General features: G+C 39.2%; 2 protein-coding genes across 3 annotated transcripts; one reads left to right on the top strand and one right to left on the bottom strand.

The window, feature by feature from the left end:
• Positions 1-4,428: 4,428 nt before the first annotated feature.
• Positions 4,429-5,359, bottom strand: LOC115272660 (olfactory receptor 148-like). The gene is given in 2 exon segments (XM_029915667.1): positions 4,429-4,984; positions 4,986-5,359. Coding segments are annotated over 2 exon segments (930 nt in total).
• A 10,660-nt stretch (positions 5,360-16,019) lies between these two features.
• Positions 16,020-51,026, top strand: VWA5A (von Willebrand factor A domain containing 5A). Of its 2 annotated transcripts, XM_029956975.1 has the most exons (18): positions 16,020-16,143; positions 19,207-19,264; positions 19,384-19,586; positions 19,891-20,113; positions 20,237-20,412; positions 20,707-20,821; positions 24,290-24,459; positions 24,947-25,035; positions 25,239-25,383; positions 26,415-26,494; positions 33,543-33,657; positions 34,336-34,500; positions 34,781-34,881; positions 35,121-35,374; positions 45,045-45,200; positions 46,544-46,674; positions 50,175-50,301; positions 50,820-51,026. In XM_029956975.1, exons 2-18 carry the CDS (start codon positions 19,222-19,224, stop codon positions 50,897-50,899), a joined length of 2,373 nt encoding a protein of 790 aa, XP_029812835.1. In that variant the 5' UTR covers positions 16,020-16,143; positions 19,207-19,221; the 3' UTR covers positions 50,900-51,026. The 2 variants fall into 2 exon arrangements, with proteins under 2 accessions (XP_029812835.1, XP_029812836.1); XM_029956976.1 differs by lacking the exon at positions 45,045-45,200.
• Positions 51,027-58,538: the final 7,512 nt, after the last annotated feature.

The following is a 58,538-nucleotide window of genomic DNA, read 5'->3' as shown; positions in this document are numbered from 1 at the left end:
TGTTTACCTCCCAAGCCTGCCTTGTTAGCCTCTCAGGCGGCGTGCTGACGCTGCAGTCCCCACCCTTGTTTCCTAGCAACTGACTCACGTCAGCTGCCCGCCTTCTACCCTATATAAGACATGCGTGGTCTCTCAATAAAGAGCAGAGCAGCTTGACCGGAAGCCTTGCCTTCGCTCTCTGTGCTCCCTGCCCTACCCTACTCTCACTCCCTCTCTCAGGAACCCACGCCGACTGACCTGCTGGATGGGACAAAATAGTATTTAGATTTCTGTGATTGTCTCATATGTTTTTATTTTATTTTTGATTTTTATTTATTTTTATTTTTTATTTTTACTATTTTTTTCTTTTAGTTTAGTGTCAAGTTGGTTTCCATATAACACCCAGTGCTTATCCCGACAAGTGCCCTCCTCCATGTCCATCACCCCTCTTCCCCTCTCCCCCTCCCCCAACAGCCCTCAGTTTGTTCTTGGTATTCAACAGCCTCTCATGGTTTACCTCCCTCCCTCTCCCCAACTATTCCCCCTTTCTCCCACCATGGTCCTCTGTTAAGTTTCTCCTATTACACTTATGGGTGAAAACATATGGTATCTGTCCTTCTCTGCCTGACTTATTTCACTTAGCATGACACCCTTGAGTTCCGTCCACATTGCTACCAATGGCCAGATTTAGTTCTTATTCATTTCCATGTAGTATTCCATTGTATATATAAACCACATCTTTTTTTTTTAATTTTTAATGTTTTTATTTATTTTTGAGAGGCAGAGAGAGACAGCGCAAGCAGGGGAGGGTCAGAGAGAGAGGGAGATACAGAATCTGAAGGAGGCTCCAGGCTCTGAGCTAGCGGTCAGCACAGAGCTGGATGTGGGGCTCGAACCCACGAACTGTGAGATCATAACCTGAGCTGAAGCCTGACGCTTAACCAACTGAGCCACCCAGGCCCCAAACCACATCTTCTTGATCCATTTGTCAGTTCATGGTCATTTAGGCTCTTCCCATGATTTGGCTATTGTTGACAGTGCTGCTAGGAACACTGGGGGTACATGTGCCCCTATGCATCAGCACTTCTGTATCCCTTGGGCATATCCCTAGCAATGCTATTGCTGGGTCACAGGGGAGTTCTATTGATAGTTGTTTGAGGAACCTCCACACTGTTTTCCAGAGCGGCTGTACCAGTTTACATTCCCATCAACAGTGTAGGAGGGTGCTCGTTTCTCCACATCCTCACCAGCATCTATAGTCACCTGATTTGTTCATTTTAGCCACTCTGACCGGTGTGAAGTGGTATCTCAGTGTGTGGTTTTGATTTGTATTTTCCTGACGCTGAGTGACGTTGAGCATCGTTTCATGTACCTGTTGACCATTTGGATGTCCTCTTTGGAGAAGTGTTTATTCATGTCTTCTACCCAAAAATAGCTCTTTTAAAAAATAAACATCACAATCTCATTGCAAAATCATGAGAGTAATGTGGAAACATAAAGAAGAATGTGGAAATAACTCAAAATTGGATTACCCAATTTTAATACTTGGGTAAACACTTTTTCAGTCATCTGTTTATACACAGATAATTTATATGAAGATAAAAAAATAAGGCATAAGTATTCACAATCTTTTTGTTGCTTCCATCTGCTATAGGAATTCTGCCTTTGACTGTCTTATTCCCTGGGGCTTTGTTTTATAAAATCAGTGTCTTGGGTAAGGAGAAGGCTAGAAAAGCTAGGAAGAAAAGATTCATGAAAGAAAAAGCAGAGTGACTTGCGGAAAATAAAAAGAGTCGCAGTTGGCTATGAGAAGGGGTTTTTAGAGGGCTTGGAAGACAGGAATAAGAAATGATGTGGGGTAACTCTCATACATCAGAAATATAAAAAGGAAAAAAGCTGGAATAAGATTTTTTGGGTTCTGTGTTTGTAGAAGGTCAAACATTTATTTTCCAAGTTTCCACAAAATTGCTAGATTGTCTACAGCTGTGTGAGGATGTGAGCTAGAATCCTAGTTCTATCCACAAGCAAACTGTGCGACTTAGGGAACTTTACCTGGCATCCCTCAACCTCGTTTCACCTTCTGTAAAACGGTCTCCGCATTCTTATGTAGATAAAGTAGAGAATATAAGTAAAGCAATTGCACAGCGCTGTGTAAGGGTTAGGACTCAGGGAATGGTGACTCCAGGCAGATCCCCTGAAGGGTACCTTAGGATACACGTCTTCTCTGCCACACGAAACTGAGATGTTAAACAATTAAACTGTTATTTGAGAGGGTTCAGAAGTATATGTAGTTACAAGGGAGAGAGAGAACTAGCAAACTCAAAAACCACCAGAAATGTGAAAAATGGATAAGGAGATATATTTTTCAGTTGTGGTAAAATACACATTGCTTAAAATTTGCTCTCTTTACCATTTCTTAATTTAAAAAAATTTTTTTTGAGAGAGAGAGAGAGAGAGAGAGAGAGAGAGAGAGTCAGAGTATGAATAGGGCAGGGCAGAGAGAGAGGGAGACACAGAATCCAAAGCAGGCTCCAGGCTCTGAGCTGTCAGCACAGCGCCAGACAGGGAGCTTGAACTCGTGAACCGCAAGATCATGACCTGAGCTGAAGTGCAATGCTTAACCAACTGAGCCACCCAGGCACCCCATCCTCACCATGTTTAAGTGCACTTCAGTAGTGTTAAGTATATTTGTCCTGTCGTGCAATCTCTAGACCTTTTTGCAAAACTTGTTGTCAAACTGAAACTCTATATCCATTAAACAGCTACCCATCTTCCCCTTTCCCAGCCTTTGGAAACCACCATTCTCTTTTATTTTTCTATTGATTTGACTACTCTAAATACCTCACATAACTGGAATCACACGACATTTGCCTTTCTGTGACTGGCATATTTCACTTAACATAATGTTCTCAAAATTTGTCCATGCTGTAGCATGTGCCAGAATTTACCTGCTTGTTAAGTCTGAACAAAATTCCATGTATGTATTATCCCACATTTTGCTTATCCATTCACCATCAGAATCCTCATACTGCACCTTAAGCCACTTATGTACACTTAAATGGGCTTCATTTTGTCCTTTTTGTCATACCTTTTGTAAGGGCAATGATATATATATATTTTTTAGGATATTCACTTTTATTTTGCTTCGTTTTAATGGTTTCGAATAGGATTGGGAGCTTTATGAATAAAAATGGAATCAAAGAACTTGGAATCACTAAAATGTCATGAAAACTAAGGGCTGGTGAGTCTGTGATATCTCCAGCAAATAATACCTTCTTTCTCTGTAGATTCTGGAAAAAAAAAAAAAGGAACAATAATGATCAACTTCAGTATTACTGGAGACCTAGCTGGAAAGTGTAACTTGGTGGGAGACCCAGATGATCATGGCAATTGAACCTCATAATTAGGCTGTCTTCTCTTCATACGACACAGGATGGGAATGCTTTCCCCACCTTTTCATACTAAAGAGTAAGATTGGCAGGATGGGTAGAAGGTAAACCATAACATAGGAGTTAATAGGATGTGGGTCTAGGCTTGGCTTTACCGTGTAACCAGATGTATTACAAAGGGCAAGACAATGGTCGCTATTTCTCAGTGCCACTATCTGCAAATGGGAGAATGGATTGTGTCAGAATAGAGATAATAGTAAAGTCAACATCTGAACTTGACCTATGCCAGTGAATATTTCCCCAATTATTTATCGAACATTTTCTATGTATCATGAGCTCTCGAGATAGGTAATAAGAATGAGTAAATTGCCAAGCAGGACTTTTAGGAAGGATTAAGAGTGGAGCTTTGGGGTTAACTGGATCTGAGTTCAAGGTCTGGTTTACTACTTACTGTACAAACTTGGGTCCACTATTTGACGTCTCTAATCCTCAAAACCTTTTTTTTCCCTACAAAATGGGAAATCTGTGTGGGGTGATGTGAAGATTAGATAAGATCTGTGAAATGCTCATCATAGTGCCTGGCGAGCAGATCATGCTCTATATGTGTTGATTAATACTATTCTTACCAACATGGAGGAACTGAAATGTTTATAGGCAGAAAAGAGAAACCTTCCAGGTGCAGCAAGAGAAATGAAGTGAAGGGTGTTGGAGCACAGAGATGGACTATTGAAGGGTGCTTCTTGGACCACCACAGATCCTCACTATCCTCAACAAGACAAAATTGGTTGCCATTATAAAGATAAGAAATCTGTCTCCAGCTGCTTGCTATGCCCCATGGATTTCTTACCCAGGAATAAGGTACTGAGGATAATAGTCGGGGGATAATTTACAGGCCCCCAAGGGTTACAGAGACACACATAGAAAATCTTTTTAGCGAAACAAAATATAACACTTTTATGGAAACATTTTTTCTATTATCTTCTTATTTATTTAAGAGGAAGAAATTAGTAGATAATGTTGAGACAATAAATTTCCAAAACCCATTTAAAAAACCCATAATTTATGCCAGAGAAATAAGTACTACATTGTAGAACACTCTTTTCAGGGATCTCTTCACTTCCCTGTTTCTTAAAGAATAGATTAACGAGTTCAGCATGGGGGACACAATATTATTTAATATTTGCACCACAGCACCAAGCAAGGGGTTGGGTGTGGGCTGCAGATAGATGGTGATTAAAGGTCCATAGGCACAGAGAATTGCAGTGAGGTGGGCACTGCAGGTAGAGAAAGCTTTCTGCCTGCCCTCTGCTGATCGGATTCTCAGAATGGCAATCCCAATGCGTGTGTAGGAGACACAGACACTGAACCAAAGCATTAAAGCCAGAAAACCAACATTAGTGGAACCCACTCTCTGGGCCAAGGAGCTGTCAGTACAAGCCAGGGGTAAGACAGCAGGAATGTCACAGAAGAAGTAGTCCACCAGGCTGGAGCCACAGTAGGTTAACCGGAAGGTGAAGGAGGTCAGGATGGTGGCATGAAGACCACCCACTAACCAGGCTGCCATGACCAAGCCGACACAGACCTCAGGTCTCATAATGAGCATGTACCTCAGTGTGACAGATGGCAACAAAGCGGTCATATGCCATTACAGAATACAGACAACCTTCGGTAGCCCCCAGAAAATTGTAGAAGAAGAGCTGTGCAGCACAGCCTTTATAAGAAATGGTGTGGCTCTGGCCAGAGAGATAAAATAGCATCTTAGGACAGGTTACAGATGGGAACAACATGTCAAAAATAGATAGGAGTCCCAGGAAGAAATACATGGGAGTGTGAAGGGTAGAGGAAGAAACAATTGCTGTAAGGATGAGTAAATTGCCAAGCAGGGTGAAGAGATAAATAAATGAGAAGATGACAAATAGCACAGTCTCCATTCCCTCTGTCTGAGGTATTCCCAGTAGAATAAACTCATGGAGCTCTGTGTAATTCCTCATGTTCCTGGAGCAGAGGTCTGGACAGAGATAAGACAGTGAAAGCATGAATGTGGAGAATAACTTGAGGCAGACACAATACTAGTATATTCATCCCCATCAATCTTTGTTTATTTATTTTTTTAAAGGACTTTATTTTTAAGTAATCTCTACACCCAATATGGGGCCCAAACTTACAACACTGAGATCAAGAGTTGTGTGCTCTACTGACTGAGCCAGCCAGGTGACCCAATCTTTGTTTAAACATAAAGATGATGATGAAATTAAGAATTAGGGCTTCTGCAAAAGACATTTAGGAGATAGTAAAGAAAATACAGTATATGCTTTTATATCTCGAGATGTCATCTTCCTTAATGAATATGGATATGCAATATCCATTCAATGCAACATGGAACATTACTATGATAAAATACTGGATGGGCTAAGGGAACAAAGATCTCAATAGTGAACAGATTAACATAATTTAACTAACATCCACAATCAATTGTACAACAATACATGCCCTAAAATAGACTAACCTGGAAGCTTTTCCTCCTGATTTCTTTTCAGAAGATGTATACAGTTAATCAAAGACACAGCCAAACATCCTATATATTCATCAAAGGTTAATGTGGGCACCCACATCTTTGATGACAGTAATGTATTGCAATTCGGTGCAATGTGCATTAGAATTTGAATTGTATTAGTATTACTCTAATTGAATATATTCCTTAGTTTGAGAATTTTCTTATTTAGCAACGTTCATTTGACGAAACTACCAGTGATGAATCTGGATGTGATCCTGGGGTTTTAAATTGTTTAAAGATTAGTAGCTGGGTTATATTATGTGGAAGGTAGGTTTTAGTAAAATTATAACACACATAAAGATGCAGATATGAGATATTTAATTTTTGCTAACAACTGGAATTTTTGACTCCTTGGTGCAATGAAAGGATTTCAATTTTGCAACTGTTCTGTGATTTCTGCTTTTAAAAATTTTTAATTTTTATTTTTTTATGGTAAGAACACTTACAATGGGATCTACCTTCTTAACAGATTTTTAAGTGTACAAAACAACATTATTAACTGTAAGCATGATGTTGTACAGTAGATATCTAGAGTTTATTCATTTCTCCTTACTGAAACTCTAGACCGTTTGTTCAGCCCCCATTTTCTCCCTCATCCCTACCCCTGGCAACCGCCAGTCTGCACTCTGCTTCTATGAGGTTAACTATTAGTTTTATTTTAAAGGAAAGTCACAAAACAGGATATGTTGAGAATTGAAATTGCCACTAGGACATGTTGTGGTCAGTTGTCTGTTACAAGGCAGGAATTCAAAGGTGCTCGTGAATTGTCCATAAAGACATGATGTTCCCACTTTCAGTTTTGACTTTTATGATTCAGTGGAGATCCAAAGTATTTGAAAATTGTCTCATTATAATTCCTGACTTCCAATTATAATTCCTGATTGATTTCTTTGATCTTATTTTATAATGAATAGTTAATAATTGATAATTTTATCTTCTAAAAAAATTGGAAGTGTAAGATAGGTTAATACTGTTCAAATATACAAAAGAAATTCCAAAGGAACTGAATTTAGGTTCTATTAAACTAAATCCCCTGAGAGTAAACATCATAATTCATCATTAAATCCGCAGTATTCATCACAGTGCTAGTAAACAGTTTGCATTTCAATATTTGTTAGATAAGTAACTGAATGAAAAGTTGGAAATTAGTTTATGGATACACTTTGAGTGTAACTTACATGAAAAGATCATGTCTATTCCGGTTCAACACGATATCTCTGGGACTTAGAAAATAGTAGCACCGAATAAGTGTATTTATTTGAATAGGATTTTGGAATGCTCTAAAATGATTCCTTTTGTCCTTTAAGCTTTTTCTATTAATTCTGGAAAGCAATGGCTATAGTGAGCCTCCTTTTAGCTTAAGAGTCCATGCCTAATGAAAGGAATTTAGGTGCACATCTAGGGTATCTAATTCATGAACTAGGAGAGATAAGGTGAGCCTTGAACATCTGCATAATTTCTGGTAACTCATCATTGTCTCTTGTTGGGGGAAAAGCATGTAAATGGTGGGTGGAAGGAGAGTGCTAAGGAAGAAGAATGGACATTCAAGAAGAGAAAGAAAAGGAATAAGTCATGATTAGTGGAAAGTTCTGCAGAAAAAATAAAAAAGATATAAAAAGGAATTAGTGTAAAAATACTAAAATGGGAAAACATTATTCACATAACCATAAGTTCTATATTTAGAACTTATCTTAGTTCCTGTGATAATTCGAGCTAGAATAGCATTTCACAATATATTGATGCAATTGATTTACTTTGTTATTTCTGTCTTCTAGTATCAAGTCTCTAGAGAGACTCTGTTTATTGTTTTGAGTTCTTTAAAAACATTTTAATTAAAAAAATTTTTTGAGAGATAGAGTGTGAGCAAAGGAGAGGAAAAAGGAAAGTGAGAGAGAGAATCCTAAGCAGGCTCCATGGCCAGCACAGAGCCCAACACAGGGCTCCATCCCATGACCATGATATCATGACCTGAGCCGAAATCAAGAGACAAGTGAGAGATCATCTGAGGCTGAAGTCAGTTTGTAGTTGGGCTAAAGCTATTATGGAAAGACTGCATGGCCACTGGTAGCCCCATGGTCTGGATTAGCCATCTCTCTAAATAGGGATCCTTGTAGATTTCATAAAACATTCAGTCAGGTTCAGCGAACAGAGAGGGCTAGTAGAATAAATGTTGTGAGGGAATGGAAATAAGAGAAGACAAGACTTTTGTGCCAGGCAGATTTGCTTTCAAATATAGGCTCTTGCTTATGAATTTTGGGACTTTGCTATGTTTCAGTTTACTAATCTCAAAAATAGGAGTGGTATTACATTCTAAGTATTGTTGGGTAGATTAAATGGAACGATGCAGTATGAGGCTTCTAATGAGGTCGTTTTGCAGGTACCCAGCAACTGTTATTGACTTCTATTATCTGGGTGAAAGTAAAAACAGTCTTGTAATGTACTCACTTAATATTAGTATGAGCAAAGCTAATGCTAAATAAACTCACAGTTTGGAAGAAGTGTTTAGTAAAAAACCCTGGGAACCTACGGTGGTTTCTTCTGAATTCTGCTGAGGTACAAAAATAAATCGTGTGATGGCAAAGGTTGAGAACCATGTCTTGAATGTCTACCTCATCCCTTATATCCTATGTGCAAGCACTCCCTGTTCTAAACCATTCAAAACACGATAATACATGAATCATCATATTAATTCATGATATCAGTGTAGGGCAAAACTGAAAGTAAAGAAAAATTATGAAAAATATCTCATGCAAATAACAGTATTTAAGAATGAGATGTTATTTATCATAGTTTTTTAAAAAAATTATCCTTATATAACTTCAAATATTACTTTTTAAATCTTAAACATTCAAGCTTCTCACCATTTCTAGACCCACAACTAGACGGGTTTGATAGGCATCAAAGACAAACAGGGAGCCAAGAAGGAGAAATCCAATAGTAATTTAGGGTTGTACCCCTAGCAGATATAGCTACAACCTTCTTAGAAGATTCAGCTCAATACAAACATTTGCCTAGGAAAGAGACCACAGGACATATTAAAAGAACTTGGATTAGAGACCTAAAAACCCAAGTTCAAGTTCTGAATTTTGGTGGTGTGACTATGGATAAGTAACTTCGAATTTCTGAACCTCAGCTTCTCATCTATAAAGAAACAGAAAGCATTGTCTGTACCAATAGCCTCAACCTTAACTAATCAGTTAAAATTTATAATTCCAGCTAAGACATTTTTGAGGGTGCAAGTGGGCATTATTAGTAACTAAGGCAGGAGAGTAGGGGTAACATAGGAAAATTTCTGCCACATCATTGAATAATTTCCTTAGCACTATGTCCCTCATTTATGTCCCACAAATGCACCACTATAATTGCACTCCTGGAAATGTGGGGTATTCTTATAATTGTCCTTGGTATATAGTGGGTACCCACTAAATGTTTTTGAACTTAATCAAAATACTTATCTCACAAATTTGTAGTAAAGATTAAATAATTAAATAAATACTTATCTCACAAATTTGTAGTAAAGATTAAAACTATGATGTTTATGAAAGATCTTGATGCATAATAAAATGCTCTATAATGGTTCATTATTGTATTTACTATAGAGAGTTTCATGCTAAAGAATTTGGGAAGCAGTTATCTGTATGGGAATGATAATCAATGTCTTAAGCCTGAATGAAGTCACTCTGGGAGACAGGGTAAAGGGAGGCCAAAACAGGTGTGGAGGCCAAACTTTGAAAAATATTACATTTTAGGAAAAGGAGAAGGAAAGGGAATGTGTAAGTAGAGATATACACATCAAAGTCCTGTTACCCAGGACTCTAGAGTGAGAGTAAAAGTAAAAATGGAGAAAGATGGGGACATGTTGTGAGCACTTACATGGTCAAAGGGTCATGACTGGTTGAAGTAAGGAAAACACATTTCCCCCTACTTTTATCTTCAGTTTCTTCGACAGAGGTGTGGGGGTCACCATTTCAAATGTTTCTTTTCCCTAGGTGGCATGGAATTGGACTTTGGTGTTCTAACTGTAGACTCCAAATGATCTTTTGCATTCAGACTCACACAGAGAGAGGGTGCTCTACATTTGAAGACCCTCCTATCACCCAGTGTGATCTCCTCAGAGTTGACAGAAGTAAAACAACCTCCTATATTTGTAGGATTTTAAATTATCTCATAGTCCCTCTGGAGCCCCATCTGATATATTCCAAGACTCAGGGAGCAAGAGCCTTCTGAGCACAGGAGCAATTAAATGCTGGATGTTAAGATTGTTTAAGAGTGAAAATATAGTACATAGTAATCGAGATAATCTTGAAAGGAATTGGGGATCAAAGGACTTATGGATCTCCCTGACCACCCTATTTTTTATTTATTTTTTTGCTCTGGGTAGATATCCCATGGAACCCTTTTGTACTTTACAAACCTCAGGGATTTGGCCTGCTTATATGTTATTTTTTCCCCCAATTTTTACCTATTCCCTTACTTCTTTTGTTTATAGAAGAAATTGCAGCATAAAGAAAATGGTATCCACCTTGGAGCTAGAAGGTTCTGGTGTGAAGAACAAGCCCCTCTAAAGGTCAATGGTCCTTTCTGAACCTTAATATTGTCATTTATAAAATGGAGTTATAATACTATTCCCTAAAGTGATTGTGCGGAGTGAATGGGATAATGCTTATACACTTCCTGACACATACCACTGGATCCTGCAATTTTTAGCGAAAATGGCTGGAACGTGGATTTGTTAGAATCTTCCTTTTTTTCCCCCTTTATTCTTTCCCTTTCTAATTTTAGGATGAGGCATTATTTTTTTTTTTTTTTGTCTGTTGGCTTAGTTTTTTTTTTTTAACTACTAGTAATTACAGTGAAAGAAATGGTAAGTAACGAAAACAAAACAAACTATATTTCTAGAGTTAGTAAAAATATAAGAAATCTAGGAATTCTTGTCAAAATCCTTCTCTGTGGAATCTAAATGATGAGAATTTCCGGATTCTCAGGCTTTAACCAGGCCAATTCAAGAAAGGGAAGGAGTACCATTTAAGAGTGCCTACTTGTGACACATGTCTTTAGAAATAATATTTTATTTCATTCTTACAACATACTTAGAGGTATTATTAATCCATTGTACAGATAATGACATAGATTACCAGAGAAATTAGATCATTCCCCTGAGATCACACAACTATTAAGTAGCAGTGGTAGAAACTGAGCCCAGACATACAGACTGAATTCAATGGCAAAACCAAGTTGATGTTAATACATCAGAACCTGATTCTTGTTTTCTTTATAATTTTTGACCTTCTGGATGAGGAACGTATGCCTTCCATTGATCCTCAGAGATTTAGACCCAGGAGTTTCATCCTATTTCCTTTTGTACTTCTTTGTGCGTCTGGTTTGCTCAAAGTATATTTGCTGGTAACAATAATCTTAAACAATAATCAGCATCTTCTAAGGAGTTTCTGGCAAGCAACTAAGTGGTTTTGTAATGAGAGCCATCCCTATTTGAAATTAAAGCTATTCATCTTACCATGTAAAATACCTAGCTTGATTTCTAATGAGAATTCAATATATTGTAGCTAGATATGTAGTTTTTTTCAATCCAATTTATTTTTTATCCATCCATATATGATAAGTTCCTGTGGGCTCAGTTTTCATGTGATCTCTCCAAACATAAAATTTGCAAGTTACCAGTGACCATATGGAAATGACGGCTATTAATTGCAACAGATGGCTATTAATTGAGACAGAGAGAGACAGAGCTTGAGTAGGGGAGGGACAGAGACGGAGGGAGACACAGAATCTGAAGTAGGCTCCAGGCTCTGAGTTGTCAGCACAGAGCCCAATGTGGGGCTCGAACCCATGAACCTGATCCTGACCTGCTCATGGTCAGATCATGATCAGATCATGACCTGAGCCAAAGTAGGATGCTTAACAGACTTAGCCACCCAGGTGCCCCATCATTTGATCTTTTTGAAATCGATCTTACAATATCTGTGATGGATAGCAGTCACAAAACCTAATAGTGTACAACCATTGGCATTTATATGTATGAACTCACTAATCAAATACAATTTTATGCATTTCCTTTTTTGATTTAAATTTCAGTTAGTTAACATACAGTGTAATACTAGTTTCAGGTGTAAAATTCAGTGATTTATCACTTACATACAACACCCAGTACTTATCACAAGCACCCTCCTTAATGACCAATCCACACCTAGCCCATCCCCCACCCACCTCTCTCCATCAACCCTCAGATTCTTCCCTATGGTTAGATGTCTCTTATGGTTTGCTTCCCTCTTTCTTTTTTTCCCTTCCCCCAAAGTTCATCTGTTTTGTTTCTTAAATTCCACATAAGTATTTCTTTACTTAAAGGTTTATAAGTTTTAAGAACATATATAAGTATGTTTATAAGTATGATAATAACAATAGGAAGTCCTAAATGAGTTGCTAAGGAAACATCAGAGGAGAGAGAAGAAACAGGACAGTTAAATGAAACCCCATGATGATAAAGACAGAGGAAGAGGGATGCCTGGGTGGCACAGTCAGTTAAACATCTGACTCTTGATCTCAGCTCTTGATCTCAAGAGTTTGAACACTGCATCCGGCTCTGCGCTGATAAGTGGGAGCTTGGGATTCTGCCTCCCCTTTCTGTGCCTCTCCCACTTGGCTCTCGCTCTCTCTCTCTCACTCTCACTCTTTCTCAAAATAAATAATCTTAATTTAAAAAAACTTTAAAAATGATATATAGAGAAAAGAAGGAAATAAAGGGACAAGCAAAATAACCTGTTATAAGCCTGTTCTGAACCTGTGTTAACACTCACTATGCAGTAACTGCATATTTGCAGTAACACAAACAGCTCTTCTTTCAGAAGGGAAATGACTCCCAGAAGAACCGAATGAAAGTAATCAGCATTCTATGATGAGCACACACTGGAATAAATAGGGCGTATGTGTTGCATTGGTGGATGCTGAAATGAATTAGACGCTGTTCTCATAATTACAGATTTCTTTCCACTGTATGCAAATATGTGTTTCATGTTCAAAAGAAGATGCTTGCTTTAAGAGTTTACTCTTCTTGTTGATCTTAATTAGGTATTAGGTAGGATAAGGAGTGTGTGGCACATGGGGGGCCTAGGTGGCTCAGTCGGTTGAGCGTCTGAATTCAGCTCAGGTCATGATCTCATGGTTTGTGGGTTTGAGCCCTGCATCAGGTTCTGTGCTGACAGCTCAGAGCCTGGAGCCTGCTTCGGATTCTGTGTGTGTCTCTCTCTCTCTGCCCCTCCCCATTCACACTCTGTCTCTATCCCTCTCTCTCTCAAAAATGAATAAACATTAAAAAAAAAAAAAAAAGGAGTGTGTGGCCCAGAGCCCAAATAAGTAACTGTTTTGAATCATAGAGAGATTCATTACCTTCTCCTCTAAAAGTCTGTGCTAATGCAGTGGTTCTACTCTGTGAAAGCCTCAGGGACTTAGAATCCTTCTGTCTTGTGGATTCTCCATTCTTAGGGGTTATTGCCCTAGTCTTCATAGTCCAAAATGGCTCAAAATATATTTGTATTCCTGGGGCCCCTGGGTGGCTCAGTTGGTTAAGCGTTGGACTTTGGCTTTAGTCACCATTTCACAGTTCTCGAGTTATATCCCCTACATCAGGTTCCGCACTGATGATGTGGAGCCTGCTTGGGATTCTCTCTCCCTACCTCTTTCTCTCTCTCTCTGCTCCTTCCTGGTGCATGCTCTCTGTTTCACTCAAAAACAGATAAATAAGCTTAAAAAATAAAAAAAGAATATATTTGCATTTCTGTCTGTGAATAGGAAGAGGGGAAAGTGAGGAGGAGGCCATACTCTTTCTCTGAAAAAATTTTTAATGTTAATTATTTATTTTTGAGAGAGAGATAATTGTGTGAGTGGGCGAGGGGCAGGGAGAGAGGGAGACACAGAATCCGAAGAAGGCTCCAGGCTCTGAGCTGTCAGCACAGAGTCCAACATGGGGATCGAACCCATGAACTTGAGCCAAAATGAGACATTTAAACCAGCTGAGCCACCCAGGTGCCCCATACTCTTTTCTTTGAAACAGAATGGTGTGATGTTGCACCCATCATTTTTTGTTTCTCATTGGCCAGAACTCAGTCATGTCACACCTAGCTTTAAGGGAGGTTAGGAAATGTCTTTATTCTGAAAGACCATAGACTTGGCTAAACTAGGGCTAAACTTGAGAATTGATATTAGAGAATAGTTAGCAACACGAAGTCACAGGACAGAATTTTGGGTGGAGACACCTAATCTAAGGTAGCTTATATTTATTCTCTATCACACTACAAACTCGTTTTCCTTAAGCACTCACTACCAGATATTTTCTTGTTTATTTATTTGCTTCTTTATTCATTGACTATTTCCTCCTCCTGCAATGTAAGCCCCAGATAGGGAAGGATCTTTGTGTCTTGTTATTGCCACAATACCACTGTCTAGAACAATCCCTTGCATACAGAGAAGCCTAATAATTATATGTAGACTAAAAGAATGAATTACAGGGGGACCTGGGTGGCTCAGTTCGTTAAGCATCCCCCTTTGGCTCAGGTTATGATCTCAAGGTTCATGGGTTCTAGCCCCATGTCATGCTCTGTGCTGACAGCTCAGAGCCTGGAGCCTGCTTCAAATTCTGTGTCTCCCCTCTCTCTCTACCTCCCTCACTCATGCTCTGTCTCTCTCTCTCTCTCTCAAAAATAAATAAACATTAATTTTTTTTTAAAAATGAATTACATGTCTCTTTCAACATTTGGTCATTGGATTTATTTAATAGCCTATATGCAAAGAGTGAATTATTCATTGGGCTTACACAAAGTATGAATAAACAGATCAATAAAATGCATTCATATTTTTAGTAGCTATAAAGGTCTGTTTAATTATGTATATTGTGCCAGATTGAGAGGCTTTTCATATAAGTGTCCTTCATCATCTATATGTTTCCTTCCAACCCAGGTGCCAAGTACAGTCAGTAGCAAACTTTTTTTTTTTTTACCTTTCTAGTCCAACTGGGTCCGCAGATGAACCTGCCCATCTGTCCAGCCTCTCCTATTTGTTAACCAGATACCTCGGCCTACAGAAGTTACAGTCAGGAGAAAATACCAGATGTGATTTCGAGTGAGAGGAAAGGACCATTCCCTCTCACAATTAGTTTTGTACATATAAACAACATAGTCCTAGAGCCTAAAACTGATAAAATAGAATCTGGGCTTCTATTGTGCTTTACTATACATGTGTACACACACACACACACACACACACACACACACACACACACACACACACATACACACACACACACCAGATCCATTAAGATCCACTGACTCTTTAAGAACAACCCAGGGAGGTAGGTATGTCATTATTTCCATTTTACAGATAAGACCACAAACTCAGAGAAGGTAAATATGAATATATCGCAGAAACCAAAATCAACCTGTGTTCATATGTATCATGTTTCTTTACCCTATACATATTCTCCATAGCAATATAATTCTTTTTATGAAGCCTCAGACTTAACAGATCATTTTGAAATAAAGAAGCCACAGGAAACTTGATCACTTCTACTGTCCCTTAGCCAGGAAAATGAGCTTAGATATTCTAACTTACTTACATTGTTGCCCCCACCACTAAAAATTCCCCCACAACAACACAAAAGCAAAAACTAGACACCTTAATTTTAGGATCCTGATGAAAAACCCTTAAGCCATCCACGACTGGTAGACTTGGTCCCTGTGACCATTGCCTTGTCTCCTGCCCCCCACCTCTCACCCCCACCCTTATGCTGTCAGGAAGGATGCCATCTTGGGACAAATAACTGAAAAGTGGAGATGAGGAGTCAATGATAAGGCCCATAACGTTCAGGACCTGCCATGCAGTACTGTTAGCAGGGCCTAGTGCACAGTAGGCCCTGGGTAACTCGGTCTCTTACGGGAATGTGATGTGATTTGCTGTGATGGTTGATGTTATTAAGAACGCATTTCACTGGTAAAACAGGCTCTTCCTGTTGCCTGTCTTCTGATTGGTCCTTAGCAGAGATTAGGCCAAGGAAAAAAAGCAAACGTTCCAAGGTTGAAGAATTTCTCATTGATCCCTTAATGGAGAAGTCGCTACTTTGTAAGCAGTCCCTAGAAGGGGCGGGTCTTCCTGGAAATTTTGACTGCAGCTGTTTTCCTCTGCAGTGACTCACAGCGCCCTGGACTGCGGGAGAAGGTAGGCGATCTGGCCACCGGCGCTGAGGTTGATCTCACCCCTTAACCCTGGCGGCCAAGACCCGCCCTTTCCAACCCCCTTTCCCCGTGTCCAAACCCGCTGGGGCTTGTTTTAACTGCAAACTCAAGGGGTGGGGGAATTTAATCCTGGTGCTCACTCCCCGGGGGTTTTCTGCAGGTTTGGCAGTTTAGGGGGATCTTGTTGGGGGGGGGGGCGCTGGAAAGGGGATTTAGGCATCTCCTGATCATCTCAGGGTCCCTCTTTTTACTTTCCTTTTCTTTGACTTTACTTTTTCTCCCCTCTTTCTTTCTTATGGAAAATTGATGTTTTCTCAATTTTATCCAATTTTATGCTGTGCAAAGGGATTTTCAAACCTCCCCCCAGCCCGACTACAGCTGGATTGCAGCCTCTAAACCCTTTCCTATAGAAATTTAAGGAACCAACTCTGATCCTTTCTGTTAATATATGGACGCCGCAAATCTAGGACTGAAATTTTAAAGATTAAATCACTTTCTGTTTCTATCTAAGCTCCACTTCCCTGTTGTCCCCTGCAACAGGCTGCAGGGATGTGGCGTGCTGCGCCACCAGTGCACTGGCTCCTCCTCCTTCTCCTAGGTGGGTGGCTGAACTGCAGTGTGTCTCGACTCTTGGATTCCTGAGGGGCTACCTTAACACGCAGCCCTTTGGCTCAGTGAGCTCCCCTCAATTCTCCCAGCTGCCTCAGATTTAACGCTTTGACCTTGGTCAGCCGCTGTGGTCAGTCTTTGCCCACCTCTTGCTAGGTGCATTTCTGAAGTGCCATCCTGAGGGGCAGTGAAGGAATTCTGACCCACCATAGTCTGTACTGAGAAGGGTTGGGGAGAAGGTGCAGAAAAGCAAATTCCCTCAATGAGGAATTTGTTCTGGGGTTAGAATTAGGAAATAAGACTGTTTCTTTGTAGGAGACACCCTGTGCTTCTGTCTCTTCACCTGAAAGCCATCCTTGATGAGTATTGCCAAGCTTCAGAGATTGGGTTGCCTGACATTTCTTCAGCTGTCGTGGGTCCTGGGTCCTTGTCCTGTTGTAAGCTTTCTACTGACGTTTTTAGAAAATTTTCTCTGTCCTAGCCCCAGCCTGGCCTACCAGAAGATCTTACCCCTGTCCAGCGTCTACATGGAAATCCTTTTCCTGAGCATTCTCTCCTCTCCCCACAGCTGCTACTGCCTGCTGTGTTTCCATCAAATGGGAGCCATTTTGCCACACTCAGTTTAAAAAAGATTTTTTTTAATGTTTATTTATTTTTGAGAGAGAGAGAGGCACAGAACATGAGCGGGGGAGGGGCAGAAGAAAAGGGAGACAGAATCTGAAGCAAGTTCCAGGCTCTGAGCTGTCAGCACAGAGCCCTATGCAGGGCTTGAACGCACAAGCCAGGAGATCACATGAGGTCACAATCTGAGCCAAAGTCGGATGCTTAACCAACTGAGCCACCCAGGCGCCTCACCACACTCAGTTTTTATCCAGTTCTTCAAAATACCAAACACAGAATGAAAAGCCTGATGTACTGGTGCTGATTTGTGGACATGGGACATGCTGAACAAGATATACCATTGCTGTAAGATGGATGCAACGTGGACGTTGCTCTGGATGGGCGTAGGGTGTGAGGTTTGAGATGGTGATTGGGATGAGCATAGAGGGCCTAGAAGTAGTCCTCTAAAAGCTTCAGAATCCTTGTCTCATGAGCCTACATGTTTTTCTAGCCTGGGGGTTCCTCAGTTAAGGTTGGGCTTCTCAGCAACTCATCTGCCATTGGGACTCTGAATAAGCACATTAAGTTTCTGTTTTCTTCAGCATTCTCTGTGCACCAGCGACTTCCATTTTAGCCCCTTAGGTTGGGTTTTCGGTGAAAAGCCCCCTAACCGGTGCTGCAGATTGTAGTTCATGTCACCCTTTGACAGAGCAGGGAGAGGCAAGGTGACCAGTGATTCTGTTCAGAAAGGTCAGAGAGTAGCTTCCATGGATACTTGGGCCAGCAACTAGGGCCAGACCCACCCATTGATTCTCTGGGAAGAATCATAATGTAAATCATAATCTAGGTATGTAAATTTATCTCCTTGTTACCATATCACATGAAATAGTTGTCTAAGATTATAATAATATGTGGAAGATATGGTTAGGATGGCATGATTTAAAATAGAGGTCATGTTGCGTATGTGATATTGATACATATATTAGACTATCTTGAATGGAGGAAATAGTGGTTTCAATTATGAGCCCCCAAAGAAAAGTCACAAGGTAAGTGATTTTAGTTGCAGGGGACCATTATAGATAAAGAGTGCAAGTCTCTGGGGGCACCTGGGTGGCTCAGTTGGTTAAGTGGTCAACTTCAGCTCAGGTCATGATCTCACAGTTCGTGAGTTCAAGCCCCAAGTCGAGCTCTGTGCTGACAGCTCAGAGCCTGGAGCCTGCTTCAGATTCTCTGTCTCCTTATCCCTCTGCCCTTCTCCTCCTCATGCTCTGTCTCTCTGTCTCTCAAAAATAAATATTAAAAAAATTTTTATAAAAAGGAGTGCAAGTCTCTGTATAGCATGATCCAAAGTAACAGCAAGGTCTATTTAACAACTGTTAACAATTACAACAGGAGCAATACTAGTCTGTTGTTATTGATTAAATGCTTCCTGTGGACCAGGCACTTTTCTAAGGACTTCACATATATCAATAGGTATATGGTTTTCATTTTAGAAAGAGAATACTGAGGTTCAATAAGTTAATTACACTTATTCCATATATAGTACCTAAGGAATGGTATATTTGAAAGAGTGGTACTTGTATTTGAACCAGCTTCAGGGTGTTTCAGAGACTTTCTGTTTAGTGGGTTGTTGGTGAAACTTAGAGCTTCCCCACCTGGGTGTGGCATTTAGAAGGAGTCTTACTATTGGCCTCTGTGTCCCCTTCTTCACAGCTTCTTTCTCCTTCCCATTAATCCTCTGAATATATGCTCATGCCAGAGAGAAGCACATAATGTCTGGTCTTTGCATGGGTAATCTCCAACATATCACCGTATTCATGATGTGTGTTTCCCACAGTGACCCTGCATCACCATGGTGCGCCCTTCTGGCCTACTAAACCGCAAAGAGGAGCCAGGTAAGCATGATTCATGACCCTTACTTACCATTGCATCTTTGGCATCTAGCTCAATGCCTGGCCTGCAGGAGGCCTTCTGGGAAAGTTTGTTCACCACTTGAACTCTGGTCTATCTCTAGTGCCATTGAAGAGCATCTGTGTGACCTTGTCCATTCGTGAGTTTGTGGCTGGTGTGTCTGCTACCTTAAACTATGAAAATGAAGAGAAATTTCCTTTGGAGACCTTCTTTGTATTCCCCATGGATGAAGATTCAGCTGTCTACAACTTTGAGGCCATGGTGGACGGGAAGATAATTAAAGCAGAATTAAAGGATAAGAAGAAGGTACCAGGGATGAGTAGATTATCTCTTCCCTTCTTATTTCCTTAATGCATACTCTTAAGATCTCTAGCAAATGCAACATGACAAAAAATGCTGAGGTTGAATGCACTTTTCTGCTATTCCTCTGTAACTGCTCTTTTCCTAAAATCATGTGGAGGGACCAGTTCATCAGGCATTCATAGTACAGCTGTGAGCTTGGCAAGACCAATCACAGGGCTTCTCCGTAAGTCATCCTGTTTTGTACCACTCATCTCTTCATTCAGCCATGCCACCTTTGATATAACCTTCCTTTCCCTGTTATCCTTAGGCCCATAGCCTCTATGAGAGTGCCATCAGCCACCGCCGCCAAGCTTTCCTCCTGGAGGAGGACATGTGCTCCAGGGACGTCTTTTGTTGCAATGTGGGGAACCTGCAACCTGGGTCAAAGGTGGCACTCACTCTGAAGTATGTGCAGGAACTGCCCCTGGAAGTAGACGGGGCCCTGCGCTATGTGCTTCCAGCTGTCTTGAATCCTCGATACTGCTCCTCTGGTGAGTATTCTTTCCTTTTGAATACAGGTGGTGGGTGATATAATTTGGGAAAGCCCCCCCAAGCATCATAGGGGCAATAAGAAGTTTGAGAAGGGACAACAGAACTAAGGTAACTTCTTGTAGGATCGCCGGTGGACAGTTGCCTTAATATGAAGACTCCCATAGTCCCTTTGGATGAGTTGCCCTATGCGTTCAGTGTGACTGCCACTGTCAGTTCCCAGCATGGCATTGATCGGATCCAGTCCAACTGCCCCTTGCGTCCTACTGAGTACATTGGAGATAAGAAGACTTCTGCCCAGGTAATTCATCAGAAAGTACTGTTGTTGCCAACACCCCTGTACTTTGAGTTCTGACATTGTTCCTCACTCAATCTTTACAAAATGTTCCTTACTTTTCCCTATTAACTAGAGGGAGTCCCTTTTTGTTCCTTCTTTACCCCCACTTCTTCTCCAGAGCCTTCTCTCCATTCTTGCCCCTGCTCCCGACCATGCTCACTCAGGGAAGAAGCTGGCAGCCCACAGCTCTGACCTCAGCCCCAGGTAGTAAAAGTGGCGATAGTTCTAACATGGCTCTTTTGCTTGTTCCCAACTCAGATTTCCTTGGCTGATGGACACAAATTTGATCGAGATGTGGAACTCCTGATTTACTACAGTGAGGTGCATACCCCCAGTGTAGCTGTGGAGTTGGGGAATCCTGAAAATAACCCAGGTATTTTCTTTCTCCCTTTGTAGTTACCTCCTAAAGGGTAACTCTTGTCTTGGAATTACCCTCAAATTACCCACACTTTACTTTTCTCCTGTCCAGTAGTAGGTAAAACATTCAAATAGCTTACATTATGGTTTACAAAAATGGTTAGATACAATGAGTATCATGTAGTTATGTCTTAGAGGCAAATTAAATAAATCAGTAGATAATTGGATCAAGGACATGAACAAATAATTCACAAGGGGAAATACAACTAGTTTAAAAACATGAATGACAATAATCAGTCTCTACAAGTGCAAATAAAAATAAAATAAAATGAAAATAACTGGAAATGTGTACCGCTTAATCCCTTTTACTTATTTCTGTTATATCCCCTTATCTATTACCTATGGTACTATGATGTACAAACTTACAGTTGCAAAATACATAAGTCACAGAGATGAAAAATAGATCACAGGGAATATAGTCAATAAGATGGTAATAATGTTTGGTGGCAGATGGCCACTACACTTATTGTGGTGAGCACCGAGTAATGCATAGAATTGTTGAATCATTATGTTGGGTACCTGAAACTAATATAATACAGTGTGTTAATTATACTTCAATAAAAAAGTAAATATTCATTTGTAGGGAAAAAATAAAATAAAGATAACGATGTGACATTTTCACTCTTCAAATTATCAAAGATTTCTGAATCCAATAATGCCTCATCATTCATCTCCAGAGATTTTTCATCTCACCCTAGTATCTTAATTTCCAATATATTAAGAAATTAGGTATAGTTCTCAATAACTTTAGTTTTTAAATTTCTTTAATTTCTCTTATTTCCTAAATTTTCCTTACTATGTGTGTACTGTTCCTTATGGGTAACTAGTATAACCCATGAGCCTGTTGCTCTCTTGGGCCTTCCTGGGTAGTCGTGTCCCTGGATTGCAGGGACCAAGCCTAACTGGAGAGGTACTGCCACTTCTGAAGCTTTTTTCACATCGGTGGAATGGAAGGATGCTTGGGGACAGTCATAGTCACAATGCTATAGCTTGGCTTAGGTTCTTACACCTGTAACTACACTGCTATGAAGACAGTTTCTTGTAGATGGTCCTCCAGAGGTCATCCGTGTCTCCCATTGTTCATGTTTAACTGGCCAAGGTTGATTAGAGGTCCCTAGTTTGCCCTCACTTGTTCAACCAGTTTTCCTCTGGGCCAGTTGTCCCTGCTGAGGCCCTTAGAGGGTCTCCCAACCTCAACCAGATTTGTTCCAGCTCTTCTTCCATTAAGCTCCATGCTCTGTCTTTGTACATTAATTCTGCCCTCTTGTACTGGTTTTGTCCTTTCCCTTTGGTGGATCCTCCCTTGGGTACCAATGAAATATGCCCATAGTAGTGACTGGTCTTCAGTCAGCATTATTTTAATCCACCAGAGAAAGTTTTATAATGCTGAATCTTAAAAGGCATGATTGAGATCTCAGTTCCTTTCCTTCTAAGAAGTTCCTTTGGCCCCTATGCAGATTCCTCATCTGTCCTCTATGATGGGCTCTGCAGGCCAGAGGGAGATATCGGGGCAGCCTTTATGATCTTGTGAGTCCCTTCTAGCAGGGCTGCTCAAATCTTGCTTTCTAGATCATGTATCTGGTCAAGATGACTTGCTGTTCCATCCATATAAGGAAGAAAATGAAAACTGGCAGCTTGGCTCACTAAAACCATTGAGAGTTTGCACACACATTTTAAAGTTTATTTATTTTGAGAGAGAGAGCAGAATCTGGGGAGGGGCAGAGAGAGAGGGAGAGAGAGAATCCCAAGATGCACTGCCAGTGCAGAGGCCAATGTGGGGCCCAAACCCAGGAGCTGTGAGATTATGACCTGAGCTGAAATCAGGAGTTGAATACTCAACCGACTGAGCCACCCAGGTGCCCCCCAAATATATATATTTTTAAATGTAGAATGTACTTGGCCATATTAAGAACATTATTTTGAAAAAGTTTTATGTATAATTTAATAAACATAACATAAAAATTGATAAAAATTTTTCCAAAATTGTTATTAAGAGCTTTACCAGACTTAAGGCCTAGGTTCAGTTCTTTAAATGCATGATATCACTGGACCCTTAACATAATCTTGTACTTGGATTGTTCAGATGAAGAAACTGAGGCTAGCAAGCAGAAGAGCTAAGGGCTTAAAATGTCTTATTTAAAGATGAGGAAGCAGAGACTTGTGAAGGTGAAAATAATTTGAGCCAAGCCAAAGGAATTATAGTAGAAATACCTATGAACTATCGTTCATTCCATATCTGGCATTTTTCTAAACACATCAAACATATGCACCTATTTCATTGTCATGGCAAACTGTCTAATTTACCAGTCCAGTGCCAATCCCACTTCAATCAGCTGCCCCTTTAAATAGAATGGAATTTACTTTGTCCATTAAAATAAAAAGCTACCCTTCCACTATGTATCCAGTAATCTGGATTTTTTTAGAAGTTATTCTTGAACCAGCATTCAAGGAAATATTTGATGAGCTGCACCCATTTTATTTGGAAGCCAGTTTGGTCATTGGGGTATCCCAGGGGTAAGAGATTAAAATGAGCCACATCCTATAGTCATATGGAATCCCAAGGCTACTGAGAATTTAAATCTGTAATCCTGGAATCACTTTATAACAATACGATACAGGAAATTCTTTGTCCTCTTTTAGTCTCTGAACTGTAAAACTGGAGTGGATATGATCACCCAGCCATTCTCATTTCATCTCTATCTCAATACTAACAATTCAATTCTTGCATCCGTTTCCACTAGTTCCTCAAAATAAAAGCAAAGCTTTGACAACCTGGTAACATGGATCGGTTTCCTCCATAGTGTTGTTTGGATGATGCTGTTACAGTGTCACAAACATCCCACTTCTGGAGAGTTATCAGTGAATTTTCATACCCTAAGCAGTGGACTTTCCTTGGTGTCTGACACTTACACTTTCAGCTTTGCAAACTGTCAACATAGGAATTGCCCATGAGCTTCATTATTTCAAAAGCGTAATTAAAGACGTAAACAAGGACTCACAAAATAAACTTCCTGTTGATTTGATTTGAAGAGAAGGTGTTTCTGCAAATAAATTAGCTCGACTCTTCTGGCAAATGCCGGAACATTTTAACTTCGTGCATTTCACTCATTTACGTTGTGCTGGGAAACTAGCATCCAATTATATATTTTAATTATTGGTTGTGCCTATAACCTCTACGTTCTGTTTTTTCCTTACATAGCTTTTCTGCTTCTCTGTCATTTATTATGTAATATCTTTAATAATATTAATATGTTTATTATATAATATTATCACATATCATATCACATATCATTAGTATGAAGAGCAAACAGTGTTTTAGATTCGGGTTTTCTCAGCTTCCTGTGTAACTGACTGCATTGATTCTTGGGGTCTTCAATCCTTGAGTTCCCTCTCATGTTCTGGTATCCTTATCTTTTCAAAATAGATGGTTTGATGAAAGATCCATCTGCAATGGTATGTTTCTACCCAAATATCCCAGAAGCTGAGCCATCAGCTATCTGTGGAGAATTCGTCTTCCTCATGGACTGCTCAGGAAGTATGCATTGCCCTATAAGTAAACAGGATAAATCACAGTTGCGCATTGAGGCAGCCAAGGTAAAGCTAGTTCCTTTATTTTTCTGGTCACATTCACAAATGAGGATGAATCTCAGGAGTTAAATTAGAGTCCATCTGGAACTTTGGGTGTGTTCCCCATCTGAGCTACATCTAACATGACCACTCTGAGGACAGCCTTGGAATACAAGGACCTGGAGTCAAGAACTGTGGGAAGGCCCACCCCCGTAAGAGATTGAGGGGCGCTTGGCTGGCTCAGTCGGTTAAGTGTCCGACTTTGGCTCAGGTCATGACCTCACGGTTCATGGGTTCGAGCCCCACATTGGGTTCTGTGCTGACAGGTAGCTCAGAACCTGGAGCCTGCTTTGGATTCTGTGTCTTCCTCTCTCTCTGACCTCCCCTCCTCACACTGTCTTTCTCTGTCTCTCAAAAATAAATAAAAAACATTAAAAAAAAAGAGTTAGATTGATAGGGTCTATGTGTCTGAGAGGATCCTTTCTCATTGTCTCCTTGTACTCTCTTCCTTCAGGAAACACTGATTTTGCTGCTGAAGAGTTTGCCTATAAACTGTTATTTCAATATCTATAGATTTGGATCTTCCTTTGAGGCATTCTTTCCGTAAGTTTCTAGAAAGCCTATAGAGAGCAAAAAGATACTTGAAAGAAAGAAGTAGATTGTTAGAGGGGTTACTGGCACAGTGTACTTTGGCATTGGGCATTTCAGGTGAGGTTGTTTATAATGGGGGGTCTCTCAATTCAGGGACTCAATACTCGGTGATGTTGAGCAGCTATCATGTCACTGGACATGTTTGTTTTTCTCAGGAATAGTGTGAAATACTCTCAGGATACCATGGAAGAGGCACTGAAGAGAGTTAAACTTATGCGGGCAGACCTAGGGGGCACAGAAATCTTGACACCACTCCAGATCATTTACAGAGAACCTTCCATCCCGGGCCACCCCCTACAGGTAGGAACTGGAACAGAGCCAGCAGAAGGTAACAGAGAGAACAAAATCTCTGTTCAAGAATCCATACCCCTGAGCTTGGTTGTAGGAATGTTAAAATAAGATATAAAATTCGGAATCTTCTATCATATAGTGAAGAGAATGAGACAAGAAGCATTTTTTTTTACAATGTATTCTAATTATGCTTTTATTGTTTTAGTCTTTATGCAAAGACTATCAGTGATTCAGTGCCTGTTAACAGAAAAGGGGTATGAGTAAGAGTTTCAGAAAAGGATAAAGAAAAACCTTTCATCTTTATCTTTTACACCATGACACTGGCCACTCTCTCACCTTATTCATTCATTTATTTTTGTAATTTGAGGAAACTCTATTAACATTATATCCAGGAACCCAAATGACTCTGCTCAAACAAAAATACAGAAACAAAAGCAAATCATATGGCATATTGAACTCTTAAAAGCACAGTTGAGTTTGAATACAAGAAGCATTTTGTCTCTGAATTCTCTTGTCAAAACACACACAATGGAATGATACCTTTTCTTTCTTTCTTTCTCTCTCCCCTATATCTGCCAGAAACCTTATGGGCAAATCCCACCTCTTGTTTGGATAATGTGCTCAACTTTTTTTTATTTTTTATTTTTTTAATTTTTAAATAGTTTATTGTCAAATTGGTTTCCATATAACACCCAGTGCTTCTCCCCACAAGTGCCCCCCACCATGCACGAGACAAGAAGCATTTAATAGAATTTCTTTCCTTAGCTCTGTGCTGTGGGCTGTGGATGGGGGAAGTTGTTTACAGAGTCCCCCAAAAGCTTTAGGTGAGACAAAAATGGGGAGGTGATGAAAATCCCAGGTCTCAAGCAAACCATGTAAGAATGTGGTACAAGTGACCATGGAACATTAGGGACCTCACACCTGTGTGAAGAGGCATTAGTCTCTGAATGAAAATACTTGATTTGTCCCAAGGGCAAATTCTGGTATCTTAAAAAATGGTCTTCACAGAGATCTGATGAATGTCTTGTTTCTTTCTATAGCTTTTTGTCTTCACAGATGGAGAAGTTACTGACACATTCAGTATAATTAAAGAAGTTCGGAACCACAGACTGAGGCACAGGTAGGAAGAGAATGTGAATTCTAGGTGACTGACCTGGGTAGTGCTGCATGTAGTCTAGTGCTGCATTACAGAGGCAGGAATGATTCAAGAATTTTAGTTTTGCTATCTAAAATTTTTTTCTATATCATTTTCCCCCTCTCTAATAAAAGATAAAGATCATTTTCTAAATAACATCAATAACACCATGTCATTGTCCTTTATTCTTTCTAAACCATAATGGAAATAAAATTGAATAGTAAAACAGTTTTTAAAAAAGTTTTAAAATGGTTTGGGGCACCTGGGTGGCTCAGTTGGTTAAGCATCCAGCTTCAGCTCAGGTCATGATCTCACAGTTCGTGGGTTCAAGCTCCATGTCAGGCTCTGTGCTGACAACTAGCTCAGAGCCTGGAGCCTGTCTTCTGATTCTGTGCCTCCCTCTCTCTCTGACCCTCCCCTGTTCATGCTCTCTCTCTCTCTCTTTCTCAAAAATAAATAAATATAATATAACAATGTTTTGTTTATATTTGAGAGAGAATGAGACAGAGAGTGGGTGGGGAAGGGGCAGAGAGATAGAGACGGAATCTGAAGCAGCCTCCAGGCTCCAAGCTACCATCTGTCAGCACAGATCCTAACGTGGGGCTCGAACTCATGATCAGTGAGATCATGGCCTGAGCTGAAGTCAGACACTTAACCAACTGAGCCACTCAGTGCCCCAAGATAGTTTTTTTTTTTTTTTAACTATAACCATTCTTATCAAAGTAAAACACATAGAACTACACAAATCGTAAGTATACAGCCGGGTGAATCACAGAGTTGATCACTACCAACTTTTTCCTCTCCAAAGGAAATAGCTTTCCTGACCTATCACACCATGGATTATTTTTGTTTGTTTTCTAATAAAAATAAGTGAATTATACAATATGGTTTTGTTTCTGTATATCTTACTTCTTGCCCTCAGCAGTATGTTGATATTCATACCTATTTTTCATGGAGCCATGGTTAATTTTCATGGCTGTGTAGTATTCTATAGAATGATCGATATATATATATATAGTTAGATCTGCAGTTCACTTTTATTTTGTGTGTGTGTGTTGTGTGAATTGGGGCCAATTTTCATTATATTCTCATGTTGATATCATATTGACCCTGTGCCATTTATTGAAAAGTCCTCTCCTCACTGAGGTACACTGTCATTTGTGTCACAAATAAGCATATACATATGTAGTAATTGTTCCTGTATGCTTTGTTCCATCCCAATAGTCTATTTATCTAGACATGTGCCAATACTATACCAGATAAACTTACGTAGCTCTCTGACAAATATTGATTTCCAATAGAGTAAGTCTTCAACTTTGTTTTTTTTTCAAGATTGTCTCAGCTGTTCATAACTCTTTATATTTGTATTTTAGAATTCGTTTGTCAGTTTTTACCAAAAAAGGAGACTGTTGAGATATTGATTAGAATTGGATTGACTTTAGGGCTGCCTGGCTGGCTCCATCAGTAGAGCATGTGATTCTTGATCTTGGGGTCATGAGTTGAAGCCCCATGTTGGGCATAGAAGCTTCTTTAAAAAGGAGAGAGAATTGCATTGATTTTAAATTTAGTTTTGGGACAAGTTAGTATTTATTTTATTGCATATTCTCATCTATTTAGATGGTGTATCCATCCATTTATTTAGGTCTTTCTTGATTCTTCTAAGTGTGTGTTTCCAATATTTTATTTAAAAATTTAAACCTGTAGAGAAGTTGGAAGAACAGAACAATAGACACTCATACCCTTCTACTAGATGTCAGTGTTTTAGCACGTTTGCCTCATTTATTTTTTGTCTGACATATTTGAGAGCAAACCACAGATATTCTTCATATGCAAATAATAATGCAACTCATCTTCTAATAAGGACATCCTGATGAATAACCACAATGAAACTATTAAAGTCAGGATATTTAATGTTCAGATGATACTATCTAAATATAGGTCATATTTGCCAGGTTTTCTAATACTGTCCTTTGTAGATTTTTGTTTGTTTGTCTTTGCTTTTGTTCCCAGAGGAAATCCAAGACCAGACATTTTATTTCACTGAGATGTTTCCTTAATCTTCTTTACTCTGGGAGAGACCCTTAGATTTTCATCATCTTTCATGACATTGATATTTTCAAAGAGGACTAGCTAGTTATTTTTGTAGAGTTTCAATTTATGTTTGTGTTTGATTACTTAAATTCACGTTTAGGTTAATATTAAATATTTGGGGAAGAAATATTCCAAAAGTAACATTGGGTCTACTGATAGATTTGACCACTTTGTTAAAAGATGGTATCTGACAAATAACTTTGAAATTTTATAAACATCTTGTTTTCCACAAATGTTTACTCAGTAGATTCAGCATTCCTTGATAATTATTAGCCAAATGTTATTACTATCAGTTGTTACAAATGGTGATTTTTAAGTTCTGTCAACTTTTCCAGATTATTTGGCATCTTACTGTAAAGAAGAGTTTCTTGGGGCACCAGGGTGGCTCAATCCATTGACCATCCGATTTCAGCTCAGGTCATGATCTCACGGTTCATGAATTTGAGCCCCACATCAGACTCAATGTTGTCAATGCAGAACCTTCTTTAGATCTTCTGTCCCCCTCTCTCTGCCCCTCCCCCATCTTGTGCTCTCTAAAAAATAAATAAATGTTAAAAATAAAAGATTTTCTCTTTTCCTCTCTCCCTCTCTTTCTTTTGTTGTACCAATATATATTTTGGGATTCTTTCCCAATTTTGGATTATTTTTCAATTTTTTAAGATTCATTACTTTCAGTTTTCATTTAGATGCTCAAAAATTCCAGTTTTGGCTAGTGGGACTGCTTTTCACTTGCTCCTATGTCTTTTTCATGTGTCTCTTTTGGTTTTTGAATATTTCCTTTCTTTCTTATAGAAGAGTACAGACTCGTCTGTACTTTTCCATCCCTGTAGCCAGTTATTTCTACAAGAAGCCTTTCTTTTCATGAAAATGATAAGTAGAGGTCAATATTTAAATATTAGGTGTAACTTTGTTACTGGGCTGTTTTTTTGTTTGTAGCCATTTTTGGCAGACTGAATTAGAAAATATTAAAACAATTTGTTTTAACTGATGCCCCTACTTCCAAGGTAATAACATAACATTCTTTCTCTTTTTTCTTCTACTTCATATTTGTGTCTTTTTTCCTCCATGGCGAGAAACCTGGTCTCCCATAAAATTAGTAAATGTACTTATTTCCTTAATCCAACAATACACATAAAATCTCTCTGTAATGTTTTATCATTATCTGTGTAGAGGGCTTCTTACATTTGTTATTAGATTTTTCCCTAGGTGTTTGGTACCATTTTATTTTAATTTTTAAGTGTTTATTTATTTATTTTGGGGGGGCAGAGAGTGAAGGAGAGGGAAAATCCCAAGCAGGTCCCACATGGCCAGCACAGATCCAGACAGGGGCCTTGATCCCACAAACTGTGAAATCATGACCTAAGCCAAAATCCAGAGTTAGACACTTACCTAACTGAACCTCCCAGGCACCCCTGATACTATTTTAAATAGTATTTTTAAATCATTTTATTTAATGTGCACTTATCACTATATAGAAATTGATAATAATAGCTTTTAAAATTTACACGGACCTTTATTCAGTGAGTTAGCCTTATTTAAATGTTAATTCTAATAGTATATTTTAGATTCCTGTACATTTTCTGTGGATAAGTATGTTTCCAAATAATGTCAGCTTTACTTTTTTTCCTTTCCATCTTTATATTTCCTTGTATCTTTATATTTCTTCCCTTCCCTGTTGCCCCGGAAAAGAGCTTTACTACAAACCTGAATAGATGTGGTCATAGCTGTCATTCCTATCTTGTTTTGGACTAAAGAGGGGACATGTTCAACACTGCATCAATAAGTATGATTGTTGGTTATAGGTTTGTTTATTTGTTTGTTTGTTTTGGTAGATATCCTTTATCAGATTAGGGAAATTTTATTTCTGTTTTGAGAGTTCTTTCTTTTTTTATAAAAATCATGAATGATCTTTGAATTACATCAAATGCATTTTATGTATCTGTTGAGATGAGTGTATTATTTTATCCTTTTTTCTTTTAATGTGTGAATTATAATGACTAGTGTTAGACCAACCTTGTCTTTCTGAAATAAATCCAAATGAGTTGTGATCTATTAACCTTTTTAAATGTATTTTTGGATTCAGTTGGCTGATAAATTTAGGACTTTTTTTTAACTTTAGTATTTTAAAATATATTTTCATGAGAAATATCAACATATATATTTTTTTCCTACAATATTCTTGTCAGGTTTTGATGCCATTGTTATTCTGCCATCAGAAAATGAGCTAAAAATTGTCTATTTTATATTATCTGAAAGATTTTATTTATTAATGTTTTTAAAAAACAATTGTTTATTTATTTACTTTGGGAGGGAGCGGGAGAGGCAGAGAGAAGGGGAGACAGAGAGAGAGAATCCGAAGCAGGCTCTCCACTGTCAGCACAGAGCCCGATGCGGGGCTCAAATGCACGAACCATGAGATCATGACCTGAGCTGAAATCAAGAGATGCTTAACCAACTGTGGCACCCAGACGCCCCTCTATTAAATGTTTACTAGAAGTTGTCAGGAGGCTCTTTTTGTGGGAAAGTTTTTAAATCTCTTTCATTGAAATGAACTTCCTACTTTTATACGTTTTTGGTTTTTACAGGAATTTGTATATTTTATCTAAATTTTAAATATCTTTGCATAAAATTCTCTTATGCTATATTGCCTTCTTCTGTTGTTAAATTTTGTAAATTCTGTGATATATTACCTTTTTATTCCTGATGTTGGTTATTTGTGTCTTCTCTGTTTTTTTCCTTGCCCTAAATGTGTGTCAATTTTAATAATCCTTTCAGAGCACTTTTGAGCTTTTTATATCAATAATGTCGTTCCCATATTAATTATTTTCATTTCTCCTTAAATTCTTTGAGTTTATTGGCTGTTCTCTTTCTAACATCTGAGGATGGATGCTTAGCAGTTGAGTTTTAGACTTCCCTTTCTTTTTTAATATATGTTTTAGATCTATATGTTTAAACATATATATCTGAGTCCTTAAATTTGAATCTGTCATTTTCCACTGGTATCCACTTAAGAGTAATATCGTCATGATTTTTTAAAGCCTAGGTTATTCAGAAGTATCATGTGTAATTTCCCACTATTTGGGAATTTTTCTATTCCTTTGTTAGTTGTCAGATATTTTATATGAAACGTTGTAGAGCTCCTCTAAGCCTCTAGACGATGTTCTCTTCCCTCTGTGAGGATTGACTCTTTCCTTCTGGTAGACTAGAAGCAGAGCATCCTAGTCCAATTAGAGTCAAATGAGTGTCAGTCACTTGACAGCTGGTTCATTTCAGATTCATCTCTACTTTTGGCATGTAGTTCTACAGGGTTGTTAAAAAAACCCAAAACCCTGAGGTGTCTGTAAGGGCAACTTCTCTTTGGAAAGTTCAAGTCTGAAAGTGCTTAGTTTTTCAGTCTTTCAAGCGATTTATTTTGTACTTGGCACTGTCTTCCAGGGTAACAGGATACCAGATGCCAATCTCATCTCTCTTGGCCTCTCTCCTTTCCCAGGTCATGGCCCATACATTCCTATTGTCTTTGTAGCCATTTGGTGTTTTCCAAAAGATTGTTAAGAATATTGTATACAGCTTTTCCAGGTCTCTACTGGCTGAAACAACGTTGGCATTGCTGTGAGCAGAGCTATCCTATGGTGTTCTCCTTTAGGTCAAAATCATACATTCAAGTTCCATTTCACCTGCTTGCTAGCTGTTTGGGTAAATCAACTAAACTCCCTATTTTAGTTTCCTCAATTGAAATGAAGATAAGAGCAGCACTCATGCGTTTGCTATGAGGACTAAAAGGGTATAGTTAAGTAAAGCATTAGGAACTGTGCTTGACACACAATATGTGCTTGATAAATTGTTGCCATTATTGTAATTATCATCCTTATTATTGTCACCATAGGTGACTTAAGTAAGCTCTAGGCATATTGTTAGCTATCAATAACTATTGTTTAGCTTTAGCTTTACACATAAAACACTTAAACATGGACATAAAAGCCCTTTATAAGCCATAGGAATGTAGGCTACTGTTGGAAGGCCATATTGGAAATTTAAAGATGATAATATCAAGATGCTGGCAGGCTGTGGTCTCTTGAGGCATTGTCACAGGTAGGTCACTATAATTAGAAGTCTGGTTGTTAGCCCTACAAGTTTAGAAGGTTAATCCTGATGCTGTCACCAGAATTGGGGATAGTGACTCACCCTAATCCAATTTATAAGAGACTGATATATAAGCCAAAATTTCAGTGTATTAACTTACAATGAGAAGTCTCCTTGTCATGCCTTCTAAAAAAGGCTTATGTTAGTGTTACCAACACATTCTGTTTATAGAAAGTTCTATTGGGAAGACAAATTGTGATTAAAAAGCTATCTGGTGCACATGGACTCTGGCAGAGAGCGAACTGTCCAGTGAGAAGAGCAGGAGGCACTCTTTCCCACCCTAAGACTGGTCTTGCCAGGGCAGATATGGCTCTAGTAAGTACAATGTTAGTAAGGCACCAATGATAATGTTATTTGATCCTAACTCTCCCACTTTCTCCCACCATAATTTGGATTTATTATTAAAATAATTAATGAGGATATGGTCCCAGGATTTTATTGTTGTTTTCTTTTCTGATTCTAGAATCCGTATAATATATATTGTTCTGCCAGGGGGATCTTATGGTCAGATAGACCAGTGTTCAAATGTCATCTCTACCATTTATTAGGTGTGTGATCTAGGACATATTTCTTAAATTTATTGACCCTCAGTTTCTTTTCTGCAAAATGAAGCATAAGTTTACCTCTTAAGAGTCTCATGATACTTAAATTGCATCATTAAATAAGGCATTTGGTCTCCTTATTTGGGTCAAGGAACTAGACCAGCTCTTTATCTCTTTATGTATTTTTGACTATTATGTATTGATTTATAATTTCCCTGTGTAGTGCCTGTCTCTAACCTCTCATCCTTGTATAATTACAGGTGTTTTTCCTTTGGGATTGGAGAAGGAGCCTCCACTAGCCTAATAAAAGGCATTGCCCGCGTAGGAGGTGGCACTTCAGAATTTATCACAGGCAAGGACAGGATGCAGGCCAAGGTGAGGACAGGCCTTGTGATCCAGAAGCAATGTGGAGTGGGGGTTGGGAGAAAGACACTGCCACAAGGGCAAAAGCAACAGCTTGATGCCAGAATTTATTTTCTTATATCTATAACTGCTTGGGCTATAATTCATAGTGGGGCTCCTTTTGACCTGATGTAAAAGGAGCTCACTGTAAGTTTCTGGAGAAATGCCATCTGGTCCTAGTTGTTGTACACCCAGAGACAAGATACCAGAGGAGTTTAGGGCTTTGTGTTTAAGACCAGAAACAAAGAAACTAAGAATTGTGACCATAATGATCCAGATTGCAGATGTATGCTCAAGGAACGCGTTTGGTGCTATATCCTGTCCTCCATGCAAATGAGACAAAGAGAACAAGAAACACCAAATGTAGTATGTCTGGTAGATTGGCAGAGATAGTAAACTCATATGCCTTTTGATCAGTGTACACAAGGAAACTTCTTCCTCTGCTTATGTTTGTAAGTTTCTCTTTCTTGGGTGATGCCATCCTTTACTTTATCATCCCTTACCATCACCGTCTCCTAGTATAATATTAAGGAACAGGCATAACATATACTATGTTGCATAGCACCTGGTATATAATAAATATTCAGCTAACAGTAGTTATTATTGCCATTATTATTTTTTGTGCTTAGTTGGTTCTCTGTCCTCCACCAGGCACTTAGCACCCTGAAACGTGCTCTACAGCCTGCAGTAGAGGATGTTTCTGTGAACTGGGATTTGCCTCGTGGCCTGTCTGCTAGAAAGCTTTCACCAGAACAGACTGTCCTCTATAAGGGTCAGAGGTTAATCTTCTATGCCCACTTGACTGGGACTCTACCGGTGAGTTCCTATTCTAGTTTGTTCCTCTATTCAGAGTAGCAACTGCCCCGATCTCTGCTCTAGACAATTTTCTTGAAACTGGTGGAGTCTCATCAAACAATCACAATTGTCACATGGAGCCTGCCTATCCCCTTCTTCATGACTTTGGGTTTCTGATTTCCTGAGCTACCTGGGTCCTAGTCAGAAATGTTAATGTGTTGGGTTGGGGAATGGCCCCAGTTGTGACCTTTCTCTTGGTGACCTCTCCCTTCCATCATGTCTACTCTTTTCTACTTTGTAGCCAGCAGAGGGAACAGGAGAAGTTTGCCTCAACTACACACTCCAGGGCAAGAGTTTTGAGAATAAGGTGACATTTTCTCTACAACCCAAGCTCGATGACAAGTGAGAATCCAGTTTTCCTTCACAATTTTTTGTCTCTGCCAACCTTCAGGGTTGACTTCTTCCTCTTAATTTGGGGCTCAATTGTGTCCGTACAAACACTTCTCCTTTCTAACCCATTCAAGTTTTACCTCTCCCTTTATCTGCCTTTTTCTTCCCTTTGCCAAGGCTAACTTTTGGGGGCCCTGAGTAACTGGTATGTGTGTGCTCTTCCCTAAGTCACAGGGATTATTTTCTTCTAGCTTCACTATTCACCGCCTTGCTGCCAAGGCCTTTCTCCAGAGCATGGACATGGGCTTCAGGGAGACTCCAGCAAAATTTAAAAAAGATGTGCTGAAGGTCAGCATCGACTCTGGAGTCATAAGCTCCCATACAGCTTTCATTGCCGTCAACAAGGATCTCGACAAGCCAGTTCAGGGGCCCTTGGCTCGTAGGGACATTCCAAGGCCAATGCTACTAGGTGCTACTTCAGTGGTCACACAGTGCAAAAGAGTTGGTGAGTGAGTTTTACCCCATTTTAACTCATATGAAACAAGGAACCCTTCATATCTAAACATGTTATTTGAAGTAAAAGCTTGTGAAATTGAGTATTTTTCCTTGTCTCTCCAAATCTAGGATTTCTGGCTGGTGTGGTACCTTTCTAGGGAATTAGAACTAAAAAATCCCACTGGGAAAGAGATTTTAAATAATCCAAGGTGGGGGGGGAACAAAAATTAAAACAGAAAGGGCACATACACATTGAGTATTCACACTGTCTAAAACTGAAGCTGATGTATCCTATAGAGAATTAGATGGCTAATGACTATACAAGTGGCTGATGGTAGTGACTTGGTAGTGTTAGGGAATGGATGTCTCAAGCGTAAGCCAGGCAGGCTTAAGTACAGATATGAGGGGCTTGAGGGTTAGGGTCAGGTAGAGAAATTCCATCGGCAGGATTCCATGGCCAGAAGCGAATGTGTGATGTTCGTTGTAGAGGCAGGCTTCAAGCTGAGCCCAGATTTTTGTTGGACTGCTGGATGTATGATGGTACCATTTATTTAAATACAGATTTGAGGATGTTGTAATGCCCAAAACAGAGTGTCACTAGAGAGGGCTGACACTTCTGGGAGAAAAGTGGGGTAGCTAATTGAGATGAGTGCCTGAGGAAGTGAGAGATGATGACTTGTAGAGCAGCAGTGAAAGCCAGGAAGGACAAGTATTAGGACACTCACTGTTGCCAGGGACGGTGGCGGGGGGGTGGGCAGGGAGGGAAGGAAAGGTGGTGGAATTTGATTCTAGTTCACAAACCAACTGAGAGGCAAGTGCTTAGAGTTTCTGTCGAATAGGTTTTCTATAGTTTTAGTGAAAGAGACAGCAAAACTAGCTACCGAGTATGAAACAAAAAGTGGTAGAAGAGAAAGTTTGAGGAATGGGGTTTGAAGTAGCTCTGTGGACAATTAGAGAGTGCAATTCCCAGGGAGAAAATAAAGCCTTTGCCTGGGAGTGTTGAGGGTCCAGTTTAGTTTTGATACCTTGTCTTTTTTAGTGCCACCAAACTAGCAGAGAGGAGCACAGTCCACGTGAGTCATTTCGGCAGGACTCAGCAGCTTTGGTATAAGAACAAAAGGAGCAAAGTGTTGATGTACTTTTGAGGTTGGGGTTTTGCCCAATGGGTGTCATGAAAAGGAGATCAGGGACATGGAATTGAAGAGAGTGGTGAAGTGTTGGACCTGGAGTTGAAGCTAAATAGGAGAGGGACTAAAGATAGAAGGAAGGGGATTATAGGGAAAAAGCAGAGGAGACACAGATTTAGAGGTCCGGAAGAAGTCAAAGATCAGGCAAAATAGAGATCTGTGAGTTAGAAGGCTCAAAAGCTTGGATACTGTATTTTAAAAGTGGGATTTTTTTTCCAGATTTTTTTTTTTACAGGTGGAACAATTTTGCTGGATAACAAGATTCTGGGTAGGGAGGGAGTGGCTGAGGCAGAATGGAAGCTGAAGCCATTTGATTTGAGGAAGTCAAGACGCCTTGAATGAGGGTGCTGGTTAGGTTATCAAGAAGGTACTGAAATTTCAGTATGATGGTAGGCCATGCAATGAAGTGGGAGTCTAGAAACTAGCATTCAGATATTTTGGTGAATAAGGGGAAGTGACAGAGAAGGTTGGAGATTGACAGCAGCAAGAATATGAGCAAGGTCATCCAGGTGAGGGTGGAGGAGTAATGAGCTAGAAGCCACATTTGGGACTAAAGAGGTTGCCAGTCCCACCTCCCAAACCCAGGTACTTGGACTATGGCACCTCAGAAGAGCACCATGTGAGAGGGATAGAGGGAGAACAGTTCTGGGAAGAAAAAGATCAGTTTTAAGTTAAGATAAGTAGTTGGAAGAAGCCTCCTGTTATGAAATGAAAGATGCAGGAAAGATCATTGTCAGGTATCAAGTGTTCCAGAGGACACAGAAGCAAGGGCTTGGGAGATGAGGGTGTGTGCAGGAGGTGGGCTCACAGGAGAAGGCAAAAGATGGTGGCTGAGGCAGACATACATAGGAGGACATGTGTCCCATTTTCTCAGTGGTCTTTGCCTATAGCAGAGAACAGAGGGTGCTTCAGTCTCTATGTCTATACTGGTGTTTTTCAGCTCATTTAAAGGCCTCATCCTCCTATGGTCTTTGTGCAACTCAGCCCACATGGACCAATCATTATCCGAGCATATCATATCAGCACAGTGTTGAACCTTGGCTAACATGGGCCTATGCTCTCTAGGTGAGCATCTTTCCAGGGACTTTTCCCACCCATATTTGTCTGTCACATGTATAAGACTAGCCACCCTCGGTGTTCTTGGTCATAGATCAGAGAAGATGTGCATGTTTCTCAAAGAGACTTCTCCTGAAATGGAAAGGGCTCATTGTTCCACCAATAGGACCAACTTGGAGACTCACCATACAAGTGAGATGGGCCTCAGTTCTCTGATCGATGGGGACCAAAGAACTAATCTTCAGTGCTTCTGCTTCCTTTGGCTTTCTCTAGCCAGGAGGTAATGTGTTTGAAAAGTGTCAGGCAGAGGGTGAGATTTGTCCAGTCCCTGTGCTTGCTAAGGTCAGTCCATCTTCACTACTCTACAATATAGGACCCCAAAACTACCCAGCAGAGTGTGGGTTAAGGCCTGGTTAAATGCACCCCCTTTACTATCTCAACTCATCCAGCTTGCCTGCAGGGTGGGGCCCTCCCACTGCAGAACTCTGCCGCCACCCAATTTGGGTCCCTGCTGCGTTGGTCAAGTTAGGTTTGAGAGTAGATCTTCCTGATGCTAGATACTCACTTTGTCACCAAAGGGTGTTCCTTGGTCATTACCTTCTGTTCCAAGCAGCTGGGCTTCTCTACATGACAAACTGAGTCAAAGTACATTTTGCCACTAAGAGGTGTCTTTTCTACTAAAATAGGCTTAAAGACAATTTCTTTCTAGTCTCTGAGTTTTGTAGCAAGAATTTGTGGTATACATTTGTTTACTTGTTGAACACTGTTCAACATTTCATTGTTGCCATTTAACCCCTACTTATCCATTCTCTTTAGGCTGCTAGTTAAAGAGAGGGCTTTAAGGTCTCAAGAGTCAGATCTCTGTCCTTCCAACTACTGTGGGGTTTTAGACAAATTAATTAACTGTCCAGAGCCTTAGTTCCTTCATCTGCACAACTGCTGACCTCACAGGGTTGTCATGAGAAAATGCTTTTATTTATTTATTCATTCATTTGTTTATTTATGTACATTCAAGTTAGTTAGCATATAGTGCAACAATGATTTCAGGAGTAGATTTCTTAATGCCCCTTCCCCATGTAGTCCATTCCCCCGTCCACAACCCCTCCAGCAACCCTCTGTTTGTTTTCTATGTTTATGAGTCTATTATGTTTTGTCCCCCTCCTTGTTTTTATATTCTTTTTGCTTCCCTTCCCTTATGTTCATCTGTTTTTCATCTGTTTTGTATCTTAAATTTCTCATGTGAATGAAGTCATATGTTATTTGTCTTTATCTGACTAATTTCACTTAGCATAATACTCTACAGTTCTATTTACATTGTTACAAATGGCCACTTTCATTATTTTTAATTGCCAAGTAATACTCCATTGTATTATATTGTATGTGCATATATACATATCTTCTTCTTTAACTGTTTATCTGTCGATGGACATTTGGGCTCTTTCCATACATTGGCTATTGTCGATAGCACTGCTCTAAAATATTGGGATGCATGTGCCCCTTTAAAACGCACACCTGTATCCCTTGGATAAATACCTAGCACTGCAATTGCTGGGTCGTAGGGTAGTTCTATTTTTAATTTTTTGAGGAACCTCCATACTGTCTTCCAGAGTGGTTGCATCTGTTTGCATTCCTACCAGCAGTTCAAAAGAGATCCTCTTTCTCTGCATCCTTCCCAACATCAATTGTTACCTGGGTTGTTAATGTTAGCCATTCAGACAGGTGTGAGGTGGTATCTCAATATGGGTTTGATTTGTATTTCCCTGATGATGAGTGATGTTGAGCATTTTTTCATGTGTCAGTTGGCTATCTGGATGTCTTCTTTAGAAAAGTGTCTACTCATGTCTTTTGGCCATTTCTTCACTGGTTTATTTGCTTTTTGGGTGTTGAGTTTGATACGTTCTTTATAGGTTTTGGATACTACCCCTTTATCTGATATGTCATTTGCAAATATCTATTCCCATTCCATCAGTTGCCTTTTAGTTTTGCTGATTGTTTCCTTCACTGTCCAGAAGATTTTTATTTTGGTGAGGTCCCAAAAGTTCATTTTTACTTTGGTTTCCCTTGCATCTGGAGATGTGTTGAGTAAGAAGTTGCTGTGGCTGAGGTCAAAGAGGTTTTTGCCTGCTTTCTCTTCTAGAATGTTGATGGTTTCCTTTCTTACATTTAGGTCTTTCATCCATGTTCAGTCTATTTTTGTGTATGGCATGAGAAAGTGGCCCAGGTTCATTTTTCTGCATGTCACTGTCCAGTTTTCTCAGCACCATTTGCTGATGATACTGTCCTTATTCCATTGGCTATCCTTTCCTGCTTTGTCAAAGATGGGTTGGCCATAAATTTGTGGGTCCATTTCTGGGTTCTCTATTCTGTTTTATTGATCTGAGTGTTCTTATGCAAGTACCATACTATCTTGATGATTATAGCTTTGTAATACAGCTTGAAGTCCGGGATTGTGATGCCTCCAGCTTCTGTTTTCTTTTTCAAGGTTGCTTTGGCTCTTCAGGGTCTTTTCTGGTTTCATACAAATTTTAGGGTTGTTTGTTCTAGCTCTGTGAAAAATGCTGGTGTTATTTTGATAGGGATTACATTGAATATGTAGATTGCTTTGGGTAGTATTGACATTTTAACAATATTTGTTCTTCCTATCCAGGAGCATGGAATATTTTCTCATTCTTTTGTGTGTGCGTCTTCAATTTCTTTCATAAGCTTTCTATAGTTTTCAGTGCATAGATTATTTTTACCACTTTGGTTAGATTTATTCCTGGATTTCGTGGTTTTTGGTGCAATTATAAATGGAATTGGTGCCTTGATTTGGCTTTCTGTTGCTTCATTATTTGGTGTATAGGAATGCAACCAATTTCTGTGCATTGATTTTATATGCTGTGACTTGCTGAATACATGGATCAGTTATAGCCATTTTTTGGTGGAATCTTTTGGATTTTCCATATAGAGTATTATTTTCATCTGCGAAGAGTGCAAGTTTGACTTCCTCCTGGCTGATTTGGATGCCTTTTATTCCTTTGTATTGTGATTTCTGAGGCTAAGACTTCCAATAGTATGTTGAATAACAGTGGCAAGAGTGTACATCCCTGTCCTGTTCCTGACCTTAGGGGGCAAGTTCTCAGTTTTCCCCCATTGAGGATGATATTAGTGGTGGGTCTTTCATATATGGCTTTTATGATCTTGAGATATGATCCTTCTATCTCTGCTTTCTTGAGGATTTTTATCAAGAAAAGATGCTGTATTTTCTCAAATGCTTTCTCTGCATCTACTGAGAGGATCATGTGGTTCTTGTCTGTTCTTTTATTGATGTGAAGTGTCACACTGATTGTTTTATGGATTTTGAACCAGCCCTGCATCCCAGGTTTAAATCCCACTTGGTCATGGTGAATGATTCTTTTAATGTATTGTTGGATCTGGTTGACGAGTATCTTGTTGAGGATTTTTGCATCCATGTTCATCAGGGAAATTGGTTTGTAGTCTTCCTTTTTAGTGGGGTCTTTGTCTGGTTTTGGAATCAAGGTAATGCTGGCTTCAAAGAGTTTGGAAGCTTTCCTTCCATTTCTATATTTTGGAACAGCTTCAAGAGAATAGGTGTTAACTCTTCTTTAAATGTTTGGTACAATTCCACTGGAAAGCCATCTGGCCCTGGACTCTTGTTTTTGGGAGATTTTTTAATTACTAATTCGATTTCTTTACTTGTTCTAAGTTTGATCAAATTTTATGTTTTTTCCTGTTTTAGTTTTGGTAGTTTATATGTCTGCAGGAATTTGTCCATTTCTTCTATATTGCCCATTTTATTGGCATATAATTGCCCATAATATTCCCTTTTTATTGTTTACATTTCTGCTGTGTTGGTTGTATTGTCTCCTCTTTCATTCTTGATTTATTTATTTAGGTCCTTTCCTTTTTCTTTCTGATCAAACTTGCTAGGGGGCTATCAATTTTGTTAATTCTTTCAAAGAACCAGCTTCTGGTTTCATTGATCTCTTCTTTTTTCTTTCTTTTTTTTTTTTTAATTTATTTTTGAGAGACAGAGAGAGGCAGTTCGAGCAGGGGAGGGTCAGAGAGAGAGAGGGAGATACAGAATCCGAAGAAGGCTCTAGGCTCTGAGCTGTCAGCACAGAGCCCAATGCGGGGCTGGAACCCACAAACCATGAGATCATGACCCTAGCCAAAGCCAGATGCTCAACCGACCAAGCCACCCAGGTGCCCCTCATTGATCTCTTCTACTGCGGATTTTTTGGGGTTTTTTTGTGTGTTTGTTTTGGTTTGGCTTTTTTTGTTTTTTGTTTTTGTTTTGTTTTGTTTTTATTTTTTATTTTTGGTTTTGGTAGCACTGATTTCTATTCTAATCTTCATCATTTCCTGTATTCTACTGTTTTTGGATTTTATGTACTGTTCTTTTTCCAGCTCTCACAAGGTAGGTTGTGTATCTGAGATCTTTTTTCCTTCCTTAGGAAGGCCTGGATTGCTATATACATCCCTCTTATGATTGCCTTTGCTGCGTCCCAGAGGTTTTAGGCTGTGGTGTTATCATTTTCATTGGCTTCCATGTACTTTTTAAGTTCCTCTCTAACTTCTTGAACTAAAGAACTTCATTCTTTAGTAGGATGGTCTTTAGTCTCCAAGTATTTGTTATCTTTCCACAATTTTTCTTTAGTTTGATTTTGAGTTCCATAGCATTCTGGTCTCAAAATATGGATGGTATGATTGCAATATTTTTGTAGTTGTTGAGGGCTGATTTGTGTCCCTGTGATATATTCTGGAGAATGTTCCATGTGCACTGAAGAAAAATATGTATTCCACTTCTTTAGGATGAAATATACTGAATATATCTTTTAAGTCCATCTGGTCCAGTGTGTCATTCAAAGCCATTGTTTCCTTGTTAATTTTCTGTTTAGATGATCTGTCCATTGCTGTAAGAGGGGTTTTGAAGTCCCCTACTATTATGGTATTATTATCAATGAGTTTCTTTATGTTTGTGATTAATTGAGTAATATATTTGGGTGCTTTCATGTTTGGAGCATAAATGTTTACAATTGTTAGATCTCCTTTGTGGATAGACCCCTTAATTATGATATAATGCCCTTTTCCATGTCTTGTTAGAGTCCTTATTTTAAAGTCTAGATTGATATAAGCACGCTACTCCACTTTTTTTTTGGTGAGGATTAGCATGATAGTTGGTTCTTCATCCTCTTCCTTTCAATCTGAAGATGTCTTTAGGTCTAAAATGGGTCTCTTGTAAACAGCATATAGATGGATCTTGTTTTCTTATCCATTTTATTACTCTGTATCTTTTGATTTGGAGTATTTAGTCCATTGACGTTTAGAGTGAATACTGAAAGATATGAATTTATTATCATTATGTTGCCTAGAAAGTTGGATTTCTGGTGGTGTTCTCTGGTCCTTTCTAAACTTTGTTGCTTTTGGTCTTTTTGTTTGTTTGTTTGTTTTTTCATCTTTTCTTCCCTCAGAGATTCCCTCTTTAAATTTCTTGCACAGCTGGTTTAGTGGTCACAAACTCTAATTTTTGTTTGTCTGGGAAACTTTGTATCTCTCCTTCTCTTTGAATGACAGCCTTGCTGGATAAAGAATTCTTGGCTGCATATTTTTCTGATTCAGAACATTGAATATATCCTGCCACTCTTTTCTGGCCTGCCAAGTTTCTGTGGATAGGTTTGTTGCAAACCTGATCTGTCTTCCCTTGTAGGTGAAGGACTTTTTTCCCCTTGTTGCTTTCATGATTCTTTCCTTGCCTGAGTATTTTGTGAATTTGACAGTGATATGCCTTGTTGATAGCTGGATTTTTTTTTTGAATCAAATGGCGGTCCTCTGTGCATCCTGGATTTTGACATTTGTGTTTTTCCCAAGATTAGGAAAGTTTTCCAGTATGATGGCTCACATAAGCCTTCTACCCCCTTTTTTTTCTCTATTCATCTTCTGGGACTCCTATGATTCTGATGTTATTCTTTTTTAATGAGTCACTGAATTCTCTAATTCTTAAATTGTGCTCTTTTTCCTTAGTCTCCCTCTTTTTTTCTGCTTCTTTGTTCTCTATGTTTGTCCTCTATATTGCTGAGTCACTGCTCTGCTTCATCCATTTGAGATTGCAGCTCAGTTATAGCATTTTAAAAATTTATCCTGACTAGCTTTTACTTCTTTTATCTCCACAGAAAGGGATTCTAATCTATTTTCAGTCCCCAGCTAGTAACCTTATTATCATGACTCTAAATTCTAGTTCAGACATCTTGCTTGTATCTGTGTTGATTAAGTCCCTAGCTGTTATTTCTTCCTGTTCTTTCTTTTGGGATGAATTCCTTTGTGTTGTCAGTTTGAAGAAAGAAAGGGAATTAATAAAGTAAAAAAAAATTTTTTTAATTTAAAAGAACAGAAAGAAATCAAATAAAGGATGCTAGATCTTTGGTGTGTTTTGGTCTAGTTGTTGAAAAGAGCTTGATAGATTAGACAAAAAAAGGGAAAGATAAGAAAAGAAAAAAGAAAAAAATGAAGAAAAAGAGAAAACAATTTAAAATTTAAAAAAATGAATACAATTAAACAATAAAATGAAATAATGGAAGTAAAATAGAATTTTAAAGATTTCCAAAACAAAAAGGTATAGTAAAAAAATTAAAGAAGAATCTTTTTAATAAAAATAGAAAATAAAAATAAAATTTTCTTTTTCTCTATTCAAGAATAAGAACAGAAAAAAATAGAAAAAGAAATTAAATAGATGGACCAGCAAACAGACTGAAATACGATTGAAATCACATTGGTTTCCCTTAGAAGTCAAACTATGAATCCCTTTGTAGTCCATAAACTAAGCAAGCAGAGAGATTTGTGTGTTCTGTTGGCCCAGATGGGAAGGGCATAGTGTAACAGCTCCATTCTCCACTAAATGGCGCTGCTTAGCTCACTGGGGTGGATTTCTGTGGCACATGTAGGCGTGCGTGTGCATATGCAAAAGGGTGAAAATAGCTTTACCCAGATACCCAGTTTCGAGTATCAGAACCCTGTGCTTTCCCCAACTGGCAACCCCTCCTTCGTCTCTGGCTTCCATCCACTCCCTGCTTTTATTTGTCCATGACCAAGCTGTCAGGCTGCCAGGTGGCACCTCCCTCCTGAGTTTTATCTCAGATGCAGCTGTGTTTCCCAAGCCCTCACTTCTGAGGGATTGTGGCTTTGAACCATTCTGGCCCTCTGGAGGAGGGTCTGACTGAACAATGGCCTGGTGCCAGCCTTCCACAAGGAACGTTCACAAGACTGTGCCACTGCCACTGCCCATAGATTGGTGCTGGGTGCCAGTCTGCCCCCGAAAAACTCACGCAATCATGTAGCAGTGGCGTTTTAGGGATTATGACAAATCACAACATACATCTGGCACCAGGCTTCCCTCTTAACATCTTTGTTCCAACATCAGTGAATATGGTTACTCTCCAGGGTCTGCTGGGACCTTTGCTGGTGGGAATGCTGCACCATCTGTACGACGTCTCTCCCGAGCAAGGGAACCATATCTTGGAGCTGCGTTTTCCAAGGCCTCCAATGACCTTGAAGGCTGCTCCTGGGAATCTACTCTTCCCACCAGAGCATCGCCAGGTAGCGAGCTATGGAGTTTCAGACTTTGCACTCCCCTGTTGTAATGGAATTTAAACTTCTTTCTTCCTTTTCCCTTTTTTGCTGAATCCCTTGCATACTCTTCCTTTTCTCTCCAGCTCTTTATGGAGGGGAGGGTGCTTTCCTGTTCTCCCCCTGTCTCTGAACTCTTTCTGCAAGCAAAAAACAGCTCCCTGGCTTCTTTCTCCACCAGTTCACCTCTCTGCACTGTGTACCTGCTGAGTTCTATGGTTCAGGTTGCACAGATTGTTGTGTTAGTCCTCAAATCAGTTTCCAAGGTGTGCGAGATGATTTAGTGTTGATCTGGCTGCATTTCAGGTATGAGAGACACAAAATAACTTACGTGCTGTTCCACCATCTTGCGCCCTCCAAGAAAATACTTAATGTTATTCACAGAGTAACTTAACTTTGTATTGGTTTCCTAGGCCTTCCTCACTTAGAGAAAAAGTCAGAGCTGGAATATTCTTATGAATCCTCTTACCAAAGTCAAAAGAAAAATTACACAGCTTTTGGTTTTTGTGAGCTAATTAGCAACTAATTTTTGTACAGAACCAATGAAGGGCCTTCTAGGTACCTTGCATTCCTTCTCATGCATTAGGCATTTTGGTCTCCAATTTCCAGAGAAGGCTGAGATTACCATTGGTTGCACAACTATTACATTTTGAGTGTTAGCAAAGCTGAGATTCAAACTAAGACTGTTGAAGTTCAGAGCCATAGATTTCCCCCCCAATTAGAGTAGAATTGTTTGCTAGTTATGGTTTTCTTGCTTGCTTATTTACAAGTTTCTCTAACTGCACCATCACATCACATGCTAAGTACATCAACTATGTGATAGATAGCCAGATATAAGATACTTTCTGTATGGTTTTTAAGCAACTGTTGTAGCACACAAATCAGACACTAGACTACTCTTTGAGGTACATTGCTAAGTGCTTCTTTTATATCTGCTTTCTTTTGAAATTTTTTATAATGAAAATTGAAGCTATATTGGTGTAGAATTTTTTAAATTACATGTCAAGTTTTAAGGCCCATTTAAATAGGACTCATTAAACTTTAAGCAGCATTATCATGTGGGTTCTTTAGTTCCTCATATCTTTTGCTTCTTGCTAAATTTTTAAGTATATCAGTCAGGTGGCCTACACTGTCAAAGAGAAAATACCTGTCTCCCATAGGAACAACTATGACTGGTATCTTGGTAGGATCTGCTTAGCACTGCGCTCTTGCTATAGCCTGTCTTTCTTAGGTGTACTAAGACCTGCCTTTCTCAGGTGTACTAAGGGGTTGTAGCTCCATAATTCCTTATGCTCTTTTTTTCTTCCCCAAAGACTTAGGAGAGAATTATCTGGTGCAGCTGATAACCCTCCAAAATGCAGATGGTTCCTGGGATCTAGATGAAAGTCTGGCCAGGATCCTAGGTATAAATTTGAAAGACCTACAGGCTGCACTCCCTGTCAAGGTAAGATTCAGAGAAGAAAAAGGAGTATGTATGTTTTTGAGGGGTTTGGGTCAATAATGAGATTTGGGGTGATTCATGACTCATCTGAGAAAGGAGACTATAGAAGTCCATAGACTAAATTAATTTCTAATAAATAGATGTTGAGGAGATTTATTGATATGTTAGAGAAGAAGGAATGAGGAACTAATAACCTAGTTGGTGGGAGTTGATGGATGACAAAGGGAAAGCAAACATCCTCTTTCACTTTATATTCCCTGTCAGTCATCTTGGCTACAATAATTAATATTTGCTGAGCAATTACTCTGTGCCAAGCACTGTGGTAAGCACTTAACATCCTCTAATTTATTCACCTTGATAATTAAAGTAAATCCTATTCACATTACTATTTTATATAGAACTGTAATAACGTGTCTGAGTTTACCTAGGCAGTCAGTGGCAGAGCTGGATTCAGTTCTAGAACTGTCTTCAGTTATGTTACTACTAATTTGTGGATGTGGCCCACAAATTAGCAAAATTTCACTGACGTCAGGAGAGGTGAAGTACTAATAAGGATCACCTAGTCATCACAAATGTGTTTGAGTATGCTGATGGGGACAAATTACATTCCACAATTTCAAGGCAACTTACCAGATCTTCTAACTGAGAAATTGTTAAATATGGACAAAGGCCAAAAGCCTGAGGGACAGGTGTCATTCTGAATTTTCAAAATGTGAAAGGTGGTGAACCTCAAGAGTGCCTGTGTGGCTCAGTTACTTGAATCTCTGGCTCTGGACTTTGGCTTAGGTCATGATCTCATGGTTCATGAGTTTAAGCACCACATGGAGCTCTGCACTGACAGTGTAGAGCCTGCTTGGGATTCTCTTTCCCCTCTCTCTCTGCCCCTACCTCACTCGTGTGCTCTCTTTCTCAAAATAAGTAAACTTAAAAAAATTTTTTTTAATAATTTTTAAAAAGCCTCAAAGATCCTATACCTGCATCAATGAATACAGTATCCACTTGTCACATGGCTTTTGAGCACTTAAAACATGGCTAATGCAAATGAGGAACCAAATTCTTAATTGAATTAAAATGTGCTATAATTGTGAAACACATGCTGATTTTAAGACTTAGTATAAAAAAAGGATGTAAATATTTATTGATTATTATTTTTATATTGAATTTTAAGATGGTATTTTGTATGTGTTAGGTTAAATAAAATATATTAATAAAATAATTATACCTGTTTTTATATTTTTACATATAGCTGCTAGGACATTTAGGATTATATGTGTGCATCACATTTTATTTCTACTGAAAAATACAGTTCTAGAACAAATAATTAAAAGGATAATTTATAAACAATTGGAAAAAGATACAAGAATCATGATGTTTTAACTCGGTTTTATTGGGAAACCAGTGACATGTCAGACTAACATTTCCTTCTTGGGTAACTGGGCCAATAAATCTAGGGAGTCAGGAATGCTGGGGTGTCTTAATTTCAGTAAGGAATTTTAATTTTTTAAATGATGAGTATATAGACTGAGAACAAACTCCTTGAAAATTCATCACATTGAATACTGAATATATTCAAACTTCAAAGAGATGTTTAGAGCCACCAGGCTCTGAATTCTCTGGAGGTTTGTGTTTTCAATGAGAACTTAGATCCAATGTTTTCCTGTTTGCAAATTTGCTAAAACTGGGAGATAGAATATTAAGAAAAGTGAGATTCCAAAAGACCTTGAACAATGAATGACTTGTAACTTTTCATTGAAAAAGAAAAAAACTTACTAGGAATCAAAATACTCTTTTTGCTTCTATCTTCGAATATGTAATAGAGAATAGATGCAAAATTACTTAAGAGCTGTTGCAACATGGAGACTTGGGGGGATGGCAAACTCCATGTGAACCAACAGACGTGATACATGATTAGTGGAAGGCACAGGTTTATCAGAAGAGCCGTGTCTGTTCTGTATTTGGAGCTGTGGTCATAGATTTTGTAAGTACACTAAACTCCAGATATAACCATTTAAGGAAGAGTATTTTATTTTTTATTTTTATTTTTTAAGTTTATTTATTTATTTTGAGAGAGAGCACAGGGAAGGGGCAGAGAGAGAGGGAGACAGAGAGAATCCCAAGTAGGCTTTACACTGTCAGTGTGCAAAGCCTGATGCAGGCCTCGAACCTATGCACCATGTGATTATGACCTCAACCAAAATCAAGAGTCAGATGCTTAACCAACTGAGCCACCCATGTGCCCCTAAGGAGGTATATTTTAAAAATCACTGTGATGTTTGTTTCTAGACTAGATCAAACATGGAGATTCTTACTCATCTGACATTAACAGTTCTCTTAAAGAAGAATGAAAGGAATTGAGAATTTTGATTGACAGGACTCCTCAGAGAGGACTTGATAGCTCTTTCCAAACTTTAAAGGTCATGATCTAAAAGAACAATTTTTCTTGATCTGTTGAATCTAGAAACTGAAGGTGGGACCCAGGGTGAAAACTCATTTTCTTTTTTTAAAAATTTTTTAATGTTTATTTTTGAGAGAGACAGTGGAAGCAGGGGAGGGGCAGGAAGAGAGAGGGAGACGTAGAATCCAAAGCAGGCTCCAGGCTCTGAGTTGTCAGCACAGAGCCCGACACGGCACTCAAACTCACAGATGGTGAGATCATAATCTGAGCCAAAGTCAGATGCTTAACTGACTGAGCCACCCAGTTACTCCTAAAACTCATTTTTTGTTCTGTGGCTGAGACTCTTTGGTAAGTGACATGAACAGTATGACTCCAGTCCCAGTTGTGTCATTTGTTAGAAGGCCAATTTTGAACAAATCATTTGACTTTCGTTGAATCCGTTTTCTCTCTTAAAAATGTTATTATTGGTGGGGCACTTGGTTGGCTTAGTTGGTTAGGTGGCTGACTCTTGGTTTTGGCTCAGGTCATAATCTCACAGTTTCATGAGTTCAAGCCCCTCATGGGGCTCTGTACTGCTTGGGATTCCCTCTCTCTCTTTTTCTATCTCTCTCTGCCCCTCCCCCCACTCAGGTATCTCTGTCTCTCAAAATAAATAAACTTAAAAAATTTTTAAATATAAAATGTCATTATGAAATTGTCATTATGTCATTATAACAATGAGGTAATTCCTCATTTTTTTTTTGGTTTGGCAAATATTCAAATAAAAATACATTCAATACTTTATAAAAATATAAAGCAATTATGCATGTGCTTCTTTTATCATAGCTTGGGAATCCTTGTTGGGGATGTTGTAGGAGTTTTAAGCACTGCCCTGGTGGGTCCACTGGATTGAAAACTCAAGACTTTTTTACTCTAAGACGTGGGATTATTGCTCTGAGGTTCAGGGCCTTGCCTAACGCCTTGAAAGTAGCAGATGAGGTCCAGAGAGAGCAGGTTGTCACATTTAATAGCAGTTTGGGGCAAAGTGGGTGGAGAGCTGTTTGCATCCCCTTCAAGGGCTTCCTGCTCCAATTTGGAGGCTTCAGGGAAGTCTCTGTCTGTTGTACAGGATGCAGACCCCTCGAGCTGGGCCACAGTCCTGGCGGTGGTTTGGCTGCATGCCAAGGCTAAGCACCAGAAGTGTGAGTGGGAACTTCTGGAATTGAAGGCCAGAATCTGGATTAACACTAATGCAGGTAGGAGTTCAATCCTAAAACCCCATCTTCTTCACTCCATTGGAAACAAGCCATCTTGTCAGGTGCTGAGCCTCCAGGCTTGCCCCAGAGTCCTCTCCCCTGACTGTCCCAGTTCAGACCTTTTCTGGTCTCCCACATAGTCCTTTCCTTGGCAGGCTGAGGGTGCAGTCTTAAAAGAGGGAGGGGGAGGTAAGTGAAGAGGGAAAGGGTCATAGATGGGGACTGTGAATGGTGAGGAGATGATGTGGCATTTATTCTCCTCTTGGTACTTGAGTATAAGGCTGGGCTGGAGCTCTCACTTCTCAGAAGTTTCTCATCTCATGGCTGTGCAGTATTTCCGGGGTCTGAGAAGATGAAAGAGAATCTGGGCAGTAGGAAGAGAAAAGTAAGGGGTGTTGAAGAAAGATCAAAGCAGGACTCAGGGGAGATGAGCAAGCTGGTTTAGGGGAGACTCAGAGAAGAGTATGGACTCTCATTGTGGTTCCTCCACCCTAATTCTTGTTTTCTCCTTCTAACAGGCTCCATCAAGAAAAAGCTTGTGAAAGCTGCTATTACTTTTACCAACTCCTCCGTGAACCCTGGAGTCTTTGGTATCTGAGGACACCGTCCCAAGAAATAAGTGCCTCTCCCCTGCTGCTGCTCTTTCCTTTATGCTCTCTTGCTGTGGTGTGTTTTTGTCTTTTACACCTGTCCTATCAGTTTCTTGACATAAAAGGGGAAGGATGGCTCTCTGTTCCAGGTTCTCTTTGGGTAGGGCTATCCGCTGCCCCCTGCATGTACCCTCAGCCAAGTGTCAATGGTCCCAGAATCTGTTCCCTTTCTTGGAGGAATTTAAAGCATTCTTAGATATTTACATTCTTCCCGGGTTTTCCAGAATGACCACATGAAAAACAGGTGAGGTGGACTCCAGACTAAAGGGTACATCACTGATGTTAGGGCATGACTAAAGAAGAGATTTCAGTGCATTATATTTGCCTATTCCCTTTGATCTTTTTTTTTTTTTTGAGAGAGAGAGAGAGAGAGGGTGCAACTGATGGAGGGGCAGAGAGAGAGAATCCACAAGGGGCAAAGCAGGGGAAGTGGGGGCAGAGAGAGAGAAGTGGGGCTCACCCGAATTGGGGCTCAAGCTCACCCAGTGTGGGACTTGAACTCATGAACTGTGAGATCATGATCTGAGCTGAAGTCAGATGCTTAATGACTGAGCCACCCAGGCACCCCTTTGATCTTATATACTCATCAGAACCAGACTACTGAGCTATCCAATTCTCTATTCTAAGATAGGACAAAGAGTTGGAAGGGAGGTTGAAAGCCAGCATCAGGATCAATATAACCTCACGACCACAAAGAGAGAGACTCCAGGAGTCCTCTGTGAAAGGTGGCACTGTTGGTGGCCTGGTTGGTTGATCCCACTTGGATTTTACTAACCAGTACTGCGTGCCTTCCGTCTCACTGCCTAAGAGACTGGATTGAATCATACCTGTTGGAGACAGATGTTTCCCCTCAATTGTTAAACATCTTTTTTTTAAAGTTTATTTATTTGGAGAGAGAGAGGAAGAGAGAGATCCCAAGCAGGCTTTGTACTGTCACTGGGGGCCTGACCCAGGGCTTCATCTCATGAACCACGAGATCCTGAGCCAAAATAAAGAGTTGGATGCTTAACTGACTGAGCCACCCAGGCACCCCTTAATTGTTAAACATCTTAGTAAGAAGGGTAATAATGGCCTGAATCCATGAGACCTCTAAGTCAGGCCCCATAATCTATAATCTATAATAAAGGAAAATGTAGGTTTAAAGGTAGCTTTGCCTGAGACCTGAGACTGGATCACTCAGCCCATGAGGAAGAAAGGGGCTCCTCATGTTTGTTTCTGGCTTCATATCCCATATACTGTGGAAATGGCCCTCTTTGATGCATTGTCCCCAAAAATACTATTGTATCAATAATAAAATGGCTATCTCTATGCTGCACTTTCTTGGGTCTGATCTTTTGCAGATTTATTTTTTGAACCTGCATTGGTTTTATTATCCCTTATTTTCCCTGTCAACATTGCTGACACCTGCACTGTTCACACTAGGTCCTGTCCCCACATTTTCTGTTGTAGGCTGATTTCCTGACTTACATGAGGCAAGTAAAGGACACTGATCAGGAAGCCACTCGTAGAATCCTGAAAATACACTTAAATAGTTATGGGATAAAGGAAAAATGATTTAACCCCCAGGAGCTTAGTATCCCCATGTGTAACACTGGGACTACACTCAAATTCCATTGTCACTTTCATCTTGAATACTCAAGAATTCTGACTAGGACCTCAATATCTGTTCACTCACATAGAGAATGGCCTAGACCTGAGTTCTGTTGAGCTATTGAGTGAACCTTAGGAACATTAGCCTGACTTGCATAGTTGAGACTGCTTTCCCAGGACTTTATCCCAAGCCGACTTATGGCTGAGTTTCACCTGTGGAATAGGGCTGTGGCATCACCTGGAAGCTTGCAGAAATCCAGAGTTTTAGGCAACCCCAAGTACTACTGTGTTGAAGTCTGCCTTTTAACAAGGTCTCCAGGTAATTCATGTGCACATTCTAGTTTGAGAAGTGAGTCTTAATGAAATAGGCTTGTTTGTATGCATGGCTGCCATCTAGATAGGTCCTATCGATGCTGTGACAAGAAATGGCTTCCAATCAACTTGCAGAACCACCCTGTGCTCACAAAAAATGGCCCTTTACATTTATTATCAGATCATTTTTTATTACATGTGTTATTCCCTTCCCATTTTCTTACCCTTCAGCTTGTGGACTAGGCTAGGGCTTGGGGACTTCTAGAGCAAAAACCAAACCAAAACAACAACAAAAGCAGTCTTAGGTTTGTCTTCTTTAAAACACAGAACCAAGTATCATTTTAAAGTAGCATGGTTTTATTTTTCCATTCGAGCTCATGTGATAACATGTTGTGCCAACTGTAAATTCCTCAAATTTAAACAAGTGTTGGTCTTCATAATCAACAAGTATGTTTTGGCACATTTACCAAAGCCCACTTTCAAGGCTGGTGCCTCATGTTTTTGGAAAATATGAAACACCATCTGTAATTTCAGGAGCTGATGATCTGGGCAAGGAGCCCAGGAGAGAAACTGAGCTCAACTCCCATTGGGCGTCCTCACCCTGCAGCTTTTTGCTGGCTGCAGAGACTTGGCCCCAAGGAGGATGGAAGATAGCACTACCTCGAGATTCTCCCACTCACACTGAGCCCGGAACCTTCCAGTGCAGGTACCCTTACTAACGAGACCCAGAGACCCAGAGACTTACTAACGAAACCCAGTGCCTCTTTCCCCCAATTCCAGCATAGTCGCACTGGGATCATGTAGCACGTGCTGTTCCTTTCCCAACCCAGCCATTGCTTCCTTAAAAACAGTCCATGTGCTTTCTAGTATCTGATTGACTAGAAGAAAACTGAGAAAATACTCACACAATGAGCTAATCCCATGTACTGTTTCTCCTACCAGCTTCATCAGTTTTTGCCTCACATATTTCAGTGATCTCTTGTTAGGTGTGTACATTTAAGATTATTATATCTTCTTGGAGAATTTACCCTTCATTATTACGTAATACCTATATCCCTGATGGTTTTCCTGGTTCTGAAATTTGCTTTGTCTGAAAGGAGTGTAGCCACACCAGGTTTCTTTCTTTCTTTCTTTTTAATAATTTTTTAAATGTTTACTTTTGAGAGAGAGATAGAGCTGGTAGGGGCAGAGAGAGAGGGAGAGAGATAATCCCAAACACGCTCTGTGCTGATTGATGTGGGGCTTGATCTCATGAACCTGTGAGATCATGACCTCAGCTGAAAGCTTAACCAACTGATCCTCCCAGGCACCCTACACCACTTTCTTTTGATTAGCATTAGCAGGGTGTGTGTTTCTCCATCATCCCTTTACTTTTGACCTAGGTTTCCTGTAGATAACATATCCTTGGGGTTTTTTTTTTTTATTTGCTCTGACAACTTCTGTCTTTTAATTGACATACTTATTCATATTTAAAGTAATTATTAATATAATGGGATTTATATCTTCCATGTTTAACTGTTTTCTATTTGTTGCATTCCCACCCCACCCCCTGACTTTTTATTTTGCCTTTTCCGGTTTGAATTAAGCATTTTATGTGACTTCCTTTTATCTCTATTCTTAACATCAATTATATTTCTTTCTTCCTTCCTTTCTTCCTTTCTCTCTCTCTCTCTCTCTCTCTCTCTCTCTCTCTCTCTCTCTCTCTCTCTCTCTCTCTCTCTCTCTCTCTCTTCCTTTCTGGCCCTGGAAATTGCAATATACATTTGAAACTAACTTCAAGTTCATTTTCAAATAACAACTATACCACTTTCTGTGGAGTGCAGGTACCTTATAACAGAGTTTTCTTAACCCCCCCATCACTGTGGTATTGTTGCTATTCATTTCTTTTACCCATAAATTATGGTTACCCAGTGTTTTGTTATTGCTTTAAAATTGATCTTTTAAAGAGAAAAGATTTATTCCACTTTTATTTATTCTCCAACACTCTTTCTATTTTTATGTTGATCTGAATTTCTGACCTATATCATTTTCCTTCTTCCTGAAGGATCCCTTGTGACATTTCTTGCAGAACAGTTGTACCAGAAATGGTTTCCTTCATTTTTGTTTGGGAAATATTTGTTTCTTCACTTTTGAAGGGAAATTTTACTGAAAGAATTTTATATCTCTTACTTTATTTTTTTAATATAAATTTTAGTTAGTTTACAGTGCAATATTGGTTTCAGTATATCCTATAGTTCAAATGTTTAAACACTTTAAATATTTCACCTCACTCTTGTCTTGCTTGTATAGTTTTTGACAAGAAATCTGCTATAATTCTTCTTCTGCTTCTTTTTTTTTTTTTTAATGGATATGGTGTTTCCCTCCCACTCAGGCTTCTTTCAGGTTTTTCTTTTCATCTTTGGGTTTTCTTTTTATAAATACCCCCCCCCCTTTTTGTAAGGATACTATACTGTCTCTTCTAGGATATCTGCTGTTTACTAGAAGATTTACTTTTCTTGAACCTTGACCTACTTGTCTGCTTATCCCATGGATATTGGGTACTGTAATTTGCTTGGCAGATGGGACTGTATCTCAGACCCTGCTAGAGTAGTGATAATTCCACTCATATCTGTTTGCTATCTCTGATCCAGAAGCTGTTCCAGTACTCTAGCCTGCTGTGGCTACCTGAACCACATCCCAGAAGTTCATAGGCTTTGATAATGGGAGTAGGGACCAGATACAAGCATGAGAAATCACTTAGGAATTGGTGATGACTGAGGATACCAAATCATTCAAGAAAGTTCCATGGATTCAAGTCCCTGATACTTCTATCATTCCCATCTCTCTACCACCAAAGATGTATAAAATATGAGTTTTATTCCCACATTTATTACTTTAGCTCTTCTATTAGGTGGATGACATCTCTTTCATAGAAACCATTAGGTTGTCAGGAAGTCAAACAAAGAAATTGAGCACTTTCACACTAGAAGAAAGACAGGAAGGAAGGAAGAGAGGGAGGGAGGGAGGGAGGGAGGGAGGAAGGAAGGAAGGAAGGAAGGAAGGAAGGAAGGAAGGAAGGAAAAATAGCTGCCCTAAGAAATGTATCACCCTTTAAGTAGCCATAGTTCTACTCTTTTCCATTTTTGGCTCATAGTCCAATTCTTCACCAGAGTTTTTGCAGTAAGGGAAGAAATTTTCACTTGGCCATTTCCCCCAGACCCCAGTTCTGCCAACAAACATAAAGTACCTGTCACTGGACCAAGAATGTCTATCATTGCTATTTATAATCAGAAAGTTCTGTTGAATGATTAGTTGAGAAACCAGTTGTTTCTGGAATATAACAGTGATTTACTTACATTCCTGGAGTAGAGGAAAAAGGAATTAAACAAGGTTTTCTCTGATTAAAGCAGGGATGATTTCCATATAAGGCAAATTTCCCTGCAAATATTCCATAGCAAGACAGCTCTCTTGTGAAATATCTACTGAAGTTTCTGGTACTCCTTCCTATGAAATAGGACATAAGCAGAACAAGCTTCTCTCTGTTGCTCTCTCACTTTCTCCCATGGTGTAAGGGTTGCTCTGTTGCTCTCTCACCTTCTCCCATGACTGTGAGGGTATACATAAGCCCCCTCTTAATCTTGAGAATGAATTTACTAATAACTCTCCTCTCATACAGGGACAGCTGCTGTCTGTATGGAGTCATTTTTGGAAGCAGTAATGATGTAGTGGAAAGAGGGCTCAGCCTAGGAATGCCTGGGCTCCCTTATGTTCCAACTTTAGGAAAGTCACAGTTGCTCTGAGTTCCAATATCCTCATTTGTAAAATGGGTCTCACATAAGGGCCACCTTACAAAGTTCTTGAGAGAATTCATTAAAATGACATAAAAGTGCACCAGAAAACTGAAACAATCACACAAGTAAGGTGATATTAGTTATGAATAAGTATTTGAAAGTCATAATTAGTTCTGAACATTTTTCTTTATAACCCAAAGAGTCATGTTATCCTGGATTTGAGATATAGCTCTACCATTGACCAACTTTATTACCTTGGTTAAATTGATTAAACCCTTTGGGTCTAAATTTCCTGCTAGAAATGGGGGAAATAATACCACCTGCCTAACAATAGAGTTTTAGTGAGAACTGAAAGAGATAATACATGGAGACCACACAACACAATTCTGGCATACATGGACAATAAATGTTAGCTTTTACTAAAACTGTAGTCTAAAAATAAAAAATAAAACTGATCTGTTCACTATGACATCTCAACAGGCCACTCTCATCTTGTGAGACCCTGCCTGAGTAGCATCTGGACTCACCCCATGATCTATGTCTCTCCTTTTAAAACATATTTTCACAACAGTCTTGGTGTTACAATAGTTACTTTTGTAACCACTATGGTCATATTTGTCATTTTTTCTGTCATCATTACATAAACATTCCACTTTTATTGTGTTAGGTCAGTAGCATTGAAAAGTTCTACAGTATAAATAAACCAAATGACTTCAGAATTAGTAAGAACCTTGATTCAAGTTATTCATTCTCATTGAGAGTATTCTTTTTTTTTTTTACCATTAAAAGGTGAATTTATTTTCTTTCATAAATTACACACTAAAGTAAGAAATAATTAAGAAACTTACATTTTATCTTCAACAAATCATAGTGGGCAAAGATTCTCTTGCAACAATTTGTCATGAAAAAGCAGTCATATATATTGAATTGCTGTAGAAATGGATATGTAAAGTATAGAGAAGGGACATTTAGGAGCTCAATTTATGACCTACTTACAAAATTTACAGACATTTTTGATACCTGTCATTTATTAAACAGCTAATGAGACAGGATATGATTGATAATATTATATATATGTATATATATGTATATATGTGTATGATTTCCACACTTCACAGCCTGCCAGTTAGGTATTATTATCTCACTTTCCTCATAAGATAAATAAACCTCAAATCACACATATCTAGTTGTGGCCAAGACAGAATTCAGACAATGACCTAATGCACAAACCAATGCTCTTTTCCACTAATTCATTCTGCTTCTCTATTCATCCCCCAGTCAAAACTCCAGCATGTATACTTTCCTTTACCACCACTTAATGGCACTGCCTCATTGATTTAATTCGGCAAATATTATGCAACAAAGGGAGGGATATTCAGTAAGAAATAGAATTTAACTTCTTAAAATATAGTTTCTGATTGCAAGTTTAAATAACACATGTAACACTAAACCAGAGAGCTAATGCAAAACCTAGCTAGATCCAGTCCTATTCTGCAGGTCTTAGAACAGGAGTAGGAACTATGGTTTGCAAAGTGAATAATGAGCTCCTGAAGGGCATGTTTTATGCCAGTGCCTAAAATTTTTTTAAGGTTTATTATAAAGTTCAAAGAACTAATTCCTCAATTATTTGCAAATCACTGGTTCTCATTTGCAAAATTTAGAGCAACCCTGGCCATTTCTGCTTAAAATGATAATGTAAATAATTTTAAGAAGAAAGAGACCTCCACCGCAGCAATCTCCTACTTGACACATCCTCCAAGGCAAGGGAAATTAAAGCAAAACTGAACCCTTGGGACTTCATCAAGATAAAAAGCTTCTGCAAGGCAAAGGAAACAATCAAGAAAACTAATAGGCAACCGACAGAATGGGAAAAGATAGTTGCAAATGACATATCAGATAAAGGGCTAATATCGAA

The sequence above is a fragment of the Suricata suricatta genome, chromosome 11 (assembly GCF_006229205.1).
Source record: "Suricata suricatta isolate VVHF042 chromosome 11, meerkat_22Aug2017_6uvM2_HiC, whole genome shotgun sequence".
In the NCBI taxonomy this organism is placed as follows: Eukaryota; Metazoa; Chordata; class Mammalia; order Carnivora; family Herpestidae; genus Suricata; species Suricata suricatta.
This window is presented reverse-complemented; position numbering and strand designations above follow the sequence as displayed.

What these genes read in the sequence shown, in the direction of transcription:
- VWA5A (XM_029956975.1), top strand. Translation starts at nt 19,222, where the DNA reads ATGGTGCGCCCTTCTGGCCTACTAAACCGCAAAGAGGAGCCAG. An exon ending in TCCCGGGCCACCCCCTACAG is followed by an intron (nt 25,384 to 26,414) that starts GTAGGAACTGGA and finishes TTCTTTCTATAG; the next exon opens with CTTTTTGTCTTCACAGATGG. An exon ending in CACACAGTGCAAAAGAGTTG is followed by an intron (nt 35,375 to 45,044) that starts GTGAGTGAGTTT and finishes GTTACTCTCCAG; the next exon opens with GGTCTGCTGGGACCTTTGCT.